The 61380-nt window shown below is 43.1% G+C and overlaps 1 protein-coding gene across 2 annotated transcripts; it reads left to right on the top strand.

The window, feature by feature from the left end:
- Positions 1 to 18422: 18422 nt before the first annotated feature.
- Positions 18423 to 53531, top strand: LOC100756663 (beta-hexosaminidase subunit beta). Of its 2 annotated transcripts, XM_027401666.2 has the most exons (14): positions 18423 to 18763; positions 22441 to 22586; positions 26020 to 26085; positions 27138 to 27184; positions 27671 to 27781; positions 35851 to 35952; positions 38000 to 38129; positions 39673 to 39853; positions 40579 to 40665; positions 49894 to 49966; positions 51496 to 51670; positions 52675 to 52765; positions 52918 to 53022; positions 53349 to 53531. In XM_027401666.2, exons 1-14 carry the CDS (start codon positions 18543 to 18545, stop codon positions 53395 to 53397), a joined length of 1584 nt encoding a protein of 527 aa, XP_027257467.1. In that variant the 5' UTR covers positions 18423 to 18542; the 3' UTR covers positions 53398 to 53531. The 2 variants fall into 2 exon arrangements, with proteins under 2 accessions (XP_027257467.1, XP_027257468.1); XM_027401667.2 differs by lacking the exon at positions 40579 to 40665 and having other exon boundaries at positions 18424 to 18763.
- The last annotated feature ends 7849 nt before the right edge of the window (positions 53532 to 61380 follow it).

Raw genomic sequence — 61380 nt, 5'->3', positions numbered from 1 at the left:
AATTTCTGAAAATGGTCTCCATTTTTGGATAAGAACACCAGTATTTAGAGCAATCCAGTGATGTGCCTGAGCTCTCACAGCTGTCAACAGCAAATCTGAGACTCCGGGTGAAGTTACCTGTTACATAAATACTCTAAGTCAAAAAGGAAACCAGGGCATTTTGAAAAATTCTTCAAGGAAAAGAAAATATTCAGAGTTCACTAGAAAAGGCTATTCAATAGCTAGTTCATCAATCACGTCAAGGACACTTAACAGAAATGAAACCTGAGGAAGGCGGAGCCACCTTGGGACTAGTCTCACCAGATCCAAAATTAACACAAACTCGGCTCCATACAACTCAGCAGCTTCATCTAAGCCATCTCCTAGGTAAGCAGAGAGTGGGAGGCACACACAGCCCTCAGTAGAATGCTCTACCATCTCCCTCCTTTCTGGTTCTACGAGCCAACCCCAACCTAGCGCCTTCTGATTTTATTTCTTCCCTTGGCTACTGCATAACCTTCCTAATATGAATCATGGTAGTCCTTCAGCTGCCCCTGAGCAGTTACTTCTGTCAAGATAGCAACAGGGACAGGCAAAACAGACCTTCAAGGCTGACAATTAAATGAGGTGTGTGTGTGTGTGTGTGTGTGTGTGTGTGTGTGTGTGTGTGTGTGTGTGTGTGTATACGAGTGCTCACACACGAGTACACAGGAGCGCTTTTGTTGTTACTAATTCATAAACTAACAAGTCACCTCCACTCTCAAGGCCTATTTATATAGCCTTATTATCACCTCTGGCCACACTGCTATCTTTGTTGGCCCTAAATACTAAACACTCTGTGGGCTGGAGACCTGTCCGTGTCCCATGCTTTTCCAAAATCACATCAGGCTTTTGTTCTTCTTTCCTAGTCTCTTCTTCAGTGTCCCCTGATGGATGACCTGGTCTAAGCTAGCATCCTCACCCTCCTCCCTTCACTCTGCCTTATTATTCTCCAGAATGCCACCTAGTGAGTTCAATTCTGATCCTCCTGCCTCGATCTCCTAAGTGCTATGATGACAGGAGTGTGTACCATTCTCAGCCTTATGCTGTACTAGTCCTCAAACCCAGGACTTTGTGTTCTCAAAGCAAACTACATCACCAACCTTATGGTCAGTTGTGTTTTATAATAAACCCCTGGTGCTTTGTAATAAACTTCTGTATTCTATACACTCTTTGGCTGTTCGATATTAATTTGGACTCCCAGGTTTCCAGGTGTATTTTGCCTCAGCCTCTTCCCTTTCTGTGTGAGTGAAGTCCAGGATTTTCTGTTCAGTTTCAAATCAAACTACATAGTCTCTGACTCCACTACACCTGTGCACTCCAAACCTCCAGGGTGGGGACTCACACACCTTGGTTGATGGCCGATAATTGACTTCCAGATGTCAGCTGTATTTAAGCCCCTGGGGCTCCAGAACCTTTGACTGTGGAACAATCTGGTGTCTGTGAGCTGTGAGAGCCACAGTACTGGGGACCTTAGCAGAGATGCTTGGCAGCATCCTCAGGGCATGTCTGGTAAGGAGAATGGAGCCCAAGGCACCAGTATTTAAATACCAGCAAACCCCACCATAGCAAATTGCCAGCTCCCAGATGTCTCTGATGCTACTCAGTGAGCACTCTCCTGGAGGACCACCACCCATGCCAATTAGGAGTCAAAAGGAAATGAGCCTGTGCAGTTAAGAAGTTGTGCGGCCCAGAGAGAAGACTGGCATTCACCCTTAGCTTGATCTTCATTTAAAGGCAGGGCCCAGACCCACCACACTGTATGGTGGGAGCTAGCCAGCTGGAGACACCACCCACGTGATTCAATGTAGGGGCTTTGGCATCACATTTGGGTTACCTAGATGCTAAAATGGACCAGACTGGTAATCAATCAAACCTATAAAGTGGGACCCTGATAAAACCTCTGAACAGCAAGGTTTGAGTGAGCTTTCCTGTTGGATAAAAGTCCTTGTGTGATGTCACACATCAATGACAGAAAGATGTGGCCTGAGCATAGGAAAAGGTTGCTTCAGAGCCTTCTAGACTCTGCCCAATGCAGCTCTCTCCCCCTGACTGATTGTGTCTTTATACCTCTAAGTGTAACAGCTTTGGGTGCCAAAAGATCCAGCTGATTAATGATTGAGGGTAGCCTCTAAGCTTAAAGTTGGCATCAGAAGTGACAGAAATCTTGGGTGCCAGGCCCTCTGAACTCACAATTTTGGCTAATTCTGAGGGCATCCCCACATCAAGGGAAGACTGAAGTCTGCTTGGAGGTATTTCAATTTAATGCAATGTATAGCTCCTTTTTTTCTTTGTTTTACTTTGATTTTAATGATCTTTAAACCACATTTGGAAGCTTATAGGGGGAGAGAGGACCTTTAGAGCAGGAAAGAGTGGGCCTTTGGTACTTATGTGTCATTTGCACCAGTAAATCCCAATATACTTTAAGAATATTTCCCAGTGAGAATGTAATGTTGCAAATTAAGCCACCTACCTAAGGCCTCAGAAGGTTCATATCAACCCTGATATCAGAGAGACTGACTGATTTCTCAGGCAGCCCAGTAGACCGTGGTCAGATCTGGGCACACATTAACCTTGACACATGCGATGCTAGCACAGCGTGGGTGGAAGACTGGTCTTGGAGGAGCCTGGGACATCTGCCTGAGGACTGTCACAGAAATGGCTGTGGGGAAGCCCTAGGCAATTCTGAATTCAAAGGATGATCACAAGGTGAAGTGAGGCTCTGGTCAGCAAAAAACTTAAAAATAGAAAGGAAAGGGGTGGAGGGCACAAAGCACTGAAAGTTACTAAGATCTGTCACCTTGAGCACTGCCAGAGAGACTAGCTGAACGTCTACTAAGTCTTAGCTATCTTTGAGGACAGAATTCCAAGAAGTCAGAAGACCCTCTTCAGGTGGACTGGCCCAAACTGGCTAGATATAAGATGACTGCCAGAGTGAACCCAGACAAGTTCTAACTTCATTAAAATCTTACCTGAACACTAAATTACAGACTGTCTGCTGCCATGACAGTTGACAATTTTCATGGTGATGACTGGACATAACCTTAAGAGGAGTGAAAAGATACATCTCACAAGTCCCAGGAAAACCCTGCCTGGTCCCAGAAAAGACAGAAGCACATAACTCCCCTCCCTCTCATTTCTTTAAAAAAATTACATTTATGAGAGCTGGAAAGATTAAGAGGTTTAGAGGTTAAGAGCACTGGCTGATCTTCTAGAGGTCCTGAGTTCAGTTCCCAGCAACCACATAGTGGCTCACAACCATCCATAATGAGATATGGTGCCTTCTTCTGGCCTACAGGGATACATGCAGACAGAACACTAGATAAATAAATTAAAACATCTTTAAAAATTAAGAGTGTGTGTGTGTGTGTGTGTGTGTGTGTGTGTGTGTGTGTGTGTGTGTGTGTGTGTGCTTGTGCAAGCGCGCGCGATGTATCTGTATGTGTGTGTCTGTGGTCATTTGAATGAGAAATCTTCCCCCAGTCTTGGGCACTTGAACACTGACAGCCACATCTTGATGGTTCCCAAACAATTCATTCAGCTCTGAGTAATGGATTGTGATTGGTCTTCTAAACTGTTACAATGTAGCCAATTTCCAGCCTCTGCTTTAGCTAAGAAGAGCAAGCAGTAGAGCCAAGTTTGATCTTGGGGATGAAGTGAAAAGAAGCCTGCCAGATGTTCAGGGGACCCCTTGAGGCTGATGTCGTCCATCACTGTCCTTTCTACCTCAGATGCACACTGTGCTTTTTAATACTGTAGCAACTAGTTAGTTATAGCTAAGAAGACTGGGACAAGAAAATCACGGAGACACTAGCCACGACATCATTAAGCAACTCAATCAAGCTGGCAGCTGTCTACCTCCACTCGGTAGGAGAGGGGGATGGGAAAGCAAAACATTTTGTTTGCTTAAGGTCTGTGATTCCCAGCAGAAGTTGACCGTGACCCTGAGACAGAACTCATGATTCCAAGAAAATGCCTTTCCATTTTGAATAATTGCGCATATAGACATTTGCTTTGAGAACTAGCAAATGCCATTAAGAAAACCTCAGAAGGATTTTTTAAAATGATCTTGGAACTCAGAGATCTCATCAAACCTGTGCTGGAAGTCCTTGTTTTCACTTGCAGACCTTTTGTGCATCTACACTGAATTTCCTTTAGGAAGAAGCAGTGGAGATAGAAGTCCTGGCTCAAAGCAATGCAAAGTCCCTTGACTGCAGAAGGACCCCCCAAACAATTGCACCATCCTTCACGTAGGGAGAAGCATTTGGTCCTAGAATGGAAATAAACCCCATGTTCCTGATGAGGAAGCAAAAGGGTGCAGAACTTTACTATCCTCCAAGACCCCAACTTGTCACTAATGCAAAGTAAGGCACCACTCAGGTTTGTTGTGGCCAACCCAATAGCTTTCCCTAGCACCCGCATATTTTTAGCTCCTCAAACTGATTTGTAATATTTAACCAAGTGAATACCCCCTTTTTTCAAAGAGATAAGTTCTCCCCATATGTTTCTCAGGCTATTCTTGAACTCTTGACTCAAACATCTTGTCTTAGTCACTAGACTAAAATAAGTGAGACAGGGTAGCTCATTCCTGTAATCCCAATACTTGGGAGACTGAGGCAGGGGGATGACCATGCATTTGAAGTCAGCCTGGGCTACATAGTGAGATCCTGTGTCAAAAAATTAAAAAGCAAAATAAAACACATGATTTAAGTTGATAACTTCTCTGACAGTTTCCTGTTGAGGAGTCTGAGGCCCAAGGACTCACACGGCCATCTGTCATATAGACCTAGAGTCAGTTTTCTGACTACATGACCTGTTTCCAGCTATGAGCAGTCCAACATCTCTGCAGCCTAAGACTTGAGATGCTTACACAATAGAGATATATATTATGTCAAATATAATGAATATATAAGGGTCAGCAAGATGCCTAAGTGGGTAAAAGCACTTCCTGCTAATCCTAATAACTTGGGTTTGATTCCTAGGACCTACATGAAAGAAGGAGACAATTGATTCTCAAAAGTTGTCTTCTGAATTTCACACATGCAATGTGGTACCCATGCATATACAAATAAATACATAAAATGTAATGGGATAATAGGTTTCTCTGCTGGTACAGGAAGCCAGATCAAGCCAAACTGAAAAAGTAAAAGAACAGGTTTATTTTGAGCAAAGTAACTCCCAGGTGAGCCCTCCAGCCCCGAGAGATCTAGGCAGGAGAAGTCACGTGGCAGAACTAAACCAGGGAGCTTAAATACCCTATAGGCAAGGAGTGATGGTGTGTCCTCCATAAGCTACGCCTGTGCCCAAGTATTGTATGCATTTAGGTAGGCTCTTGGCCACTGGCAACTTCAAAAGAGGAGCCGTGGCATCTGTTAAGAATGCAGAACTGGGCTTTTGGTGTTTTGTTGCTGTTGTTGTTGGAGATTTTCTGAGAAGGTGGGGGCTTGGAGGAGAGAGAGGAGAGAAGAGAGAGAGAGAGAGAGAGAGAGAGAGAGAGAGAGAGAGAGAGATCTGGATTAAGCAGGAGTGAGCTGGAGATTTCCAGCCAAACAAGCTAGAGGCAAAAGCTACATGAATTAGTGAATTCCTTTATAAGAAATGATGGTGGTGGGAGCTGAGAGCTTCAAAGTTAGGCAGAGCTGTGGTCTGTAACCAGTGAAAATCAGTAGAATTCAGTTTGGGGGCATAAGAAGCTGACCAAGAAATGATGATATGCCATCAGTAAATTAGCTATGACAGCAAGCACCTAGGTAGAGAAATAGAGACAGCCTGCTTTTTATTTTTAAAAGATGGTTGATTCAAAGATAGAATGTTGAATACATGATTCTGGAGTGATTTATTAACCATTTGGAAAGTAATAAATTATATTCTCCTGATGCCTATAACGGGCCAAGATCAGTTCTGCAAAGATTTGTGATAAATACAATCAGAAAAAAAAAATGGCCGAGAAAAGTCAGTGATGGGGGTCTCAAACTGGAGAAGCTTAAAAGCAAGAAGACCCATGAGATGGCTTAGTGGGTAAAGGGGCTGCCACCAATCGAGTGGCAATCGAATTCAATCTCCAGGACCCGGGTATGGAAAGGGATGAGTGGGGAAGAAAAGTACAAATGAAGAAAAGAAACTTTGGCAAAAAATAAAATGTTCCAACTCCTTCATGCAAGTTCAAAGTCAAATATCAAACCAGGAAAATAAAGTTATTTATCAAACCAAGTCTCGGCATCATTCTACTGCACAGATACTGACAGGAGGACTTGGTGGGCCTGCAAGAAAATGTGGTATCACACGCTGGCCATGGGAGGATGGGACATAACATCATTACACCCTCTGAAGAAACCCCACACCGTGTGCCTGAAGGTAAACTCCCAATAGTCAGAGCCATTGCCTTTGTTGCAGTGGCCTGACTGTAGGAAAGAATCGGAAATCTGCCAAAAACTGCTCACACAGACTTCTGAAATTTAAAAATATCCAAAACTGAAAAAGTGAGCAATAAATATGAACCCATTCAGACTCATACCTTAAAGGACAGTGCCAAAAAAGAAAATGTTCATGGCATCTAACTGTGACAGCAGGTGACATGGCTCTAGCTTGTGAGAAAGTGACTGCGGTTTACAAAGTGGAGAACACATTTGCAAACACTGTCTACACTTGGATAGAGAAATATGTTTTTATGAGTTTGTGTTTAAATTTTATTTTATTTCATGTGTATGGTTGAGTGTGTGTATGTATATTGTATTCATCCATGAGCCCGATGACATCAAAAGAGGGTGTCAGGTCCCCTGGAACTGGAATTAGAGGTGGTTGTTGGCTGCCATATGGGTGATAGGAAACCAACTCAGGTCCTCTGCAGGAGCGTTAAATGCTCTTAACCACTGAGCAATCTCTCCAGTCCCCTTAATTATTGGTTTTTGAGATAAGGTCTCCATATGTAGCCCAGGCAAGCATTTACCATCATGCCCACTTTATGGAAGTTTGTAAATTTACTTTCCTATGCTTCCCAAACTTTCTAAATATATGTTCTCTCTTCCTCTCCCTCTTCTTCTCTCTCTCTCTCTCTCTCTCTCTGTCTCTCTCTCTCTCGGAAATTAAAACGATGTACATATATATTCTTCATATGGATATACATATGTACCCATAAATGTAGATTTGCAAAATACAAAGCCCAACAAATAGCATTCTAGGTATCTTCCCATAACACACACACACACACACACACACACACATGCTTACACACATATATGTATGTTAAAAGCATCTTCTTGAAACCCAAAAAGGACTATAAAAATAGGATCTGCACAGGTCGGGTACCAGCTAAGCTCTCTTAATGAGAAATTGGGAAGAAGTGAATAACAAGTTTGATGAAATGATTTCTTCATAAAGCTGTAAATATCACAAAAGACAGGGAAGTACATAAACGACTGTGAGATCAAAGGCTCTGTGGGACAAGCTCACCAGGAGGGAAGGGAAATTTATGGAGCAAATTCTTTTTCTGAAGCCAGTTTCCTTCAAGTGTCCAGTTTAACGACTGTTTAAATTATATCTGCAATTTTCTGAGTGGTTCGCTTACTTTTCAAGTTTGTAAACCTACACATCAACAATTCTCAGTCAATGGGAGAACATCTCTCCTGAGAACTATTAATAGACCTTGCATCTTAAAGGTAATAAAAAGCATAGTTACACATGCCTCTGCTTTTCATAACACAGAAGTACCACATCTGGTCATTAAAAAAGTGCACTATAGAGTTGTATGGATGCCAGATACTTATTACAGAGAGCTGTTTTATCCATTTAGCCCAATTTCCCAGATGTTTTATTACTTGGAGACAGGAGAATTGTTGAAACTGGTGATTGAAGCCCATTTACTTTAAGGGGGCTCGTCTGTGAGCCATAGGAAGCATTTGGGAGACAAGTAACTCCCAACAGGCCACAAGGCAATGCTTGAGGGTGGCTATAATCTCACTGGGTCACAAATAACCCCAACAAGGGACAAAACACCCTATTTACTGACTCCCAGCTTCACTTGCAGAAATTGCCTTTTAGATGAGCACTTAGTTGTCATTTCACATGCAAATGTGTATATATATAATTGGAGCAATTTTCATAATGGTAGGTCAAGTTGGCAGTGACATTGAAAATGGCCAGCAGCTAGGACTGGAGGCTGGATTCTCATTATCTGCAAACTGGTGAAATTCTTCTGTGCAGAAGTCTTGGCCTCATAAAGACAACAGGATCAGGTGCCTCTCCCAGGCCCTGCCCCATCGAGGTATTCCCCTCCCCTGCTCCTACTCTCAGCTCTCAGAGCACTAAGGGTCCTGCCTGCTCTGCAGAGTGGCAGCCCCAGGGGCATTAGCAGAGCTGGCCCTGGCAGACACAGCTAGCCAGGGTTGCTGCTAATTAGAAGGTACCTCACTGAGGTCAATTCTCTGTACCTGTCAATCAGCCTACTCCGAGCAGGAGTGAGGGATTTGAGGGCAAAGTAGAAACTGCCCCCTTAACTTCTCTGTAGTTAGCAGCTCTGCCTCTGCTTCACACACATGGGTAGGAAAATTCCTGGGCCAAGGGCCATGTAGCTCTTAGGCTAAAGAGTTATATGCTGCCCCTACCTCCATGCCAGCAAGTGTGGGCTTAGTAATGCAATTTTTTTTGCCTCTGGTTTTGCTGTTGTGACTGCTGGTGGCCTCTGGCATGAGATCCAGTGATGTCTACACACATTGTCCCCTACAGCCTTGTTACCAGGTCTCAGAAGGGAGCCCAAGACCACATTCTGCCAAATGTGCCACAGTTTACTAACAAAGAGCTTTAAACACAGTGCAGTCCACTCTTTTGAATTCAGAGAAGGACCCATCTCTCAGACATTCCAACAGTCTGAGGGGCACCCCCCAGTGGACAGTATTCTGAGCCAGGGTCAGGACACTGATAGTTCAGGAAAATGGGAGAAGACAGGGTCAAGTGACTGTTAGAAGCCACATGCATTTCCAAAGGCTGGGCTGCCTGCTCCTACAGGCTCCCACAGTCTTTCCAGTTGGCCAGGCTTCAGCATCCACTTCCCCTCCCCACCCTCCCCAGTCATTCCTTGTATAGTAAATGTTGCAGTTGCTAGATTTCAAAAAGCAGTAATCAAATTGCATTTCTGGAGTGTGTTCTTGATTGGGGCACTTCAGAGACTCAGTAATGACCCCAAAGCCTAGATTCCTGATTAGGGTGCTGAACCAAGGCCTCCCCCACCCCATCACACTTTAAAATGGATTATATTAACATAAATTATCACTGGGTTTAGACACCAGTCACCAGCTATAAGGGACAAGATTGGGAGACAAAGGATTCCTAGGGGACAGGCAGCCTAGCTCTCTGACATGAAGGGATGGAGCCTGGGATGCTCACATGAATATTGCATAGGTACTGATCCATTCAGAGGTTGGATTACCTGATGGGGGCTGAGAACAGTTCTCTAGGAAGCTCCTAAGGGAAATCATAGACACACATCTCTTTTCCAAGGCCAGGTTTTTGTTTCTTTGCCCAGCACTCTGTCTTTTGAGTCGGTTCTGTTCCCCTCTTCTTAGTCTTCACTGTTTTCTTGTAGCTCCTTACTCATACTCTTCAAAATGGGGGTCCTTTGGGGTTCAGGCTGCAGAGGCAAAACCTGCCTGTTGTGTGTGTGTCGGGGAGGAGGTATAGTATGGGCTGGGCTGTCCATCTGTCTCTCTATGTGTGTCTATGTGTTTGTGTGTGTGTGTGTGTGTGTGTGTCTGTCTGTCTGTCTGTCTGTCTGTCTGTCTGTCTCTGTGTGTCTGTCTGTGTGTCTGTGTGTGTATGCATGTGTCTGTCTGTCTCTTTGTGTATATATATATATGTGTGTGTGAGAGAGAGAGAGCGTGCGTGTGCATGCGCGCATCTGTCTGTCTGTCTCTGCATGTCTGTATGTCTGTATGTCTGTCTCTGTGTGTATATATATATGTGTGTGTGTGAGAGAGACTGTACGTGTGCATGCGCGCATCTGTCTGTCTGTCTCTGCATGTCTGCATGTCTGTATGTCTGTCTCTGTGTGTCTTTATCTGTGTGTGTGTGTGTGTGTGTGTGTGTGTGCTGGCTGGCTGGCTTTGTGTATATGTATGTGTGTCTGTTTCTGCATGTCTGTCTGTTTATGTGTGTCTATCTGTGTGAGTCTCTCTCTGTGTAAGTCTGTGTGTGTGTGTGTGTGTGTGTGTGAAAGCCGAAGATGCCTCTCAGACATTGTTCCTCTGCAGCCTTGATTTTTGAAACAGGGTCTCTAGTACACTGGAGCTCAAGAAGCAGGCCCTGCTGACTGACTTCCCCATGATCCCCAAGAATCTCCGTCTGTTTCTTCCCAGCACTGAATTTATAGGAGTTTGCTACCACACTGCCTTTTTAGTGGCACAGGTGCTCACGCTAATAACACAAGGTCTTTACCAACCCAGTTATCGCCTCAGCCAGAAGCTGCCTGTTTGTTTGCCAAGGACGCACTTGGAGGGGCAGCCTGGCAGCATGGGAAGTAGATGGTCCAGGGTAGTCAAATTCTGACTCCCATGCTGTCTGACAACACCTCTGTGAGCCTCCGTTTCCTCAACTGTCAAATAAGACTGGCCTTACCTACCTTACAGACTGTCCGGGGATGCGAGATGCTCATGTTAATAATAATACATTGCAGGGCTATTAAACCTCTGGCTTCTCATAGCCCTAGGGCCCCCTCCTGTGGTCATAGCATGAGGAAACACCATGCCCTCACTGACCATATTCAACCCTTTTATTTGGGTTGCTTTTTTAACATGCAGAAGCTGAACAGATTTTTTTTAAAACTATTGATTTTTTCCCCATTATGAACATCATGAAAATCCAAGTTAAGGAAACAACTCTCCCTCTCCCACTGACTTGATAAATATTCCCTAGTCATTCCCCCTGGGTCTTTTCCTTCTTTCTTCCTTCCTTCCTTTCTTTGTTAACTTACCTCATCAATAAATCTGGAATTAATTTGGAGGAGGCTGAGATAATTATCTAAATTGATTTTTTTCCAGAGATCCCATCAATTGTTCCTATGCCATTTATTGGCAAGCCGTCTCTTCCCCGGTCTGTGATGCCTCCTCTGGCATACATTAACTTCTTACATCTGGCAGGTCTGCATTGAGGCTGTCAATTCTGTGTTGTCAAACTCTTTGTCTCCTCTCAAATCTGCCCCATGAAGACTGTCATGCTGATGAGCAAAACTGGGGATGAGGCTGCCATAAAGCCTGAGGGAAGAGAGAGGGACCGGGCAGGTACTATGTTCTGAGGATAAGCAGGACAGAGAGGAAGTTCCAGGCCTCATGCTAGCATAAATAGTGAGTATCTCAGTTTGGCTGCACACTGAGGACATACAATCAAGGGAGTGGGTACCACCTGAGAGCAAGCATTATATGCATCACGATGGAGAAGCCTATCTTGGGCAGCAACCTCTTATGGAAACAAACCACACAGACTCCACCAGGTAAAGTCCCAGAGAGTGTCAAAGAAGCAAGCAGCTCTCACAGTAGAGTCACCACTCTCTGTTTTCACCATGATACCCCTATGAGAGCAAGAAAGTACATTTGTAGCATTGATCAAGGAACCCTTTTTGGAAGGGGAGACAGTGTCAGCAACTTGGCAGGCTGCAGTGACAGCAGCAGGCTCCAGAAACTTTCCGACCACCTGAGCTTCAGCCTTAGCCCCACCTGCACCTAGAGGAGTGATCATCACTGGAGCTGTCACACTGCCTGCACCTGGAGGAGTGACCACGAGAGTCATGGCCCCACCTGCACTGAGAGGAGAGACCAGCTGAGCCTTGAGCCCATCTACACCTGGAGGAGAGATCACTGGTGGCTCAGCCCTGGCTGCACCCGAAGGAGCATTCAACGAAGCCACAGCCCCCGACTGCACCAATTCAGGGAAGAGGAACCTCCTGAAGCACAGGCTCCACCTGTACCAATTGGAGCAAGAGATGGGCAGACAACAAAGTAAGAATACACTCCACAACACAAAGAGCCGTACAGCACCACCAGAAACTAGTGGTCCTACAGCAACAAGACCTGAATATCCTGACGCAGAACAAAAGGACATTAAAAATAGCTTTGTGAAGATGATTGAGGCCCTTAAAGAGGATATGAAAATTTTTCCTTAAAGAAATGGAGGAAAAGACAAAAAAAATTGGACATCAACAAATCTCTTAAAGAAAACCAAGAAAAAGCAAATAAAGAGGTGAAGGGAATTGTTCAAGACCTGACAAATGAAATAGAGGCAATAAAGAAAACATAAACCAGGGGAACTCTGGAAATGGCAAATTTGGGTAAACAATCAGGAATTACGGAGCAAGCATAAACAACAGAATACAAGAGATGGAAGACAGAATCTCAGGCATCAAAGATATGATAGAGGAAATAGATTCATTGGTCAGAGAAAATGTTAAATCCAACAAATTGTTAACACAAAATATCCAGGAAATCTGGGGCACCATGAAAAGACTGAATCTAAGAATAATAAGGATAGAAGAAGGAGAAGAACATTTTCTCTTCAAAGGCACAGAAAATGTATTCAACAAAATCATAGAAGAAAATGTTCCCAACCTAAAGAAAGACATGCCAATGAAAGTACAAGAAGCCTTCAGAACAACAAATAGACTGAACCCAAAAAGGTTCCCTCACCACATAATAATCAAAACACTAAACATACAGAATAAAGAAAATACTAAGAACTGCAAAGGAAAAAGGTCAAGTGACATATAAAGGGACACATATCAGAATTACACCTGATATCTCAATGGAAACAATGAAAGCCAGAAGGTCCTGGTCAGGTGTTATGGACACACTAAGAGACCATGGATGCTAGCCCAGATTACTATATCCAGCAAAGCTTTCAATCGCCATAGATGGAGAAAACAAGATATTCCATGTTTTAAACCAGATTTAAACAATACCTATCCACAAATCTAGCCCTACAGAAAGTACTAGAAGGAAAACACCAACCCAAGGTGTGGGGGACCGATATCTGGTCCCAGGTTCTGGCCACCATAACAGCAGAGGGTGCCTGGAAACTCAGGCCCACTATTGTATTGTTAATGTCAGCAGGGCTACTTTTGTTTACCATGGCCTGAGGGTAATATGCCTCTTATTTGCATCTGTATGTGCCTAAGCATCTGAATAGGCCCTCACCTGGGTGGAGGGCTAGAGATATGTGAGTAACATATGAGGAAAGAAGGGGAGGAGCAAAGGGGGCGAGCTTCGAGAGCAGGAGAGAGCAGCGAGGGCACAAAGGGAGAAATGGTTGCCTAGCAGTATGAGCAGGATGGTTAGGAGACACCAGAAAAGATGACTAATAAACAAATAGCTCCAGTTCCACAACATAGAACCGAGAGCTCTCTGAAGATGACAAGATGCCTGTGTTTGGTCTTTATCATGGTTGGGTTCCTAGAAGCATCCAGGCCCACACAACCCCACTCAGGTAGAATCTCATGGCTGTCGTGGGTTAAAGCTGAGACAAGCCAGGCCACGACACCATATTGCCTATGTCCACAAAAATACAGGCAATAAATAATCCCACACTAGCAAATCCAAAGGAAGGGAAACAAACACACAATACCAAACAAAAAGAACAAAAGAAAAATGAAAATAACAGGAACTAGTGTTACGATAAATCTCTCCACCAAAAGCTGCCTGAGCCCCACCGCCACATGTGTGCTTTGTGTGCTTTATGCCAACCGCCTGCCCGAGTTAGGGCCCAAATGAATACACAAAAACTTGTATTAGGTACAAAGCTGCTTGGCCAATGACTAGGATTCTCATCTGCTAGCTTAGTCTTAACTATCATAAATCTATATATGTTATAAGACTTATCAGTCGCCTTATTGGCGTCCCTCCTTGCTGGCGGATCACATCGTGTCGCTGGAGCAGGAGCCGAGGGGAAAAGAGGGCCCTTCCTGTTTCTCCTTCACTTAAATATGAGTCTCCTTGCTGTGTCACTTCCTGCCTGGATCAGCACTTCTCTACTACATTTCCCAGAATCCTCTTTGACTCCTAGTCCGGTCTACTTGCTGTCTCATTGGCCAAACAGTATTTTATTTAACAATGAAAAAGATAAACATATATTCAGAAGTACTTCCCCCATCAAACTAGTAATTACTTGTCTTTAATATTCCTTAATATCAATGGACTCAATTCACCTATAAAAAGACACAGTCTAAAAGAATGGATATGAAAACAGAACCCATCTTTCTGCTGCATACAAGAAACACACCTCAGCTACAAAGACAGACACCACCTCAGAGTAAAGGGTTGGGAAAAGATTTTCCAATCAAATGAACCTAAGAAACAAGCTGGTGTAGCTATCCTAATATATAACAAAATAGACTTCACACTAAAATTAGTCAAAAAATATAAAGAAGGTCATTTCATATTCATCACAGGAAAAAATCCATCAAGATGAAGTCTCAATTCTGAACATCTATGCCCCAAATACAAGAGCATCCTCATTTGTAAAAGAAACATTACTAAAACTTAAATCATACATCAAGCCCCACATACTAACAGTAGGAGACTTCAATACTCCACTCTCACCACTGGACAGGTTTCCCAGACAGAAACTTAACAGAGAAATAAAGGAACTAACATGTTATGACTCAAATAGGCATAAAAGCAATCTATATAACATTCCACCCAAATGCAAAAGAATATACCTTCTTCTTAGCACCCCATGGAACCTTTTCTAAAATTGACCATAAATTCGGTAACAAACCAAACCTCAACAGATTTTTCTTTTAAAAAAGGAATAACCCCTGTATCATATCAGATCACTGGGATTAAAGTTGGAATTCAACAACAACACTAATTGTAGAAAGCCTATAAACTCAAGGAAATTGAACAATGATCAACTGAATCACCACTGGGTCAAGGAAGAAATAAGGAAAGCAATTAAAGACTTCCTAAATTCAATGAAAATGAATATCATACTCAAACTTATGGGGCAATATGAAAGCAGTGCTAAGAGGAAAGTTTGTAGCACTAGATACCTACATGAAGAAGCTAAGGAAACCCCACACTAGGGAATTAACAGAACACCTGAAAGCTCTAGAACAAAAAGAAGCAAAGTCACCCAGGATGAGTAGATGGCTGGAAATAATCAAATTGAAGGCTGAAATCAATAAAATAGAAACAAAGAAAACAATACAAAGAATCAATGTGACACAGAGTAGGTTCTTTGAGAAAAATCAATAAGATAGACAAGCCTTTATCCAAACTAACCCAAAAGACAGAGAGAGAATATCCAAATTAACAAAATCAGAAATGAAAAGGGGACATAACAACAGACACTGAGGAAATCCAGATAACCATCAGATCTTTCTTCAAAAACCCATGCTCCACAAAATAGGAAAACTGAGATGGACAATTTTCTGGATAAATACCACATACCAAAATTAAATCAAGACCAGATAAACAAATTAAATAGACCTATAACCCCCCATGGAAATAGAAACAGTTGATATGTATATATGTTACTCATATTGGTTGATGAATAAAATACTGATTGGCCAGTAGCCAGGCAGGAAGTATAGGTGGGATTACCAAATGAAGACAATGCTGGGAAGAGGGAGGCAGAGAGAAGCCTCCAGGAAGAGATGTCATGTAGCTACCAGGATGATAGTATGCAGAAAGTTCTCTGGTAAAATATAAAAAAAAAAAAAAACATGCAGAAATACATAGATTAGTAGTTAAGGGTGAATAATTAAGATAGAGCTACCCAGTAAGAAGTCTGAGCCATCAGCCAACTGTTTAATAATTAATATGTGCTTATTTGGGGCTGAAGGACCTGCAGGACTTGGCAGGACAGAAACTTAGACTAAAAACAGTCATGAAAAGTCTCCCAGCCAAAATTAGCCCATGACCAGATGGTTTCAGCACAGAATTCTATCAAAACTTCAAAGAAGAGCTAATACCAATACTCCTCAAATTGTTTCACACAATAGAAACAGAAGGAATATTGTCATTTTTTTTTATCCAGGCTGCAGTTACCCTGATACCCAAACCACCGAAAGACACAACTAAGATAGGAGACAGGGAAACCCACTCTAACGTATGCATATCTGTCATTAAAATGGAACAGTTGAAAGGCAGAGCTACCCAGAGACAAGAGCTCAGGAAAGTTTGCCCAGTATTTGAATCCTAACCAAGGATTCTTCAACTTCTGTCTGGCTTGGCTTGGGAACTGCTATAGACAACTTGGTGCCTCCTGTTTCCTTCTTAGAGTAGAATGTACATATTGGTTATTCTGTGCCCATCCCACCATTGTATTTTGAGTGGGGATTGGAAAATAATTTGTTTATAGATCATAGATCTTTAGTTGAGGAAGAAATTTGCTTTTTAATTTACTTCTACACACATACACACAATTGTGTATTTGCTTTTATTTATTTATTTATTTATTTTGAGAAGGGTCTCACTATGTAGCAATAGCTGGTCTAGAACTCCTTATGTAGGGCACCCTGGCTTCAGACTTCAGAGTGAGAGATCTGCCTACCTCTGCCTCTCAAGTCTGAGACTAAAGGCATATGATTAGCACACTTGGCTTTGTACACATATGGTTTGGAAAGGAGGACAAGGCATCAGGTGACTGTGAGCTCAGTCATGATAGATTAGAAACCAGAGTCACTCAACTGCATTTTTTGACTAACAAAGACTGTGTGATATGTATCACCTCATTATGACCTTGATTTAGAGTGACAGAACAATAGATAACTACCATATAAGGTGATGTCCTTGTGCATATGGTAATTTCAACAACAGAAATAGATGTTGCAAATTTAATTCCTGGTCCTTACAAGAAATGGAGAGAGTAATGTGACCCTGAGGTTTGCTTTCCTGGAAGAACTCAACTTTCAGCATGTATCATGACAGATTTGGAAGTCTTTTCTTGCAACTCTCTTTTCCAACTACTTGCTGTGGATATGTGTGGCTTGGGTTTGCCTGGCACCTCATTCTCTTTGGGTTAACAAAATTCTGCTCACCTCTCCACCCATGCTGCTAATGGGGAACTTCACTAGCTTTCTCCTAGGCAGGCTATGAAATCAAGCTTCTTGACTGGGATCCTGATTTTATGTCTATGAGGTTGAACATGTGTTTTCTTGTGAGGAGTTGGCCCTACCCCTGTAGCTGCCAGGATGATATAATGTGGAGAAAACCTGCCTGAAATTGAAGCTAAGAGAGGACAGCTGGTGGTAAGAAGATAGGGGAGGAGACACAGGGTCTGGTAACCTTGCTTGTATCTAGAAGTGTTTGTCTTCAATTATTTCATAGAGGCCTGTCACATATCAATGTGTAAGTTGCTCTGAGTAATTTATTATAAGTTTTGTTTTTCTTAGGGATGAGAGTACTGAAAACTCAAGTTTAATAATGCCGTTGTGGGACACATCACAATTTTGAACCACGTAGCCATCTTCCTTTCAAGAACATTTAAAAATTTTCTAGTTTATCCTATTGTACAATTGTTTTGTCTGTATGTAATCTATGCACCACTCGTATGCCTGGTGTCCTCCGGGGCCAGAAGAGAGGTGTCGTTTCCCTGGGACTGGAGTTACTGGCAGTTGTGAGTACTAGATATTGATCTCTGGAAGAGCACCCAGAGTTCTTAACTGCTGAGCCATCTTCTAAAATGTGTTTATTAAGTTATCTTCCCATCAGTCATACTGTGATTAGACTTATTGTAATCTCTAATGCATTTTCACTCTACCTAATCATTTTAAATGTCTTGGGAAAATTTTATGTCCACATTAATCTCTACTACAGAAATATTCTCCTTGTATATGCTTCCCCGTGCTTTTTTAAAATTTGTTTTGTTATTCTGAGACAGGGTTTCTCTGCATTGCTTTGGAGCCTATCCTGGAACTCGCGCTGTAGACCAGGTTGGCCTCGAACTCACAGAGATACTCCTGCCTCTCCTAAGGGAGTGCTGGGATTAAAGGCATTCGCCCTCCTTGTATCACTTTAATATTAGCGTGGTGCATCTCTCCTCTCTCTCTCTCTCTCTCTCTCTCTCTCTCTCTCTCCTCTCTCTCTCTCTCTCTCTCTCTCTCTCTCTCTCTCTGCCCGTTTTTTATTTTCATGCATAAATTGTAACCTACCATCAGTTCCAAAGTCAGCTCTAGGGAATTTTGACCAGAGGTTTTTATCGATCAGAGCCCACAAACCATCTAGACTTTGTGACAAAAACACCGCCGGGGAAGAGGGGGGGGGGGAATAGAAGACGAAACAGGTGATGCCTGAGTGCCTGTTTTGAGGTCTAGCGAAGTGGGGTCCCCGAGCATGATAGGCGCGAGAAAGACGTCTTGGCTGGGTGCACAGCCGCCTGGTACCTGCCCAGACCAATTTCCGGGCCGCTCAGGGCTCAGAGGCGGAGCCCGGGCAGGACGGGAGCTTGGTCATCTGACTCGGTGACCCGGGCACCAAAGCTTCTTTCCCTATATCCTGGGCAAGAAGGCAAGTTTGAGGACTGCTCGGACAGACCGCTGAGCAGCCATGCGACCGTCCCCGCATCGGACCCCCGAGCTACTGCTGGCGCTGCTGGCGCTGGCGGCGCAGGCCTCGGCCCAGCAGACACCCGCACTGTGGCCCTGGCCGCGCTCCGTAAAGGTGTCCCCGGAGCTGCTGAACATCGCCCCGGAAAACTTCCACATCTTTCACGGTCGGAATTCCAGGGCTAGCCCCTCCTGCTCGCTGCTGCAGGAAGCCTTTCAAAGGTAAACAGCCCAATCCGGAGCAGAGGGGACCTGGGCCAGAGAGGCGGACCACCAGGCAAACTGGTCTCACAGGTCTGGAGGATGGCATTGCAGGTCTAACCTATGCAGACCGAAGTCTAATGCTTGACCTGCCCTTGCAGCTTCCTGCGCACCCTGGGTACTCCCTGGTCTGGGTGCAGAATAACAGTGGGACTTGCAGCTTTAGTCAGTTAGTTTGTTGGCCTCAGAAGGTCTGTTGAGATGGCTTCATAGATAGGGAGGAGAAGGTGGCTCAATCCTCTAAAGTGAGCCGCCAATGAGAGCATCTGGCCAGGCTTAGGTAAGGACCCTTTGAGGTCCCCAGGTATTCCCCAGTGTTGGCTGTGGCATTCAGCTCCATACTCCCCATACGTGGCAACAATTCAGATGTCCTCTATCTCTTGTAGTTTTTCTTCAAGTGCATCTGAGCCTGCACGAATTTATGTGTACCATGAGTCTGGAGGTAGCCGCAGATGCAGAGGACATGGAATCATGGTGTGAGCCCCCAGGGCGGGTACTGAAACCAAACCCCACTCCTCTGTGAGGGCAATAAGAGCTCTAAACTTCAGAGCTATTTCCCCAGCTCTGAAAGAAAGTCCTTAAGTTGGAGCATTGTGGGAAATCTCTCCCTTCCAAACTGTTCCATTCCTAATGTTAGGTATTCCAATCTCAGTACTTACTTTCAAATGACTCCTAGATAAATATCTGCTTTACTTCTTGTTCCTCAACCTTTGGTTTCTTTCCTCTAGGTTCCTTAAAACCCTTTCAGTGCCCTGCGCCCCAGGCAGTCACTCCACTCAAGCCTTACCAATTGTATCAAGAGCAGGCTAGGCTGCATTTTGCAGTGATGGTTGAATGTGCCACCTTCTGTCCCCTCAGTGCCAGTCCTGTGTGGATGGGACTGCCCCAGGGAACTGTAAATTGGTGGCACCTGTGCAGCTTGCTTTACATGCCAGATCTTGTCTGTGACTGGTGAATTCAACTATAACCTAATTTCCTGTAGGACACCAACAGCTGCCCAGGAAACATAAAACAAATTTTAGGGTGGTCTAGGCTGTGGTACCTAGGCATCTGCTGAAGAGGCCCCATTGTTTGCAGAAACAGCAGTGTCCTCTGACACAGAAAAGCTAGTGTTTTCCTTATCATTTGTGCAACTTAGAGGACATTATCACCCTATTTTGGAAGCTTGCTCTAATAATCTTTTTAGGAGTTGAATTGCTAACAGGTTGGAATTCTTATGGTCCAGGTGGCATGAAAAGGTAAAACAAGTGGGGCAGTTTAATCCCAGCACTTGGCAGGCAGAGGCAGGCTACTCTGGGATAGCCAGAGCTTCACAGAGAAACCCTGTCTCAAAAAACCAAAAAAAAGAAAAAAGAAAAGAAAGAAAGTAAAACCAAAGCAGCTGGCTGGTAGTATTGAGATGTTTAGGCTTGTAACTCAGTTACTGGACTGGATAGCTTTTAAAAGGTGCATGAGCTTTAGGGCTGACTGTAAAACTGGAGTTTTACTTTTTGCCCTGATATGAGCTTGAGCAGGCATGACTACTTGTTAATGAATACAACGTTAGCTTGAATCAGCTATGAGATGGTTTGAAAACAGGCTTGGCATCCAAAACAAGTGCCAGCAATTATTACCTGAAGGATTTGCCCAACTAACTTGTACCTTGTGAGAGAAGCAACTGGTAATTGCACCTGACATTGTTTGGAAGCTGGTTATAAAACATGGCTAAACCTTGGGAGCAGGCAGCTGTGGCCTAGTAACTCCAGCAAGCATGGTAGAGAGGGTTGGAAGTCTCTAAAGATGCAGGGGTATTCAGGGTTCTCTGGGTAATGAACATTCATACAGGCTGTTCAGAATTCTGTGCTGTAGTTGAGCTTTTCCCATCCTGATCCCCTGCTCTCAAAAAATCAGTGGCAGGTTCCCAAAGAACTGACTCAGAAACCTAATATAAATCACAAATGCTCAGCTGATAGCTCACACTTGTTACTAGCTAACTCTTACACTTTAACTGATATTTCTTATCTATGCTTTGCCACATGGCTTGTGGTTTGTTACCTCATTCATTTTCTACACATCCTACTTCCTTGGCAGCTGGCTGTCTTCTCTGATTCCACCGTTCCTCATCCCATCATTCTCAGTTTGACTTTCCTGCCTAACTTGATCCTATTTAGCTATTGGCCAGTCCTCTTGTTTATTAAACCAGTCATAGCAACACATATTCACACAACATGCAGAAGGATTATTCCACAGCAAGTGGCTTCTATCACTAAGAGCCTAAGACTCATCACAAACATTGCTCTCTGTGGGGATAGTTTGGCTGGTCACTGTGGCAGCTTCTTCAGCTCAGAAAACCTACTAAATAGTAGGCACAATTTTGTTTTTCTTTGAGAGAGGGTCTCACTATGTAGCCCCTGGCTAGCCTCAAACTCACAACAGCTTCTGTCTCCCAAATGGTGAGATTAAAGGTATGGACCATCACACCGGACCCTGAAGACCTATTTTAAAAGAATAGCTTCAATCCTTTTGTTAACTGGAATGTTAGCAGCCCCTAACTCAGACCTCAGATCTTAAAGCTGGTTAGTGGTCCCTCCCTCCACTCCCCACTCCAACCCCTCACTCGGAGGGCCTGGTACATGCTAGGCAAAGCGGTACCACTTGAGCTATACCCTAGCTCCTTTTAATTTTTTATTTTTAATTTTAAAGATAGTCTTTTATAGCCAAGTGGTAGTGGTGTACACCTTCAATCCCTGCACTCAGGAGTCAGAGGCAGGTGGATTTCTTAGTTAAACCAGCCTGGTCTACAGAGTTCTAGGACACTGCTTCACAGAGAAACCCTGTCTTGAAAAAATAACAAAAAATAGTTTTATGTATATAGATTCAATACCTGTGAAGACCAGTTATAAATGATTGTGAGCCACCATGTGGATGCTGGGAATTCAACCCAGATTCTCTAAAAGAGCATCCAGTACTCTTAATTGCTGAGCCATCTCTCCAACACTAAGTTTTAAAGTTTTTAATTATGGTTAAATTTATATAATTTTTTTCTTTTCTTATTTTGTTTTTTTGAGACAGGGTTTCTCTGTATAGTCCTGGCTGTCCTGGAACTCACTCTGTAGACCAGGCTGGACTCTAACTCACAGATCCACCTGCCTCTGCCTCCCTGTGCTGGGATTAAAGGCATTTGCCACCACTGCCAGTCCATATGAAATTTTCCATCATAACTTTTAAAAAATACTTACTCATTTTTATGTGTATGGATGTTTTGCCTGCATGTATGTCTGTGCACCATGTGTGTGCAGTGCCTGTGGAATATGGAAGAGCTTTGAAAACTCCTATGTATGAATCTTATTCTCAGAAAGTTTAAACTGAAGGTCTGGACATCAGGATTTCCAGGGAGTTCCCCTTACTCAATGGTTTCTTGCCTCTTCACAACTGATTTTGCTACCTAGTGGTGGTTCTGTTCCTAAGACCACCAGAAATGTGTGTTTTCCAGTGGTTGCATCCCACGGCTTGAGAACTGCTGCTCTGAAAACAGTTCTGAAACCACCCTGAGGAAGTCTTTGGTTAGATTGAGCGGGCTTGAGACTTGAGAGTTGACTTCTGTGTCCCCTAGCACATACATATGATTTAGTTCATATTGAAATGGATTTCTCCCACAGATATTACAAATATATTTTTGGTTTCTACAAGAGGCATCATGGCCCTGCTAACTTTCAAGGTGGAGCTCAGTTAGAGCAACTTCAGGTGTCAATTACCCTCCAGTCACAGTGTGATTCCTTCCCTACTGTGTCCTCAGATGAGTCATGTAAGTACCTATCATGAAATGTAGTCTTTGTAGAACATTTGTAAGTTCGGGAGTAGGTACAGAAGGAAGGAGAATTCACCTGTCCATCATGGCCATTTCAGGTGGCCAACATGCATGTTGTTTGCAGCAAATGTTTTGCATGGATACAAACATTAATATGAAAATGGGAATAAGCTGAGTGTGGCACTGGAGAGGCTGAGGCAGGAGGATTGCAGTGAATTGAGGCTACCTGGAGCTAGAGTAAGACCTCATCTCAAAAAAAAAAGAAAGAAAGAAAGAAAGAAAGAAAGAAAGAAAGAAAGAAAGAAAGAGAAAGGACAAAAAATGGAAGTTTTTGTACATGTGGATTTTGACTTATTTTTACATAATTATGAACTTCATTAACTATTCTTTTATGATATAATTTCTGATGCCTCATTATTCTACCACTGTGTGATAGAGTTAAACTAATCTTTTTTTTTTTTTAGATTTTATTTATTTATTATGCATACAACATTCTGCTTCCATGTATATCTGCACACCAGAAGAGGGCACCAGATCTCATAAGTGATGGTTGTGAGCCACCATGTGGTTGCTGGGAATTGAACTCAGGACCTCTGGAAGAGCAGTTGGTGCTCTTAACCTCTGAGCCATCTCTCCAGCCCGAGTTAAACTAATCTTAATTTTTGAGAATGTGGTATGTCTTTTGTCTTTTTAAAAGAGAGTGTGTGTTTATGTCTGTGTGTGTGTGTTTGTGTGTGTTTCCATGCACTCATATGGACATGGGTACTCACAGAAGACATAGGATCCCTTGATTTGGAGCTAAAGCTGTTGTGAGCCTCCAGCCTTGAGTGTTAGGAACTGAACTGTGGTCCTCTGGAAGAGCACGAAGCACTTTAACTGCTGAGTAATCTCTTGTGTCCTCAATCAACATCTGACTTTGAAGACAAATTAGGGCACCTTGCATACAAGACCAGCCTGCCCACAGTACTGTATTACCAAACCTGGTGCATACTTTCTTGGTAGGATATGTTGCCTGGCAATGGTGTGGATTGTTGCCAAGGACTCAGAGACACAATGGAAAGACACATACTATAAGACAAGTGCCAGGAAGATACAAGGAGATTGGGTAATAGAAATAGATAGAATGACGTGTCACATAGTAAGAACTTACTCTTCGCCCTTAGACTGCCTCCTCTGCATGTGGATAAACACCCTTGTCCCTCCTCCAACACAGATGAGCTTTTAAAAGAAATTATGTTTATTATTAGCATTCCATTTATTTGTTTATTTACCTTTGTTTTTGTTTCTGAGCCAGGCTTTATATTTTAATTGTGTGCTCAGTGGTGTTTTGCTTGTATGTATGTCTGTGTGAGGCTGTCAGATCCTCTGGAACTGGAGTTACAGACAGATGTGAGCTGCTATGTGGGTACTGAAAATTGAACCCAGTCCTCTGGAAGAGCAGCCAGTGCTCCTAACAGCTGAGCTACCTCTCCAGTCCCCAGATGAACTTTCTTAATACACCACATAGGAAAATAGTTTCATTTGTTTTCAATTCTGTAGCTGTCCTTGGGAGAGGAATGGGTAATTTACCAGTGCTAGCCACATGATTTCAGTGGATAATGGACATGTAGTGCTGTAGGAAGTATGTTTTGCAATCTGAATTGAGCTAGAAATGGCCACTGTGTTGCCAAGGTAACTTTGCTGTCCATCACCATCAGCAATACAGACAACCTATGGTAGATTCTAGAAAATAGGGTGCACTGAGACTGGAGGGACTGAGCTTTTATTTACGTCAGCTCGTCTCAAAAGGAAGCTTCCTGCGGTCAGTGTTTAAGAAATTCGCCAGCACTGCAATCACAGAATCCCAACCCCCTATGTTAGCAATAAAGACAGGCATACCCTGGGAAGTGGAAGTGAAACCATTTCTACTTTAGAGAGGTAGCCACATACGTTTACCTGTAACAAAGAGTTAAAAACAAAACAAACTTGCTGTCAGCTGGAAGAGGACTGGCTGAACAGATAGACGTGAATTCATATGACAGACATGCAGAACTTACCAAAACAAACTGCTGAGTTGGACAAAGGAAGTTGTGCCGTATGGAGGGGATTTACCATTAATACACAGGAATTTGCAGATAAAGAATATTATATTTTTTTCATTACACAATTGCCGAGGAAAGGAACTAATAGGTATTTCATTTGGGGGAGGTAGAGAGAACTGGGTGGACACTCACGTAGTGTTTGAGTAGTATTTTAATTATTGATGTCTGTATAGATACCCTCTAAAACAAGGGTATTCACAGTGCAAATCAGTTCAGAAGGGGATAGCTGAAAAGTCGAGGCATCACCTCCTATCCACCCCCCAACAAACACAAAGGAAAGTCACTAACCAACCTACTAGTTGGGTTTTGAAATTAAAATTCTATAGCTATGTGTCTGCATTCTTAGCAGGTAATTCTTTTAATTGCTATGCATGATTTGATGAGTTGAGTCAGGATCCTTTTAAATATACACCAGACCTCAGCTATTGTAGGGAAAAGGAAGCCTGCTTTAAGTGTACTCAAAGTAGCAAAACAGTTCCGAGTGTGGTGTTTCACTCACTCAGCACTGTGGTGTTTTGACTGGAAAAGCTATTCTAGTAGAAGACTGTCAGCTGAGCATGTCACATGACTGACACACACATCTTTTCCTTGCCTGACAGGACCTGCCTCCTGACAGTCAGGAGGTAGAAGCTGGCATGACACTAAATCATTAGGCTCCTACCACCAGTGCCCCTTCTCTGTCTGTCCCTGACATACCTTTAGCTTTCAGGGTCTGTACCCTCTGTGCCCACCTTGCCCCAGGATGCACTGATACTAAAATTGTTTTTGGTCATTAGGCAGGTATGATTCCAAAGGCTGAAGGATAAGGACCTCTTGGCACAGCCCAGCCAACTGGAACTCTTGGTACTTTTGTGTTGAGATAGGGTTCCTGTTTAGCCCAGGCTGGCTGTGCACCTATGATCCTCATGCCTCAATCTTCCTGAGTGCTGGATTTACAGTCTTTCTTTCCCTCCCACCATGCCTGGTTGGAGTCCTCTTCTTGATGGAAGTGACTTCTTATTGAGTGAGATGCAACTGGACTGAGGTAAAGGGAGCTAGAAAGCAAGTCTTAGTGCCAGTTTCTGATGGCATCGAGGAGTAGGAAGGTAGGACAAAAGAAAATAAGTGGAGTGATGTACAGGGCCTGCCGTGAACAGCTCAGCTGCCTGGCCTACAGCAATGGGGATTCACTGAAGTGAGACACAAGGTCTCTGGGCTGGTCAGGCTAGAACATTTTGAGTTGAAGGAATCTAAGAAGAGACATACTAGAGGAAAAGGAAAGAATGGTGGGAAAATACTAAGGTTAGATTTGGAAAATAGACTGTTCCTCATTCCGGAAGTAACCAATGTTCACCAATCCTACCCCACAGATTCTCTACTTGTGCAGGGACCAGTGTCTTTCCTCAAGGCCAAAAGAGTTTGGGGAGCATTACGAGGTAAGTTCTGTGCAATTTCATTGTCTCCAGTAGAGGGATGTTATCATATGTAAAATCAAGAACAGCAAAACGATGCTCCAACCTTGGGTCCATCTTCCTTATTTCCCATGAAAAAGTAGCCAAGCACTTAGATGCCTTCACTCAAGATGCCCCATCCTCAACCTCAGAGACCTTGTGGCTCCCTTCAGTGATTCCCAGTGCCATAGGCCAGGCAGCTGAGGTGTTGCAGCCAAGTCCTTGGGCATCTGTTCCTCCAGCATGCTTCATCTTCTCAAGTCTAAACTGCCAGGTCAGAAATGCAAATGGTTTCCAGTATTCAGTGTTCTCATTCACTCACATTTCCTACTTCCTCATTTAATCTTGTCAAGGATATTTGAGGGTGTGTGTTCATTCAGAGCATCAGACATTTTACTCATGTGACAGCCATCAGAGTGTAAAGTGGTGGGCAGCCCTTTCTCACATGGCAGGCAAGGTGCCCATGGCAGCAACATGTTTTTCCATACAGGCATACAAACAAATAATGAATCAGTTATAAGAAATAATCTGAAGTAAACACATTCCTATCACTACACCTGGGAGGAGCACGGGAGGAGCACAAAAGCATAATCCAAGATCAATTCTGTGTTTTTGAAGAAATGGAGGCCACAAGACTCTTGTCTTATTTTCTTGGAGTTTTCTCAGAAGCACTCAGAATTCTCACATTTATGGACTGTGCTCCAACACTGGGCTGTAACATTCCATGGCGGTCAGTGGCCCCAGTTGGTTCAGCTTTGGTTTGGACTCAGCAATTCCTTCTTGCCACCTTCAGGAACCAAGTATGTGTCTTCCCCAGTTTTCCATGCCTATGGCTTTAGAAGCATCAGCTTGAGCACTGTGAAAGGGAGTTTGCTGTAGAACGGTGGGAGGAGTAGGCGGGAGGAGTGCTGTATTTTCCAAAGTGTGGATACAGTACTGTTCCGACTATTCACCCTGTGGTCATGAGCCTGTTTGGGTATTACTCTTATTTCAATTTTTGATCTTGTAAATAACACAGTATCTTTTGCTTCCCCCAGGTTTAGAGACATTTAGCCAGTTAGTTTACCAAGACTCTGATGGGGCCGTGAGTATTCCTATTGTTTTACTGAACCTGGATAGACATTCTTGTTAGGATGTAGCCTCCCCAGAAGTCCTAAGAGTTTCTTTTCCCAATATATTTGCTTACAAATTTCATGCATTTTTGGGTCCTAATATATTTGATTTATTTAATATACAGATATAGATATTGATATAGAGACAGAGACAGACACACAGACACACAGACACACAGACACACAGACACAGAGATGTATAGTGTTCTGCCCTCATGTTTCCCTGTGGGCCAGAAGAGGGCACCAGATCTCATTACAGATGGTTGGGAGCCACAATGTGGTTGCTGGGAATTAAATACAGGACCTCTGGAAGAGCAGCCAGCCAGTGCTAGTAATTTTTGAGCCATCTCTCCAGGCACTGGTCCTAAAATTTTGTCTCGTATTTGGGTATAGTTGTAGCCTTTGTTGAACTTGAGAAAAACATTCTAAAACTCATCAAAATTTATTTCTTCTCCTAGTTCACTATCAACAAATCCAGTATTACTGACTCTCCAAGGTTTGCACACAGAGGAATTTTAATTGATACATCCAGACACTACCTGTCCGTGAAGACAATTTTAAAAACTCTGGTAGGTGATTTCTTTATCAGATCCCTTGCTCCTGCTGAAGATCTGCTCTTGGGTTCCTTTTTCAGGGTCTTTATGCTGTTAAGTAAGCTGGAGTGAGACGACTTGCTTTTCTTGTCCCTAAGTCTAAGCACTGAGCTTCAGGATCCCTCTCTGGGGGAGAATGATTCCCCGTGTAGAATGGTGGCATGCCCGAGTGGATCTCCCTTATGTTTTCACAGACTACATGAATTTGGCCAAGACTGTTATGAGAAATTTTATTTTTGTTTTAAGCCAGGCTTCCCTCAAGCTCCCAATCCTCCTGCCTCAGTCATGGGATTATCAGTATATACTACTACTTTTAGTGAGAATGGCAGTTTGGTTTGTTTGTTTGTTTGGTTTTTGGTTATCAGGAGTTCCCTGGTAGAGTTTTTCAGGTCACTTATGTAGACTATCATACCATCTGCAAATAGTGTGAGTTTGACTTCCTCCTTTCTGATTTGTATTCCCTTGATCTCCTTTTGTTGTTGTATTGCTCTAGTTAGATCTTGAAGGACAATATTGATGAGGTATGGAGAGAGTGGAAAGGCTTGTCTTGTTCCTGATTTTAGAGGAATTGCATTGAGTTTCTCTCCATTTAATTTGATGTTGGCTGTCGGCTTGCTGTATATTGCTTTTATTATGTTGAGGTATGTTCCTGTTTCCCTGATTTCTCCAGGACCTTTATCATGAAGGGGTGTTGGATTTTTGTCAAAGGCTTTTTCGGCATCTAATGAGATGATCATGTGATTTTTTTTTTCCTCAGTCTGTTTATATGGTGGATTACATTAATGGATTTTCAGATGTTGTACCATCCTTGCATCCCTGGGATGAAGCCTACTTGATCAGGATGGATGCTTTCTCTGATGTGTTCTTGGATTCGATTTGCCAATATTTTATTGAGAATTTTTGCATCATTGTTCATGAGGGATATTGGTCTGTAGTTCTCTTTCTTAGTTGTGTGTTTGTGTGGCATGGGTATCAAGGTTATTGAAGCCTCATTTAAAGAGTTTAGTAATGACCCTTCTGCTTCTATTGTGTGGAATACTTTGAAGAGAATTGGTATTAGTTGTACTTTGAATTTCTGGTAGAATTCTATACTGCAGCCATTTGGCCCTGGGCTTTTTTTGGTTGGGAGACTTCTAATGACTGCTTCAATTTCATTAGAGGTTATAGGTCTATTTAAGTTGGTTATCTGTTCTTGATTTAATTTTGGTAAGTGAAATCTGTGCAGAAAATTGTCCATTTCCTTTAGATATTCCAATTTTGAGGAATATAGGTTTTTGAAGTATGACCTGATCATTCTCTGGATTTGCTCTGTGTCTGTTGTTATGTCCCCCTTTTCATTACTGATTTTATTAATTTGCATGTTCACTCTTTGTTGTTTGGTAAGTTTGGAGATAGGTTTGTCTATTTTGTGATTTTCTCGAAGAACCAACTTTTTGTTATATTGATTCTTTGTATTGTTCTCCTAGTTTCCATTTTATTGATATCAGCCCTCAATTTGATTATTTCCTGGCATCTGCTCCTCTGGGGTGTATTGGCTTCTTTGTTTTCTAAAGCTTTCAGTTGTGCTGTTAATTCTCTAGTGTGATAATTCTCCTGTTTCTTCATGTGGGCATTTAGTGCTATGAACTTTCCTCTTAGCACTGCTTTCAAAGTATCCCATAGGTTTAGATATGTTGTGTCCCCATTCTCATTGAATTCTAGGAAATCTTTAATTTCTTTTTTTATTTCTTCCTGGACTCATGAATTGTGCAAATGGGTGTTACTTAATGAGTTTGTAGGTTTTCTGTAGTTCGTATTGTTGTTGAATTCTAATTTTAAAGCATGGTGGTCTGATAAGACACAGGTGGTCATTTCAATATTTTTGTACCTGTTGAGGTTTGCTATGTTGCTAAGTATGTGGTCGATTTTAGAGAAGGTTCCATATGGCGCTGAGAAGCTAAATTGTTTTGTATTTGGGTGGAATGTTCTATAGATATCTGTTAAGTCCAATTGTGCCATAACTTCTATTAGTTCTTTTGTTTCTTTGTTAAGTTTCTGTCTGGTGTTCCTGTCCAGTGGTAAGAGTGGGGTGTTGAAATCTCCCTCTAAAAGTGTGTGCAGTTTTATGTGTGACTTGAGTTTTAGTAATGTTTCTTTTGCAAACGTGGATGCCTTTGTATTTGGGGCATAAATGTTCAGAATTGAGACTTCATCCTGATGGATTTCTCCTGTGATGAGTAGGAAATGACCTTCTTCATCTCTTTTGATTGATTTTAGTTTAAAGTCTAATTTGTTGGATATTAGGATTGCTACTTGTTTCTTGGGTCCATTTGATTGGAAGATCTTTCCCTAACCTTTAATTCTAGGTACCATCTGTCTTTGAAGTTGAAGTGAGTTTCTGTCTTCTTATCCATTCTGCTAATCTTTGTCTTTTTATAAGGGAGTTAAGACTATTAATTTGATGGATATTAATGACCATTGACTATTGTTAATTCTTGTTTATTTTTTATTTGGTGATGGTGGCAAGATTGTGTGTGGGATTCTGTTCTTTTTCCTTTTGTCTGTTGGTAAGTTGGGATTATCTATTGTCTATGTTTTTCTGGTTGTAGTTAACTTCCTTGGATTGCAGTTTTCCTTCCAGTACTTTCTGTAGGGCTGGATTGGTGGATATGTATTGTTTGAATCTGGTTTTGTCATGGAATATCTTGTTTTCTCCATCTATATTGATTGAAAGCTTTGTTGGGTATAGTAGTCTGGGCTGGCATCCGTGGTCTCTTAGTGTAGTTAGAATATCTATCCAGGACCTTCTGGCTTTCAGAGTTTTCATGGAAAAGTCAGGTGTGATTCTGATAGGTTTGCCTTAATAGGTTACTTGGCCTTTTTCCTTTGCTGATCTTAATATTTTGTCTTTGTTCTGTATGTTTTGTGTTTTGATTATTATGTGCTGAGGAGACCTTTTTTTTTTTTTTTTGGTTCAGTCTATTTGGTGTTCTGTAGGCTTCTTGTATTTTCATTGGCATGTCTTTCTTTAGGATGGGAAAGTTTTCTTTTATGATTTTGTTGAATATGTTTTCTGCACCTTTGAATTGGATTTCTTCACATTCTTCTATACCTATTATTCTTAGGTTTGGTCTTTTCACGGTATCCCATGTTTCCTGGATATTTTGTGTTAGGGATTTGTTGGGCTTAAGATTTTCTTTGGTTGGTGAATCTATTTCCGCTAGTGTGTCTTCAACTCCTGAGATTCTCTCTTCCATCTCTTGTATTCTGTTGGTTATGCTTACATCTGTAGTTCCTGATCATTTACCCTACTTTTCTATTTCCAGTATTCCCAAAGATTGTGCTTTCTTTATTGTGTCTATTTCAGTTTTTAAGTCTTGAACTGTTTCCTTAAAAGACTTATTGATATCTTGTGTTTTTTGTTTTTTTTTTTCTTCCATTTCTTTAAGGAATTTTCTAATGTCCTCTTTGAGGTCCTCTATGATTTTCATGAAGATGCTTTTAAGGTCATTCTCTTCTGGTTCATATGCATTGTGATGTTCAGTCTTGCTAGTGTATGGTTCCTAGTCTCTGGTGGTGTCATATTGGGTTTTCTGTTGTTGAATGTGCTTTTACCTTGTCCACTTCTCATCCTTTCTTCTGGTGGGTGTAGCAAGAGTTTCTTGCTCTCCTGGTGGGTGTTGGACCAAGGTTCTCTTCTGGTAGATGCAAACAGATCCAATACTCTAAGGTCGGTTCTCTTCTCGTGGATGGATGTGTCACTGTTACCGGGGCATCTGCAGTGTTTGGTGTGCCGGGTCCCACCGGGCCAGCAGTTGAGGGAGAGCTGTCACCGGGCCTCAGTGTGTTGGATCCTGCCCCCGAACTCGGTCTGGCGTGCAGGTAGCTTGTGTCAGATGACTCTGAGCAACGACAATCTGTATACAGTTTTCTATCTGTACAGCAGAAGAGGGCATCAGATCTCATTATAGATTGTTGTGAGGCACCATGTGGTTGCTGGGAATTGAACTCAGGACAAGAGCAGTCAATGCTCTTAACCTGTGAGGCATCTCTCCAGCCCACCTGAGGGCTTGTCATTACTTTGTCCCCACTATCACCTGCCAGCTGCCTAAGCCGCTTAAACTTTTTAGAAGGCTACAAAGAACTTTCATATACTCTTTAATCAAGATTATATGAATTTAAAGTTTATGATTTGAAAAATTTAAATACTTGTTAAATGTACTTAAAACTCATATTTGCCCGATTGTCCAGTTATAATGCCTGAGGGGTCCATGCAATAGGTGACTCAAAACACCTTAATATTAGTTTGCATCTCCTATTAAAAGAGAGAACACATCTCAAAATAGCTTTAGTGCAAGAGTCAGGAGCATGAAGCTGTTAGCATGTGTCTTCCAAGGTACCCGTAGTGCAGATTCCAGGCTGATATTACAGCAACCAACAGCAGGATCTGTGCTGTATTTCCTTGGTCCGTCTCCTCAGTGACCTTCAGCCTGGAGCTGTTATCTTTCCTCATTTTTTGAAGACGGTGGTGTTTTAGAAAATACAGGCCAATTACTTTTAGAAAAGAGCTTAGGTCATTTGATTCTCACAGAGCAGGGCTGTGTTCCAGACAGTGTCAGGTGGCAAGGCTTTCTCACTCCAGGTACTGACCACTCATGTTGGCTGACATGTCATCCATCTTGCTTCTCCAATATAAAATTAACTGTAGGCTATTATGTGCTTATTAAGTACCCTATGGGAGAATTTGGGGGACTCTGTAAAATCCCACATCTCCTCAGTAATCACCCACAGCTGATCCTCTCCTAAGTCAGGAGGTTATTGCTTTGAACAATTACTGAGAGGTGGTTTCCCTTTTCTGTTATTTCTACATTTACTCGTGGTAAATGACCTTCTATATTCTATAGTAAGGCAGAGAATTCCTTTTTCATTTGAGCACTCATTATTTCGTCAGTCTGGATTATCATTCTGCTTCAAGGATTGCAATCTGTTAACACCCCTATATAACCCTACTGTGACCACTAGAAGCCCTTTCAAGCTGGTTTGTTTATTCTTGAGAGATGTCCCCCTCAATCTCTCTGTACTTTTGGCCCCATGAGAGCCCAGGCTTATGTAGCCTGGTCTCAGTCTAGATTCAGGCCTTCCCCCCTACCCAAGGAACTCTTTCAGTAGGCAGTATTTGAAAACCCAGATTTGGGCTGTAGGTGGTCATATCTCCTGATTCTGCAGACAGCTGGGAAGCATACCCATGTGTGTGTGTTCAATATATTTATTTGAACACCCATGTGTACAGCTTTCCCTGTGTCTCTGCATCTATATCAGGTGTTGGTTAAGGACAACCCAGCAGTCAAATCCAGTGCTGTCATGGCTCAGGAGACCTGGTTGGCCCTTTCTTCCCACACCACAGTTAATCAGGAAGACTTCTGTGATTTGAAAGATGCCAAGTTGGTTTTTTGGTTTTGTTTTTGTTTTTTTTTCCTCTCACCAGCCAACCAGCAGCTCTTCAGCAGGACATCAGCAGGGTGTCCTCAAATCAAGTTCAGTTCTAATGCTGTCATATCCCAGAAGCTGAAGCCCCCAAAGCCCCCATCTCCCTTCTGACCCAAGCCCCAAGAGTTTTAACTATGCTTGTGATGTACCACTATAAATCAGTGTTCCCTTAATTCCCCCCTCAAGTTCAAATACTTAACTTGAGTGGCTGTCAGAAGGTAAATACACTGGTCACTTTATTATAAAGGACATTGCAAAGGCTGCAAGTGAAGTGGTGCTTAGGGTTGGGGATTGGAAGCAGGGCTCCCACAACCTCTCTGGGCATGCCACTTCTCCAGGAACTCCTGGGGCCCAAAATTTAGAAGCCCCTGAAATCTGCCCTTTGGGGTTATATGGGGTCTTCATAGGCATGGCTAAGACACAAGCACCACATGGAATGTGATCAAATAGAAAGGGTATGAACGAAGCCCAGTAGGCTGTAGCTACAGCAGGCCTTTCTTTCTCTTCAGAACAGAGTCCCTCCCTGCAGGCCCTCCTGGAAGAGGAGGGTCTTGGGACCTACTATCACACCAGATAGGGCAGAGAATTTCATGAAGGCCAGCTCCCAGACAGAAACCCCTGGCATGATTACTTTCAATGACCAGCCAAGAGTAACAGTTGTCCTAATTTCTACAACTTGTACTTGGAGGGAGTTAGGAACCAAGAGCCAGGAACCATGAGCCATGTAAAACAAAACAAAACAAAACAAAACAAAACATAACAAAACCAGGCAGTGGTGGCTCACACCTTTAATCCCAGCACTTGGGAGGCAGAGGTAGGTGGATCTCTGTGCATTCAAGGCCAGGCTGATCTACAGAGCTAGTTACAGGACAGCTAGGTCTACACAGAGAAACCCTGCTCAAAAAACTAACAAATAACAAAAACAATACCTGAAAACATTTATATCACAGTCATCCACCTTTGCAATGAGTTTCACTGGGATATGCACATGCATTGTTGCACACTGCTTTACAGCTGGCAGGGTGGAGTGGATGCAACATAAATATGGCCTGCAGGTTGAAATATTTATTATCTGACCCCTTATGTAAAGTATATGAACCCCTGGTCTGTATTGAATATTAACAAGTTTATATTACTACTCCTAATTTGTAACTCCTTTCTCTGACAATAAAAACGCTGTCATCCCAAATGTCTCCCAAGTGCATCAGCCAAGGCCCTTTAGTCCCAATACAGAGATGGAGGCTATGCATTTGTATCCTCTGGTAGCACAAATCTATCCCGTAGTATTTTGTCCTTTTAAGAATCAGTTTTAAGGAGTAAACTAGTTTTATACCTTAAACTACAGTTTATTTAAACTACAGTGTATTCCTTCATGGTACACATTTCATTCAATATGTCAAGGTGCCCAGAACTCTCTAGGGATTGGCATTACATTGAGTCTATAATGAATTTCATTTGCCAGGGTTATCATATGTTTCATATATTATAGGCCATATGTGCCTATATATGTTATTATATTCCAGGGTTTTTTCATATGTGGGAATTGTAAGCTTTGGTAATTACATAAATTCTTTGTCTCTCCTGTACTCCACTCCCTAAGACAGCCTCAGCCTCTTCATTCCCTATTCCCAGCAAACCTTGAAGCACAATGATAAATCCATAAGCTTGCTCTCCTATACAGCAATATCACAGCTTCCTATATACGATGTATATACTCTTGTTGGGTTTGGGGTCACACTGTGATGGGAGACAGACCACCAAAGACTATTGAACCAGAAGCAAGCTTTATTCCAGAAAAAGAAAAAGGTCACTACAGGGCAAAAACAAACAAACAAACAAACAAAACCCTTCTCAGCTATACCTAGGACCACAGCCAGTGATTGGCTTCTGAAACCATGGCAATGGGGCTTGATTCAGGCCTCCTCTTATAGTAAAATGAAGCAATAGTTGTTGGTCAAAGGGATTTTACAATCTTGAGGTCAGGCTTAGAGACACATCACATTTTAAGTTTTACAACTTTGGGGTATAGGAAGTTAACTTAGCATGATTTCAAAAGCCTGTGGCTGGCACAGCCGCTTTTCGCTGTCCCTGAAAGAATGCAAGGCAGAGAGTAGAGTCACATAGGAGGACAGTTAAAATTTAAGGGAATACATCACAGAGGGTCCCAGGGAGGCAATGGTTAGAAGCTAACCTTTGTCTGCCATGCCTGCCTAGCTGGGAAGCTGGGAGGTGGGAGACAGTTGTTAAAAGTTCCCCACTGTACACAGAGGCTGCCAGGATGTCTGCTCTTATACAGAAAGCTGACGTTGAAGGTTAACAGTGGCTGCTGGCTTTACAGTTTTTTTTTAATGTGTTTGGGCTTACAATTTTATATTTCTGTATTTCTCTTCCTGGACCCTCCACTCTGTGTGAGGCTTTAATGAAGTGTGCCGATTTGACTATACATGGTTAGTTTATAATTTCTCGTCATTCTTTCTTCACTAAAAAGAAGCACGCATTGGAAGCAATCCCAACGTAGATAGACACAATACAGACCGTATTCCTCTATGGTGTATAATTCTTCCCATCTTTGCTTTCAGGATGCCATGGCTTTTAACAAGTTTAATGTTCTTCACTGGCACATAGTGGACGACCAGTCTTTTCCTTATCAGAGTACCGCGTTCCCTGAGCTAAGCAATAAAGTGAGTAATTCATGTCCCTGTCTGTGAACAAAAATCCTTGGCATAGCTTCATTAGAAGATCATAGCTTCACTGGTTTTCTTATAAATGGAACCAATGTGTAAAAGTTAGATATTTGTGGTTTAAAATCCTTTTTAGGTTGCTGCTTAGCATCTTATTTTCATAAATCTTTCTGTACTGTTACAAATACTAAGTAGTAGGACTATTACTGCAAATGTTATTCTAAACACAGTTAGTCTCAGGGAGCAGCAAAAATATTTTAAAAGCTTAATGTTGAAGATCTGAGCAATTCATGAAGGACATAGTTAAGATATTCAATGGCTAACACTAAATTTGCTTTAAATACGTTTAGAAGCATGTACATGACCTACTTCCCGAGCCCCCGAAACACATAAAGTAGGACATTTTGCAGATGAGCTGTTTTGGTTGTTGTTGGTTTGGTTATTGTAAAAGGGGGGTCTCAGGCCGGCGTGGTGGTGCACACATTTAGGGAAGCAGGGCAGGATGACCTCAGTAAGCTGGAGGGAGGCCTGGTCTACACGGTGAGTTCCAGGACAGCCAAGACTAGATAGAGACCTCCCAATAAACAAAACTGCCAGGGTCTCTGCCATCTCAGGCTAGCCGTGAACTTGCCTTGAATGTGGACCCCTTGCTTCCTCCCAAGTACTAGGACCACAGGCATGTTCCACCACTTTGGTGGTGCCTGTTGTGAGTGTTCAAATGGACTACTCTAGAGCAGTGGAACTGGTAGGTCACCCTCGGGTCTCATCATTTAATCTCCCTATAATAGAGAATACCAGCTGACATGCAGCCACATGCCTTGTCAGGAATCCTGTCTTCTGGCCACAGCTCCAACTCTGGGATGGATCTGGGCTGAAGTATATGGCAGTGAGTCATTGATGTGGTGGCTGCTTCTCTTCTACTTTCGTGTGCCATTTCTAATGCACAGAGGGACAGAATAGTTGATTCAGTCCCCAGCTCCACCATCAGTCTGTGACCAATTCTGCTGTCACTGGCAGACTCTACCCTTCCCCCCACCCACTCTCTTAAATCAAAGTCCAGACTTACCTCACTTTCCAAAAGGCTTGGTTTGTATCTAATCAGCCATCAATGCTCATATTATCCTAAGTGTTTTTCCTCTTGTGGTCCATGAATTATGGATGTTAATGAGTCTGCTAATTCTTTTCTTCTTGTAAATTATTGTTATTGACAAAACCAACGGAACCTGGTGTCCTGTCTCTCTGCTGTCATGGTTTTGCTGGTTACATTCCATAGTCTCAATTAACATCTCCACTATATTTTGATTTGGAGCTTAGGGGTCAAGGTGATTTGTACAAGCTGAGCATGGTATAGTCTATATTTTGAGACAGGTGCCAAACTTTATCTTCCAGTGGATCTTCATCATTACTTAGAACTAACTCTTCAGGTGACACCAAGAGACTGAGTTAATATTTCAACACAATTAAGTTACCTATTGTCTGGGGGTGAATTTTTAGGTGACATTAGTTCCATAGATTGGAAGACAAGAAACCTGTGTTGTTTAATAATAGTTGAGTTTGGATTCTAAACTTGACAAGAGCAGTGTTTTCCAGTTTTCTACTCTGGAGGTAAACATTTTGCTTGTTTTGCTGTTAGTTTTACAAAGTTGAAGTAACTATGGACATTTCTTATTTTTAGTTTATTTTTTAAACAATCTTATTTCACATACTTATCCCAGTTCCCTCTCCCTCCCATTCCTTCTACCATCTTCCCAACCCATCCCCCATCCATTCCTCAGAGAGGGTGAGGCCTCCCATGGGGAATCATCAATGTCTGTGGACATTCTTGAAGCAGAAAGCACAGAAAGTCCAATTAGTGTATTTTGAATTAAATGGGCAGAAATTCATCATTTTTATAAATTCCTGCTCTGAAAGTAGGAATCATCCAGTGTTAGGCAGTACAGTTTACTATCCTCTGGTAATAGGAAAACTGGCCAGCAAAGGATAAACGGAATTGTTTATGGTTTCCAGGGCCAAATCCATCTTGCACATCTTAACTTGAATATTACAGGGAAGCTATTCTTTGTCTCATGTCTATACACCAAGAGATGTCCACAAGGTGGTTGAGTATGCCCGTGTCCGAGGAATTCGTGTTATACCAGAATTTGATACCCCTGGACATACACAGTCTTGGGGAAAAGGTAAGGAGTTTGTTTCACAGGTTGAAAAGGGGGTACTTGAGATCCTTTGTCTCTTAATAGTTTGGTAGTGTTGTTCTTAAGTGTGGTTTGTGCAATGATAGCAAAAGTGCTACAGATTTTGTGTCCCTTCTAAGTCACTGTCTAGGTACCACCTCGTATATCAAAGTTGGGAAAGTAGAAAACTTGATTATAAGTAGAACATGATAACTTAGTTTCATTTTACTGATAGGCATGTTTTGGGAGAACACAAAATACAGTCATGTTTCTGCTGGAGGGAATAGCATGAGGAAAGGCATTCAAAGATAGTATGTAGTGGGAACAGAGTGGAAAAATTTTAGGAGATGCTACAGGTGGCGACTAAGAATGTGGGCTCTGGTGCCAGCCTGTCTGTATTCAGATCCTGCTTTTGTCATTTGGAGCAAGCCTTGGGAAAGTTAACATGTCACCTCCAGTTTCCCCATCTACAAAATTGGGCTAACATTTCTAAGCATCAAATAAATAATAGAAAGTACACAGCATGGGGCCCAGCATTTGTACTTGTTCAGTACATAGTAATATCATGGTAGACATGGAAAACAATGGGAACTGAATCTGGGAAGGGTGTCATCAAGGCTGTTGATGACAGTAGTGGGCTTTGTAAGGACACCCCAGAAACCAGTGCAAATTTCTGAGTAGAGAAGTAACATGATTGGCGTCACTTTTGGGGAAAACCTTTGTGAAAGGAACTGACTGTAAGGAGAAAGACCCTGGAGGTCGCACACTGGAAGGGTCAACCTGGACTTGAATAGTAATGAGCAGAACCAGAAATGTTCTGGAAACACATCATAGAACTTGGTAATCAACTCCAGGAAGAGGCCTCAGAGTTTAGGGAGGCCAACAAGCAGACCTGGCAGAATCCAGAGAAGGAGATTTGGGTTTTTTGTTAGATCATATTGAAAGGCAGCAAGGGTCTCTATTTTTATTGAGCAGGGAATCTGAACTATGTATTGAAGCTCAAAGAAAAAGTTTGAGTCCCTGATGGATATTTGGAGTGGGTAAGACCTCAAAGTCTGTGTAAATCAGAAAACGAGGAATGGAGGAAGCAGCTCTTGTCTTCCTGGGGCGAAACTGCCAAATGAATCTTGTAAATGTGGTTGACTTTTCTATATAAAATTTCTGTGGCTTCACCAACATAAAGTCCAGATGGTCAGGATTATCATGGTTTGTTATGATGATGGTATCAGAGGGATTCATCCTCAATAGAAACATGCTTTGAATCCTGGTCTTTTCCCAGACGAGGGATATGATCTGAGTAGACACAGTTCTGAAGTCTCCAGGCCCCAGCAGACACACACACACAGATGCTGCAGTGTGTGTTATATCCTGCGCTACACTGGGTGGGTTAGTGTGTCAAATGAATTTTTGACTACTGATATGTTTAATTCATGGAGTTTATTGGGATTCAATACTATTGTAAGGGGAGTAGCATCTATAGCATAATTGTGCAAATTCAAGTCTTTGTGATTAATATGCTTAAAAAATAAATCTTTGTATTTTCTTCTAGGTCAGAAAGACCTTCTAACTCCATGTTACATCGAAAAAAGGAAAACTGAAAGAGTTGGACCTATAAACCCAACTCTAAATACAACTTATACATTCTTTAACACATTTTTCAAAGAAATCAGCAGTGTGTTTCCAGATCATTTCATTCACTTGGGAGGAGATGAAGTAGATTTCCGGTGTTGGTATGTTAAATATGAACCTTTTATTTATTTTTCAGTTTGTTCATAAGGTGTAGACATACAGAATCCACACGGAGAAAGGAAAGATTGGGGGTAACATCTCTCCTTGTAAGGGTTCCAGCAACTCCTGAGAAAGTCAGTTATTAAAGAATGTATATGCTGAGAGGTCCAACAAGCTAAAAACTTAGGAAGAAGAATCAAGGGGCAGAAGCTGGATGGCCGCTCATGCCTATAACTAAGGTCAAGGACAAGCCTGGGCTATAGAGTGACTCAAGAAAAAAAGAATAACAAAATCTATAACCAGTCTTGGTGGCACATATCTAATTCCCATACTCAGGACAATGAATGTGGAGTACTGGGAGTTCTAGGTGAACCTGACTATAGTGAGACTGTCTCAAAAAACCTAAAAGACTATAAGGACAAGAGAGCTTTAGTGAAAAGGGGAAAGACTAAATAAAGAGGATGTTCAAGTCAGAATCCTTAGATTGTAAAGGGGCTGAGATGGAGGATAGGTATGGTAAACCTTTTTTTAAAATGGGAGTCATTTCTGGAAAAGCATTTCTGGGAAAAATAATTTGCATTAGAAAACTAAGGGAACTCATAACCAAGAACTTGGATCCTTTAGTATGTTAAAGTTGGTATAACTGATGTTTTAGATACACACTGCTACAAATAATAAAGTAGGCACATCACATTGTCTGTAACATTTCATTCACTGTTTTAATAAGGTTATCAAATCCAGATATCCAAAATTTCATGAAGAAAAAAGGGTTTGGTGACAACTCTATGAGCCTGGAATCTTTCTATATTAAAAAGTAAGTCACTGGAAAGCCTACTTATCAATGCTTTTGTACAATTTAAGTGTAGCTTATTCTCTGCTTTACTTTTTCATTTTCTCCACCCCTTACAAAAAGAGGAGACATGAAAACCCACTATAGAAGGAACTGCTATACACTGTTTTCTTTAAAATGATGAGCATTTTGCAATAACCATTGAAATAGAGGGAGAAGCCATGTATTTGAGAACTTAGTTCCGAGTCCTGGCTGCCTGCATCCCCATCACTACCCAGATGCTGCAACTCGTTCCATTTGTCAAGTCCTAGAGCATGGCTCTTGCTCCCTGTCCCGCGCGCTATATTTTCTCGCCGGCAAGAAATACACGCAGGACACTCGGATCCTTCTGCAGACAAGCTTTAATGCATCTTGAGAGTTGGGGAGAGCATAAGCTTACCAGAGCGGAGACTCTGAACTAAGAAACCCATCCCTTAAAAAGGCTGGCAAGCAGCCGCCTGGGACGTGTTACCCTATGAATGGCTTCAGCTCCTCAGGCCAAATGAGCCACGGGATAGGCAGAGATCAAAGGAATGGAAATTACCCAGCGCCTGTGAAGTAATTTACATCTTGGTGTCTTCAGGCACCAATATTGTAATGGAGAATGCAGGAAACGGCCCCCTACATATCCCCCTTTTTTTATTAATTAATGATAAGGCTTTATATTTTTACAAGCAAATAGGTCACCCATATGTTGAGGGATAGAGGTAGAGGTTGTACCTTCCCAAATCAAACATTAAGACTGTGTACAAGAGTCGCCATCAGGCTGTTAGCTTGACCCGAAGCACTCTCGACCTGTCCTCTGCCGTTTTTCTGGGAAAGGGAGGCTCGGGCAGGTAACCCTTATGCAGGTCAACGTACCTCTCAGAGAAGCCTGCATATTAGGCAACTCTGTGCGATGCCTTTGCTCAACACCCTCATTGGGCTGCTCAAACCAGACACTCTACCCTGTGCAATGAGCCTAGGCTCCGGGTGTGCAAGAGCTGTCTGGTCGGCGGCCTATTGCTTAAGCATTGTTAGCCAAATATCAGTGGAAGCGCTTGGGCGATCTCTCTTTAGTTTTGAGCCTAGAGCTTATAGACCAGCCAGAAGTAACAGCAATCCGCAAATGGCTGCATCAAACAATCCCACCCCCACCCCTTTCTCACAGACCAGCCAGAAGTAACAGCAATCCGCAAACGGCTGCATCAAACAATCCCACCCCCACCCCTTTCTCTCCGTCAAGGACAGGAGTTAATCTGGATAACAATAGCGGCTCTCAACTCCCGGGGAGAGGGTGGAGTTTCAACTTTTGAAGGTCCGAAGGGGCTCTTCGGGTTGAGTCTTTCTGGGATCCACAGAGGATTTTCTTCATCCTGTGGGAAAACACAATAGCTCCCCTGGATCTTATGAGAATAGGATCCGGGCCTCTCCAAAGATCAGTTAAGATATCTTTTTATTTTACCATTTCCTTGGCCTTTTAGGTTTTGAGGTGAGACGCTTGGCCGCGGTATGGCCCCCAGCGTTAATGTTTATGAGGCTTTAAAGCCATAGGCATTCCAGGCCTTTAAGAAGTGTTGAATCACATGCATGGCCTTTTCCCCTATCAAAGACTGGGAAAGCCATCTGTAATTTCCTCCGCTCCTCTGATGGTAAAAAGGAGTGGGTACCAAATAATGGGGGTGCTGATGGAAGTACACCCGCTGGATTAATAGGCGATGGCCTCATATTTGCTTTCACTTTTGGCAGCCGATATCTATCGGGGTGGTATCGTGCTGCCTCCTCCTCTAGCTCTGCTTCCTTGCTAGAGTCTAAAATCTCAGAGTCTGAGCTGCTCAGCTCCAAGGCCTCTAGTTTCATTGTAGGGCAGAGGCTAGGTTTTGAGTCTTTATTTCTCTTAAATTTACCGGGGTGTGACCGGTTATCCCCTATTTTCTCTCCCTCCTTTTTTGTTTCTTTTTCATCTAGCTGAGCTGTTTCCTCTAAAACTTTATCTCTTGAGCCTTTAGAGTCATCAGAGCTATTAAGATTTAAAGCTTTAAACTTATTTACAGAATCATCTAACAAATTATTTACTCCCTTGTCAGTAGACATCCCGGGAGGTCCTTTTTTCTTATTTGTTGTTGTTTCTCTTAATAAATTATTCACTCCCTTGTCACTAGACATCCCGGGAGGTCCTTTTTCCTTATATTTTATTGTTGGGCGCGCCCCATCTCTCACTACATTCGGTTTCTGACATGTAATTCTGGACTTCTTTAAGATTGCTACAACAGTGAGAAAGGTCAAAATAGCTCCTAGTAAAAGCACAGAAGCCTCTATATTAACCTCCCAAAATAGCAACATTCCCAAGCCAAAGTCCAGAAAAAACATACCTCTCCGAATTTACCACCCTGCAGTTCTGAATCCGCCCCGTTAGAGGGGTCTCCGCAGTGCCAGAGATGTTAACAAAGTTTCCCGGGTTTCGGCACCATATGTCCCGCGCGCTGTATTTCTCGCCGGCAAGAAATACACGCAGGACACTCGGATCCTTCTGCAGACAAGCTTTAATGCATCTTGAGAGTTGGGGAGAGCATAAGCTTACCAGAGCGGAGACTCTGAACTAAGAAACCCATCCCTTAAAAAGGCTGGCAAGCAGCCGCCTGGGACGTGTTACCCTATGAATGGCTTCAGCTCCTCAGGCCAAATGAGCCACGGGATAGGCAGAGATCAAAGGAATGGAGATTACCCAGCGCCTGTGAAGTAATTTACATCTTGGTGTCTTCAGGCACCAATATTGTAATGGAGAATGCAGGAAACGGCCCCCTACAGCTCCCTATGCTGTGTGTCCAGTAGCCAGAGATGCACAAGCCTGCTTGTTGCATTAGAGTTAAAGGCAGTTAAGTCCTCAGCTGCATCAGCTCCATGTACAGTGTTTCACAGGACAGTGCACAGGACAGTTTCACAGTCACGTTTCCCAAAAGTCTGGCTGTGCTTCTCTGCTGGGAATCAGCACATTGTTTTCCATAGAAGAACCAGAGCTGGCAGATGATGGAAGAGAATGGAAACAGCCATGAGCACTGCAGTGGTTGTGAGAACGAGGAGGACAACAGTACAATCGGGACTCAGGACCACCTACCTAGGGATGGTGCTGCCCACAGTGGACTGGGTCCTCCTGTTTCAGCACTCAAGGCATGTCCACAGGCCAGTCTGACCTAGTTCCTCAATCTAGTCTCTCCTCTCAGTGGCTTGAGTCCAGCCAATGACACTGGAGCCAAGAGAAAGAAAAAGAAACAAAAGAAGAAGAAAGAGAAAGGCAATGACACAGATTCAGCCCAGGATCAGCCTGAGAAGATGAACTCTTTGCCAGCAGAGAGGATCCAGGAAATACAGAAGCCATTGAGCTGTTCTCAGTGAGTCAGGGACCCAAAACCATGAGGAGGCCAGCAAGCGAAGCTACCAGTTCTGGGATACACAGCCAGTCCCCAAACTGGGTGAAGTAGTAAATACCCATGGGCCAGTGGAACCTGACAAGGACAACTTTCACCAGGAGCCTTCTACCCTATCCCAGGGCTTCACTTGGGATGCCTTGGACCTGGGAGACCGTGGTGTGCTTCAAGAACTGTACATCCTCCTGAATGATAACTACATGGAAGATGATGACAACATGTTCCAGTTTTGATTATTCCCTAGAGTTTCTTTTGTGGGCTCTCTGGCCACCTGGCTGGCTCCCACAGTGGCACTGTGGGGTTCGAGTGGTCTCAAGTCGGAAACTGGTTGGGTTCATCAGTGCCATCCCAGCAAACATCCACATCTATGACACAGAGAAGAAGATGGTGGAGATTAACTTCCTGTGTGTCCACAAGAAGCTGTGCTCCAAGAGGGTGGCTCCTGTTTTGATCCGAGAGATAACCCGGAGGGTTCACTTGGAGGGCATTTTCCAAGCTGTTTACATTTCTGGCATGGTATTGCCAAAGCCTGTTGGCACCTGCAGGTACTGGCATCAGTCCCTAAACCCTCGGAAGCTGATTGAAGTGAAGTTCTCCCACCTGAGCAGAAATAGGACCATGCAGAGCACCATGAAGCTCTACTGACTGCCAGAGACTCCCAAGACAGCTGGGCTCTGACCAATGGGGAAAAAAAGGACATTCCAGTAGTACACCAGCTGCTCACCAGGTATTTGAAGCAGTTTCACCTCACGCCAGTCATGAGCCAGGAAGAGGTAGAGCACTGGTTCCACCCCCAAGAGAACATCATTGACACTTTTGTGGTAGAGAATGCAGATGGTGAGGCGATTGATTTCCTGAGCTTTTATACACTTCCCTCCACCATCACAAACCATCCAACCCACACGAGTCTGAAAGCTGCTTACTCCTTCTATAACATTCACACCCAGACTCCTTTTCTAGACCTGAAAAGCGACGCCCTTGTTCTAGCCAAAATGAAAGGGTTCGACATATTCAATGCACTGGGTCTCATGGAGAACAAAACATTCCTGGAGAAGCTCAAATTCGGCATAGGGGACAGCAACCTGCAGTATTACCTGTACAATTGGAAGTGCCCTGACATGGGGGCCGAGAAGGTTGGATTGGTGTTACAGTAACCAGTTGCCTGTGAGATTCTGGATAAAGCCACTGAGAATTTAAACCAGGAAACAGAATCCCACCACTTGTTAGTCCAACTTTCACAAATGTGAGATCTCTGGCAAATAGAACAGAACGGAACCAGCTTTACCAAACCGCCAGCGAACTTGACAATTACATTGCAATGGCATAGGCTGTGTGATGTCACCTTTGGGCATGTTTCTGGTCTCCCTGTTTTCAATGAATAACACCCTCGTGCAGCATGATCAAGGGAATGTAACTGCTGAACCTAGCTCGTGATTGGAATATTATGGAGTTGACAGGTGAATAATAAAAGTATATATATATGTATATATATATTAACTATCTTTCATGTTCCAAATGTACAAAGATGTTTGATCTCTAAGAGAAAGAAACAGAATCCAGTCACTCTTCAAGGACAGTGGCAGAAAGGCACGTATTGGCACAGTTACTGTTTCTTCAGGAGCAGGTGCTGTTCTCAGGGAGCAGGAGGAAGGGGATCTGGGGAGCCTCATCCAGTTCCCCTTTGGAATTGGCTGCCCAGCTGGCTTTGGATGAGGTGGGAAGGTGAAGGGACTGTCAGCTCAGGAGAAGGCTCAGGTCTCCAGGATGGCAGGACAAGCTCCTGGGGTGGGGCTGGTCCTGAGTAGAGGCCAGACCGCTGCATTCTGAAGAGTAGGAAGTTGTGACAATCATAGCAACAGGTTTCATTAATCAAGTCCCTCTTCTATCTCCTGGACCTTCTCCTTTAGAAGGTTATCCAACCAAGTGATTTTAAAGGCTTTTGAGCCGGCTGGTGCCAACTTTACAATTGTTGTGTTCCTGTGAGACTTTGCCTTCACTGCCTAAGAAGGTTGGCTATTTGAAAGGAACCTTGGACCTCCTTGTAGTACCTGGGATCTTGTGGAGACCGTATCAGTGCAAGCTCTGTTTAAGTCATCTTAGTGCAAAAAGGGAGTGTCCCAGGGAGGCTGAGCAGGGGTGGTGTGACGATGCCCTGGCCCTTCAGCCCCAGCCCCTGCCCCTGCCTGTGCCTTCCAACCCATCAGCCATCTCCTTCTGTGGTCCTTTAGCTCCTTTCCAGGGTGTGCAGCCCACAGTGGCAGCAGGAAATAGTAACTAGAGGCGATCTGGACTGTGTTGCCACTGTCTGAGTCTGATTATCACCAATGCTATTGTGTGAATTTTTGTGGTGGTAGTGATGGTTATTGTTGCTGCCAGTTTCTCCAGAAGTAGTCAAGCCCCTGAGCACATGGCTGCCCATGTGGGCATTCTTCAGTGGTGTTCAGTCATAGGCCTAGGAGGTACTGTCAGCAAGGCACATTCAGCTTCCTTGTAACTTGTGCTCTGGGAGAAAGCCCCAAATGATACCTTGTTCTTTCACCTCTCGGCACCTCAGGGACAGGGGGAGTTTGTAGGGGGAAAGAAGCCTTAGCCATGAGCCAGGTTCAGCGTTGTCCCCTGAACTGAAGCTGTTCTGCAGGCAAGGAGGGGTTTGCATCAGGCTATGGCTTCTGGTGGCGTTCTGCAGACGCTAATGCTGAAGGGAAGTGTGTGCTTGGGAAGCTGCCTGCTCTGTAGACTGCTGCTGGAGGCAGCTGTGCTGTGCAGGGTTCTCATCAGAGGCCTCTAGGGACCTTCCTTCCCTTCACTGTCCTGTGCTGCGAACAGCAAGTGCCAGCAAAGATGGCTGACTTGTGACTCCAAGATCCTCAGACCAAAGAAGCTGCTGCTCTTGGCAAAATGTGCACTGAGTTCTACAGATGGGAGAAGTCAGAGAGGCAGGGACTCAGCCTCAGTCATCAGACACAGTGTCCTAAGTGCCCAGGTGGGCTCGTTCGCTCACCCTGCCCATTCTCTTAAAGAACAAAGTGCTCAAGTCTTTCCTATGTGGGTGGTCCTGGAATGTGGAAAGGCCTCCTGCCTTCATCTTGATCAGTTGGGGGCCAACTCTCAGCTGAAATTGCCTCTGAGATTTAGGGTACACAAATCTCTGGAGTGAGCTTTGGTTTCATTGATCCCAGTCATGGAACAAAGCAGCCAGTCCCGGGGGCTGCCCTGGAAGAAACAGATCTGCTGGCAACAACTCTATCCCCAGAACCAGGTGGCTTGCTCCGCTTCTGCTGCTGCCTCAGGATGGGCGCCGTGCCCAGGTCTGCAGGAGCTGGCTCAGGGGTTGTTTTTAAGTCTTGTTTTTTATCCAAACTGTCCTGGTGTCTTCATTCAACCCTCATGGGATAAGGGGCTAAAGAGCGCCATCATGGATTCAGAGCTGCTCCACAGCCTTTGAAGTATGCCTGCCTTGTGACTGGCTTGAACCATATGAGAAGGGTCCTGGAGCCTCCAAGCTGACCTGCCTCAGGTAGCTACTGTCAGAAGGACTCAGTGGGCCTGGCTCCAGTCCTCTGCCATGCCCTGAAGAACTTCCCTCCATGCCTTTGGATTGACTCCCCATGCTACCACGGACTCCAGTCTATAGGGAGTGAGCTGGGTAGAAAGGCCTTAACCCTGGATTGAGGCCTACATGGGGCTCACTTTCCCCACTGGTGCCTGTGGCTGAAGATGTTGGCATCTGAAGGTTGACTCACACCAAGCTTTGCTAACACCTATTATTTTATGGAAAATATCAGGCCTAGCCCATCTTTCTGCCTTGTGTCCCCCTTACATGCTGGCACTCTGAAGCAGGTGTCTTTGTGATATTGAACTCTGTCTCCAAAGATGACCAGCATTAAACCAAGCTGGGGGCCTGAAGGCCCTGCTCTTGGCAAAATGTACACTGAGTTCTACAGATGGGAGAAGTCAGAGAGACAGGGACTCAGCCTCAGTCATCAGACAAAGTGTCCTAAGTGCCCAGGTGGGCTCGCTCACTCACCCTGCCCATACTCTTAAAGAACAAAGTGCTCAACTCCCTGAAGGAGTTGTTTACAGCCAGAGAGAGAAAGAGAGAGAGAGAGAGAGAGAGAGAGAGAGAGAGAGAGAGAGAGAGAGAGACTCTGAGGTCAAGAAAAGAATCTAGAGTGTCTACTAGTCTTTTTTTTTTTTTTTTTTGTGGCCTAGTCTATCTGCCCCAGAAGAAGAGCAGACCTGTCTTGTCCTGCTGCCAAGTGAAGGCAGGTCTAGGGACAGACCTCACCTGAGGAGATTTAGGGCAGTTTCATGTAATCAAACTCAAAGTGTTGACTGAGTGGCAAGCAGGTGTTGCATCTGGGGCCAGAGAGAGGGCTTCACTATTTTGTTTTGGATTTTCTTTGTGCTGTACCGGGGGCATTCGTTGCTGGAGTGGGGTCGGGGGCAGAGATACCAAATGCATTGTTCCACTCACTACATCTTACTTGTTTCTAATAAAGGAAGCATCTCAAAAAAAAGAAAGAAAGAAAGAAAGGAAGGAAGAAAGAAAGAAAGAAAGAAAGAAAGAAAGAAAGAAAGAAAGAAAGAAAGAAAGACCAGAGCCATGGGTTTCATGGACTATGTGGAGGAGAGAGAGGAGAGACAGAGAGACAGAGACACACACACACAGAGAGAGAGAGAGAGAGAGAGAGAGAGAGAGAGAGAGAGAGAGAGCTTTGCAGATTCAACAACCATTCTTAGATTGTCAGCCACAGAAAAAAGGCTGTAAGCTGTGCCTTTCCAGGTTCTGCTCTGCTCTATCCATTGGGTAGTTCATTCTGCTCCTTCCTATTTAGCTTTTTGTATGATGTGTTCTTTCTTATTTACCCTTTCAAGTGTTTTTTATTGCCTAACTAAGTATCTGTGCCAGCTAATAACTGAACATTACTGACACGACATATCAAGCTAGGTGTCAGTTTCCTTTCTTCCAACCTGTGGATTAAGGCCATTGGAAACATCAGATATTTACATTACAGTTCCTAACAGCAGCAATATTACAGTTCTGAAGTAGCAACGATAATAATTTTATGGTTGGAGGTCACACGAAGAACAGTATTAAAGTGGCATTAGAAGATTGAGAACCACTGTTCTGTAAAGATGTGTCACAAGCATGGGGAACAAAGCTCAGGGTTGAAGTTGTCAGCCCTGAGGCATCTCCTGAGGGATCTCCATTCATGTGTGGCTGACTCTCACAATTCACAGTGAAATACTTCAGTTCAATTAGAAGGGCAGATGCATCCAGGAAGATTTCGGTCAGGGGGGCAGTACCTAAGTGGTTCAGTAGAGGCTATGGACGTGATTGGAGGACTTTGGGATTACATTGTTTAAAGAGGTGATCTATAAGATAAGGGGAAGCTTACATATGAGGAAGACAAAAATATGGATCAATATTTAAAAACTAAGTCAGGTTTTCTATAAGAGGGTAAGAAATGTTTTTATCCTGAGTATGGCACTAATCTTAATAATCTTGCCTGTGGTATTTTAAGGTACCATACTTTCTGTGTAGTTTCTTTGGAGGCAGTCTCTAGTCAGCAAGACATATCTCAGGTTGTCTTAAAGTCAAAGAATTTTTTCCATTTCCCAAGCCCCTTAACCTTGGCCTGTCTCTCTACCTAGCCTCCTACCCAACTTTAGCTGGTTCTATATAGCTATGTTATCGTGAGGTACAGTACTTGTCAACGTTGCAAGCTGTTCCTGGTAGAAAACATGCATGTTGAAGAGCGTTAACTTTGTGATCCTAAATAACTGTCAATGTTTCCAATTTTAGTATTTTGGATATTATTACATCCTTGAAGAAAGGCTCCATTGTTTGGCAAGAGCTTTTTGATGATAATGTAGAGGTAAGAACTGTGAAAACTCCACTCAAGGCTGGAGTGATGGCTCAGTGGGTGAGACTGCTTGCTGTACCATCTGAGCACCTATCTAAAAGCTGGATGTTCATCAGCAGTTAGGTTGGATGGAGGAAGGGCTGCAGGGCTCCATTTCTTCACTGCTGAACTCTCTCCTACAGATAGATTCAAGGAGAGGAGGCATTGCTTCAGTATATACATATATATATGTATATATTGGTGACCCTCCCAGGTCCAAGAGATCACAGCAGTCCAGTGGTCTCACAAACCAAGTCACTAGTTGGGGGAAGGGATGTAAGATTCAAGAGAGAGACTAATCAGTATGCATTGTATACATATATGAAATTGTCAAGAACAAAATTAAAAAAAAAAAAAAAGCTGGCTGAGCGGTGATGGTGTACACCTTTAATCTCAGCACTTACTTGTGAGGAAGAGCCAGGCTGATCTGTGAGTTGGAGGCCAGCCTCGTCTACAAAGTAAGTTCCAGGACAGTCAAGACTGTTAAACAGAGAAACCCTGTCTCAAAGAACAACAAAGCCTAGCATGGCCTAGTGTGCACCTGTAACCCAAACACTGTCAGGACTGGGACAAGAAGGTTGCTGGGATCTGCTGGCTCCAGCATAGCTCCAGGTTCAGAGAGACTTTCTTGAGGGTATAGTGATTACAGCATGATGGCAAACCTACCCATACACATGTGTACACAATTATAGTATATATGACTCCATTAGTAATATGGACAACTCACTTTTTTATTCTCATTTCTTCCCCCAACTCCTGCTGTCTCACAAGTTGAAGTATTTTTAATTAAGTTCTTTTATGTTTTTAGGAGCAAAACAGACAACAAAAGAGTTTTTTCCTTTTTTTTTCTTTTTATTTTTTAAAGATTTTATTTATTTATTGTGTCTACAACATTCTGCTTCCATGTATATCTGCACACCAGAAGAGGGCACCAGATATCATAGGGATGATTGTGAGCCACCAAGTGGATGCTGGGAATTGCACTCAGGACCTCTGTAAGAACAGTCCATGCTCTTAACTTCTGAGCCAACTCTCCAGCCTGAGCTTTTTCAAAACATAGTGTTAAAGTGGTTTGAAAATAGGTAAAATTAATATACACTTTTAAGAAATATTTGTTCTGACACAATTACTTATTATTTATTTGTAGTGGATCTCACAAGTGCAGCTACCACTGTTACCTCTCTGGGGGGCTGGTGATAGTCTCATGGTTCCAGGTTAAGTAGAATATTAGTGTGTCGGGAATAGGATCAAGGAGCACATCTTACCCTGAGTTCTTTACCTCTCTGAGGTGTTAGCTTAGACAAAAGTTAAATATCCAGTTTTAAGGGTTGAAGAAAATTTGAGTAGCAATGAAAACATAGTGCGTGAATAGCATATGGCACTGACTGTTAGGAAAAAGAAAATAGGATATATGATTTTTTTCTAAGATCTTAGAAATTATACCAAGGCCTTAAAGATTGTTTTTGCTAGACCTAATACTGTGATTCCATCTGCACTTTTAGCTTCGGCCGGACACAGTGGTTGAAGTGTGGAAAAATGAAAATTATTTGGCGAACCTAAAAGAAGTCACATCATCTGGCTTCAAAGCAATCCTTTCTGCTCCTTGGTACTTGGACATCATTAGCTACGGGCAAGACTGGAAAAAATACTACAGAGTAGAGCCTCTTAAATTTGACGGTAAGTAAAGCAACCATCATTACTGCTACTTTCTTCCATAACTTTCATTCTCTCATCCCAAATCTAACTTGGATGCCTATTATCCGTTTTATATCTGGTCTTTGATTTTATTAAAGGTAAACATTTGATATAATTTTAACTTCTGAAAGGAACAGTGTGCTCTCTAAATGAAATAATACATAAGTAGATGCCACTTAGATTTGCCTCCATTTTCATGGAGTTGCTTTCTATATCTGAGAGATGTTTGGCTGTGTTAACTCTGGAAGGCATCTAAGTAAGGTTACCATTTCTTCTGTGGATTTCAGGCTGTGTAGTCCTGGGTTTTCAACCACTTTATTAGCAGTTCTAATTTATACGGTTTTTGTCTATCAGTCTTTAGCTTAGAAAATGATGTTATGATTAAAAATCTCAAAAAATATTGATCCTCTGAAAACTATATTTTTCTCCACAAAGCATTTTGAGGATCAAACATAAGTATAAGAAAATAGTTCTCAGACTCCGGGCAATGGTGGCACATGCTTTTAATCCCAGCACTTGGGAGGCAGAGGCAGGCAGATCTCTGTGAGTTCAGGGCCAGTCTGGTCTACTGAACCAGTTCCAGGGCAGCCTCCAAAGCTACAGAGAAACCCTGTCTCGAAAAAATAATTCTTAGATACTCTTTTTCGTTCTGTTATTAAATACTAAGGAATATAAACCAAAGATAAGTGTAGTGGTCATAGTCCATTAAAATGAAGCTCATATCCCAACTTGTATTTCTTGGCACGCCACTAATAATAGGAAGTGGGAGGAGGTGTCCAAAGGAGTTTGTGCAGAACCCTATGAAAAGTATCTCCTCCTGAGTCAGCACAGGCTTCCATGTCTGTTGAATAGCACTGAGCCAGGGTGGGAGTAAAGTTTCTGCTGCCTACAGGGTGTAGGGTGTGGGAAGGTAACATTGAGTGACTACAGAAAGAAAGCCAGTGTTGTACAGCTTAGCTGCTTTCCCTTCAACTGCTTTAATGCAGGTTCTAAGAAGCAGAAACAACTTGTCATTGGTGGAGAAGCTTGCCTCTGGGGAGAATACGTGGATGCAACTAACCTTATTCCAAGATTATGGTAAGGAATTAAAGGGTACCAACTGCCTTAAAAGATGCCTTAGGTCTTATTCTCCATGCAACTAGGAAAGCGCTGAAGAATTTCCTTAAATAGATGACTTAATTGAAGGAGAAATCTAAATTGCCTTGGCAGACACATATTTTAAATTTCAGGCCTCGGGCAAGCGCTGTTGGTGAGAGACTCTGGAGTCCTGAAACTGTCATTGACGTAGATGATGCCTACAGCAGACTGGTGAGACACCGCTGCAGAATGGTCAGGTGAGAGGCACTCCCTTCCAGTCTAGGATCTCTTATTAAAGTCCAGCACTCAGTGTAACTAGTGTCTTCAGCTTTTTGCTTTGCAATAAATAAAAATGTCACCTAGGAAGTAGTGATTTACCTAGTAGAAGTTGGGCATTCCTTGTTGCAGGGGAGAAAGTAACACCAATAAGATATATTTTAGTATAACTGCCATCTTAAAGGGGTTAAGTGCTTAAATTAGAAACAGTAAGTCACCGAAGGGGCGGGGATGGGATGATTTGCTAAAGTGATGTGAGATGGGAGAGCCACCAACCTAAAACATCTTTTTTGTTATCTGTCAACAGCCGTGGAATAACTGCACAACCTCTTTTTACTGGACATTGTGGCCATTAGCATAAAGTGAAAAAGTGAACAGAAAAGGCTTCAGCAGCTTGAACTATAATCATGTTGATTTTGAAATCATGTAAAACTATTTGTTAGGTTTTGTTTTGTTTTTTTTAATAAACCATCTTTTTATTGATTGACTACCTGTTGTATCACACGCTGAATACTGGCATCTTTTATGTGAGCAGCTTAAAAATATAAATGGAAAAGCTTTGTGATACCACTCAAATATTCCAAACGTCTGCATGAATGCCTTCATTGTTGTGATGGCTTAACTGAGAAATGTTGATCCAGATAGAAGGCTCAGCATTTAAGAGCACTTGCTACTCTTACAGAGGCCTGAGTTCAATTCCTGGATCTACATGGTGGTTCATAACTATCCAAACTCCAGTTCCAAGGGATGAAAACATTCACTTCTGACCTCCAAAGGCACCAGGCACACACATGGTACACAGACATGTATGTAGGTAAAACACTCAAAGGGAAAAATGTAAAAAGGCAATTTTAAATGAGCAATTATGTTCTACACAGACCCGAGCCTTTGGACAAGTGCTTCCAGTGGGTGGGTCTATTAGAGGAGGTCTAGGAAGTACAGCCTTGCTTGAGTTCATCACTGGGTGGACTTGGAGAGCTCACTGCCTGGCCCCACTTCTAGTTCTCACTCTCTGCTTTTGCTTGAGATTAAAGATGGGCTTTCTCAGCTTCCTGCTGCCTTACTATCCCTGCAATTGTGGACCCTTCTTCAGAACCTTAAGCCAAAACAAACTCTTTTATAAGATTCTTGGTCAGGTTATTTTATCAAAGTAACAGAAGTCAGGGATCCAACCAGGGCACACAGTTGGGGGGCATTTATAGCACAGTACATTTCACACAGAGTGAGAATGGCAGCTCCAATACCATTATCTACATCTTTTGTCAAGTTCTTTCCATAAACGGAAGCAGTAATTTACCAGCCAATGAAAAAAACAGCGTTCTTACTGAGAATAAAGCAGCCCGTGCTTTTCCAGGCATTAATCCATGTTCCCAAGGTCCTAAAGCACTTGGGCCAACCCACTTCTCTGGCTGAGCAGAGTACTTTGGTCTTGAGGACTCATGGCTTGATAAGTAGAGAATTCTAAAGCAAAAGTAGCCGAGCCTGATGTCAGTATTCGAAGCACAGTTGAATATCCCTAATGAAAAGAATTTCAATTTGTTACTGCATTTTATTAGGCCTTAAGCTTTTTTTTTTTCCTGCTGATTGTCTGTCTGTAGACCACAACTGACAAGATGGTGGTAAGGCAGAGCCATACCACTGACCCTACGTACATCTTTTCCGAAAGAAAGAAAGAAAGAAAGAAAGAAAGAAAGAAAGAAAGAAAGAAAGAAAGGTTGGTTATGGCAAACAAGAAAATTTAGCATAGGGTAAGTCAGCTGTTCATTCATTCAGAGGCCAAAGAATTTGGTGCCATCACTCTGACCTTTCTCCTTATTGGTTGGTACCCCTAGTGCCTATCCCAGGAGCAAAAGAACATGGTTGGGTTCTTTTGCTCCTGAGAATGATGTTGGCTTCAAAACTAAGGTAGAAAGGGGAAAATGGTCATTCAGACTGACCACATTTGGGACAGTATGCCATAATCTTTGTCGTCCTAAGGTGGAAATAACCTGCCTGAAGCGCTGTGTCCCCTAGCTCTCACCCACCACCGATGGCCAAAGTCCTATCATTCTTGGTTGAAACTTGGCATACATTCTCCCAAGCCAAGCCCCGATGCCCTCAGGTGTTAGCAACCACCTGGTTTTACTGAGAGTAGATCTCCTATATTAAGCAATGGGTACAGTTTAAACACTAAGAACTTACCATCATCTCTGCTAAAGGAACAAATCCTATAACAACTTTGTTGTCCTGGCAAGTCTGAATTTCCTGAACGATCCCTCTTCTTTGTGCCAAATCTGCCAGGACAGGGCTGAGGTAATCTCCAGTCACTGTGACCTCAAGACTCATCAGTGGCTCCAGGACCTGCTTGTCAGCTTTCTTCAGGGCCTGAAGGGGATTTCATAAGTTGAACAAATTTCTATTCTAGTAAAACAAAGTTACATAAAAACTGAACTATTTCCTATATTCTTGAGCCTAGGACTCTGGTAACCCACTTGCTTCAACACTCCACAAAGAACATTTTGTAAGAAACCAAGAGCTTAAATACTTGATAATACATACAAGACAATAGAAACATTCTCAATAAGCAAACCCTTTCCTTGTGTAACACAGTTTACAATTTTAGAATTCAAAGGCCATAAAGGGAAGCTGAAAATGTTTTCAAGATAATTTATGACAACGGCAAAAAGTAAGGGGCAAATGGGACTGGACTCTGCAATTAAAGAGCAGTGCTGTGTGACTGCTGGTGGCCTCTGGCATGAGATCCAGTGGTGTCTACACACATTGTCCCCTACAGCCTTGTTACCAGGTCTCAGAAGGGAGCCCAAGACCACATTCTGCCAAATGTGCCACAGTTTACTAACAAAGAGCTTTAAACACAGTGCAGTCCACTCTTTTGAATTCAGAGAAGGACCCATCTCTCAGACATTCCAACAGTCTGAGGGGCACCCCCCAGTGGACAGTATTCTGAGCCAGGGTCAGGACACTGATAGTTCAGGAAAATGGGAGAAGACAGGGTCAAGTGACTGTTAGAAGCCACATGCATTTCCAAAGGCTGGGCTGCCTGCTCCTACAGGCTCCCACAGTCTTTCCAGTTGGCCAGGCTTCAGCATCCACTTCCCCTCCCCACCCTCCCCAGTCATACCTTGTATAGTTAATGATGCAGTTGCTAGATTTCAAAAAGCAGTAATCAAATTGCATTTCTGGAGTGTGTTCTTGATTGGGGCACTTCAGAGACTCAGTAATGACCCCAAAGCCTAGATTCCTGATTAGGGTACTGAACCAAGCCCCCCACCCCACCCCATCACACTTTAAAATGGATTATATTAACATAAATTATCACTGGGTTTAGACACCAGTCAGCAGCTATAAGGGACAAGATTGGGAGAGACAAAGGATTTTAGGGGACAGGTAGTCTAGCTCTCTGACATGAAAGGATGGAGCCTGGGATGCTCACATGAATATTGCATAGGTACTGATCCATTCAGAGGCTGGATTACCTGATGGGGGCTGAGGACAGTTCTCTAGGAAGCTCCTAAGGGAAACCATAGACACACATCTCTTTTCCAAGGCCAGGTTTTTGTTTCTTTGCCCAGCACTCTGTCTTTTGAGTCGGTTCTGTTCCCCTCTTCTTAGTCTTCACTGTTTTCTTGTAGCTCCTTACTCATACTCTTCAAAATGGGGGTCCTTTGGGGGTCAGGCTGCAGAGGCAAAAACCTGCCTGTTGTGTGTGCTGGGGAGGAGGTACAGTGTGGGCTGTCTGTCTGTCTGTCTATGTGTGTCTATGTGTTTGTGTGTATGTATGTGTCTGTCTATGTGTATATATAAATATTTATGTATGTGTGTGTGTCTGAATCTGCATGTCTGTATGTCTGTCTCTGTGTGTCTGTCTGTGTGTGTGTATGTGTGTGTGTGTCTGTGTACGTATGTGTGTATGTATATATCTGGCTGGCTGTGTGTATATGTATGTGTGTCTGTTTCTGCATGTCTGTCTGCTATTGGGTGTCTATCTGTGTGAGTCTGTCTGTGTGTGTGTGTGTGTGTGTGTGTGTGTGTATTAGCATACAGGTGCATGTGAAAGCTGAAGATGAATCTCAGACATTGTTCCACTGTAGCCATCCGCCTTGATTTTTGAAACAGGGTCTCTAGTACACTGGAGCTCAAGAAGCAGGCCCTGCTGACTGACTTCCCAGTGATTCCCAGGAATCTCCGTCTGTTTCTTCCCAGCACTGAATTTATAGGAGTTTGCTACCACACTGCCTTTTTAGTGGCACAGGTGCTCACTCTAATAACACAAGGTTTTTACCAACCCAGTTATCGCCTCAGCCAGAAGCTGCCTTTTTGTTTGCCAAGGACACACTTAGAGGGGCAGCCTGGCTGCATGGGAAGTAGATGGCCCAGGGTAGTCAAATCCTGACTCCCATGCTGTCTGACAACACCTCTGTGAACCTCCGTTTCCTCAACTGTCAAATAAGACTGGCCTTACCTACCTTACAGACTGTCCGGGGATGCGAGATGCTCATGTTAATAATAATACATTGCAGGGCTATTAAACCTCTGGCTTCTCATAGCCCTGGGGCCCCCTCCTGTGGTCATAGCATGAGGAAACACCATGCCCTCACTGACCATATTCAACCCTTTTATTTGGGTTGCTTTTTTAACATGCAGAAGCTGAACAGATTTTTTTTAAAAAACTGTTGATTTTTTTCCCCATTATGAACATCATGAAAATCCAAGTTAAGGAAACAACTCTTCCTCTCCCAATGACTTGATAAATATTCCCTAGTCATTCCCCCTGGGTCTTTTCCTTCATTCTGTCTTTCTTTCTTTCTTTCTTTCTTTCTTTCTTTCTTTCTTTCTTTCTTTCTTCCTTTCTTCCTTCCTTCCTTTCTTTGTTTCTTTCTTTTTTAGATTACCTCACCAATACACCTGGAATTAATTTGGAGGAGGCTGAGATAATTATCTATATTGATTTTCCCCCCAAAGATCCCATCCATTGTTCCTATGCCATTTATTCTCTTCCCCGGTCTGTGATGCCTCCTCTGGCATACATTAACTTCTTACATTTGGCAGGTCTGCATTGAGGCTGTCAATTCTGTGTTGTCAAACTCTTTGTCGCCTCTCAAATCTGCTCCATGAAGACTGTCATGCTGATGAGCAGAGCTGGGGATGAGGCTGCCATAAAACCTGAGGGAAGAGACAGGGACTGGGCAGGTAGTGAGGTCTGAGCATAAGCAGGACAGAGAGGAAGTTCCAGGCCTCATGCTGGCATGAATAGTGAGTATCTCAGTTTGGCTGCACACTGGGGACATGGAATCAAGGGAGCAGGGGAAAGAGTGAGAAGGTGGTGGAAGATGCAGAACATGGCAGGTCAGGAGCCTAACAGGAACCCAAACATGCAGTACTGGGGGGGGGAGGGATGTGAAGATGTGAGACACAGTTCCTCTGGCTTGAGGACTGAGCTGTATAGTAGAACCCACTTAGTCACAATTTCAGTCCCTGTGGTTTTGGTTTCTTATGATCAACCAGTACCTGAAAATACTGAATAGAATATTCCAGAAATAAACAACTTATGTGTTTTAGATCACTTTTATTATAATGTCTCATTCTGATTATTATGGTTTATCCTTGTTATTGTTACTTTTGCTATATTTAATTTATAGAACAAAATTTCTCATATGTTAGTACATTGCACATATGTATATGTATACATATAGGCAAAATTCACATAAATAAACAGTACACACAAGGTTCAGTATCAGCAGTTTCTGGCACCCACTGCAGTCTTGGACTGCTTCCTCTGTGGATAAGGAAGGGGCCACTCTACACAGAGACACTGATGGCAAAATCGTAACTATAATTGGACACCTCACTGCCAAAACAGCAGCACCCACAAAATAAATGATCCAGGTCTGTGGAAAGTAGCTCCTCAGTCTCTTACCTAAATGTCACCCCCATCTGCCAAACCCCTGAAATACCAGCATCATTGGAAATGGGATAAACTGCTGAATCGTCAGTCTATATATTGAAATGCTTCTCAGCCATAAACCAGAACACACTACTGAAACAAGGTACAGTGTGAATAGATCCCATGTGTACCCAGTGGAAGAGCCAAACCCTAAATGAGGATACATTGTATGATTACATTTCTATAAAATGCTAGGAAATTCTGAGGGGACAGTGAGCAGGGTAAGAAGTTGTCTGGGTGTGAGGAGAGATGGGAGTCGTGGAGGGAGAGAGTGCACAGAATGATGGGAGGTAGAGATGGAGGAGAGTCTGGTTGAAGAGATGGAGGGTTCAGGGGTACGGTGCATGAACAAGGATCTGCATTCCATCCAAGAGCACCACGGCTCTTCCAGAGCTCCTGAGTTCAATTCCCAGCAACCACATGGTGGCTCACAACCTTCCATTATGAGATCTGGTGCCCTCTTCTGGTGTGCAGATATACATGGAAGCAGAATGTTGTATTCATAATAAATAAAATCTTTAAAAATAATAATAATAAACAAATAAACAAAATCTTTATAAAAATGGAGAACAATTGAGGAAGACAACCAACATTGACCTCTGGCCTCTACATGGATGCACATACATGTGCACACATACATGCACACCACACACAATTACTTTTTTAAAGTTAAGAATCTGAAGGAAAATTTGGGTGTGAATATGTCCAGTATCCTGATTATGGTAATAGCTCCAAACTTCCCCACACTGTACTTTAAATATGTGTAGTTTATTGTGTGTCAATTACACTCAATAAAGCTATTTAAAACAAAGGTGCAACATAACCCCCACCCTCCAAAATGCCTCTACCTCACCTCCACTGGTTCTTTTGTTAGACCTGTGCCAGGATTCAAACTTAGTATTGTTTTCTGTTGCCAACATGAGCCTGGCAGGGTGAGGGTTCCTTGATCAATGCTACAAATGTAGTTTCTTGCTCTAATAGAGGTATTGTAGTGAAAACAGATTACCCGCCCTCACCCCCCCGCCCCCCCGCCGCCACCAACTCCTCTGATGGCTGGATTTAGATTTAGTCTGCACCCTTCCGGATGCCTCTGACTGTATTCTCCATTATAGCTACTACAATAAAACTTCCTCAGTGAGAGGCCCAGAAGCCAGGAGAGAGAGTGTGTCAGCAGCTGACTGAGCTGCCTGGAAATCCTAGGGGCATAAAGCCAGTAAAGATTCAGGCATTATGCTGGCCTGCCCCCTGTTAGCTGGCAGAATGCACTCAGGCAGTACCCTGGTCAGCCCAGGGTCCAGTCTGCACGAGGGTACAAAATACTCTTTAAAAAGGAAAAAAACTCTCTCTCTCTCTCTCTCTCTCTCTCTCTATATATATATATATATATATATATATATAATATATATTTCTCTCTCTCTCTTCCCTCCCTCTCTCCCTTCTTTTTCTCTTCTTCCCTCCCCCTCCCTCCGCTTTCTAATAAAACTTGTCACTTAAGCTCTGTCTGCCTGCCATGTTTATTCCTCACCCACCATGGAATCCCACACACACTTTATTCCTAACAGAGAGAACATTAGCAGCCAAGTGAGAGGCCTGGAAGCATCAAAATTGTCTTTTGTGCCTCTGGGCACTCAGGGAGCACTCAGGGAAACAGTGTCCATGGCCTAAGACAGTGTCAGCAACTTGGCAGGCTGCAGTGACAGCAGCAGGCTCCAGAAACTTTCCGACCACCTGAGCTTCAGCCTTAGCCCCACCTGCACCTAGAGGAGTGATCATCACTGGAGCTGTCACACTGCCTGCACCTGGAGGAGTGACCACGAGAGTCATGGCCCCACCTGCACTGAGAGGAGAGACCAGCTGAGCCTTGAGCCCATCTACACCTGGAGGAGAGATCACTGGTGGCTCAGCCCTGGCTGCACCCGAAGGAGCATTCAATGAAGCCACAGCCCCCGACTGCACCAATTCAGGGAAGAGGAACCTCCTGAAGCACAGGCTCCACCTGTACCAATTGGAGCAAGAGATGGGTAGACAACAAAGTAAGAATACACTCCACAACACAAAGAGCCGTACAGCACCACCAGAAACTAGTGGTCCTACAGCAACAAGACCTGAATATCCTGACGCAGAACAAAAGGACATTAAAAATAGCTTTGTGAAGATGATTGAGGCCCTTAAAGAGGATATGAAAATTTTTCCTTAAAGAAATGGAGGAAAAGACAAAAAAAATTGGACATCAACAACTCTCTTAAAGAAAACCAAGAAAAAGCAAATAAAGAGGTGAAGGGAATTGTTCAAGACCTGACAAATGAAATAGAGGCAATAAAGAAAACAGAAACCAGGGGAACTCTGGAAACGGCAAATTTGGGTAAACAATCAGGAATTACGGAGCAAGCATAAA

This window comes from Cricetulus griseus, chromosome 2 (assembly GCF_003668045.3).
Source record: "Cricetulus griseus strain 17A/GY chromosome 2, alternate assembly CriGri-PICRH-1.0, whole genome shotgun sequence".
Classification (NCBI taxonomy): Eukaryota; Metazoa; Chordata; class Mammalia; order Rodentia; family Cricetidae; genus Cricetulus; species Cricetulus griseus.
This window is presented reverse-complemented; position numbering and strand designations above follow the sequence as displayed.

What these genes read in the sequence shown, in the direction of transcription:
- LOC100756663 (XM_027401666.2), top strand. Translation starts at nt 18,543, where the DNA reads ATGCGACCGTCCCCGCATCGGACCCCCGAGCTACTGCTGGCGCTGCTG. An exon ending in TACACAGTCTTGGGGAAAAG is followed by an intron (nt 38,130 to 39,672) that starts GTAAGGAGTTTG and finishes ATTTTCTTCTAG; the next exon opens with GTCAGAAAGACCTTCTAACT. An exon ending in CACCGCTGCAGAATGGTCAG is followed by an intron (nt 53,023 to 53,348) that starts GTGAGAGGCACT and finishes ATCTGTCAACAG; the next exon opens with CCGTGGAATAACTGCACAAC.